Source organism: Sus scrofa, chromosome 1 (assembly GCF_000003025.6).
Source record: "Sus scrofa isolate TJ Tabasco breed Duroc chromosome 1, Sscrofa11.1, whole genome shotgun sequence".
Taxonomy (NCBI): domain Eukaryota; kingdom Metazoa; phylum Chordata; class Mammalia; order Artiodactyla; family Suidae; genus Sus; species Sus scrofa.
The window spans coordinates 98,493,720-98,549,127 of record NC_010443.5 but is presented as its reverse complement, the minus strand read 5'-3'; the positions used below and the strand labels follow the sequence as shown (position 1 = coordinate 98,549,127).

The 55,408-nt window shown below is 51.4% G+C and overlaps 1 protein-coding gene across 5 annotated transcripts; it reads left to right on the top strand.

Annotated features, from left to right (window-relative positions):
• Positions 5,204 to 36,328, top strand: SMAD7 (SMAD family member 7). Of its 5 annotated transcripts, none has more exons than XM_005659454.3 (4): positions 5,206 to 7,425; positions 8,766 to 8,819; positions 14,428 to 14,502; positions 34,308 to 36,328. In XM_005659454.3, the coding sequence occupies exons 1-4, from the start codon at positions 6,813 to 6,815 to the stop codon at positions 34,844 to 34,846; spliced, it is 1,281 nt and encodes a 426-aa protein (XP_005659511.1). In that variant the 5' UTR covers positions 5,206 to 6,812; the 3' UTR covers positions 34,847 to 36,328. The 5 variants fall into 5 exon arrangements, with proteins under 5 accessions (XP_013848298.1, XP_005659511.1, NP_001231104.1 ...); NM_001244175.1 differs by having other exon boundaries at positions 6,813 to 7,425; positions 14,431 to 14,502; XM_013992845.2 differs by lacking the exon at positions 5,206 to 7,425 and adding an exon at positions 7,450 to 8,060.

The following is a 55,408-nucleotide window of genomic DNA, read 5'->3' as shown; positions in this document are numbered from 1 at the left end:
ATTTAATACACTTTTTTTTTTTTTCCACGCTCATGGCATGCAGAAGTTCCCAGTTCATGGATTGAACCTGTGCCACAGCAATGACCAGAGCCACAGTAGTGGCAATGTCAGGTCCTTAACAGCTAGGCCACCAGAGAACTCCTAATATACTTTTATATGTCTCACAAGTCCTGCCTGGTACCTGGCACTACCTTTTGCATCAATGATGGATAAATGGATTAAGAATTATGTGAACACATCTCTGTTCCCCAAAGCACAGCTCCCATTTTCTCAGATGGGGCAGGTTCCTTCCTGTATCTCTGTCATTGAGATGTCAGTCTTTATGAGGCTCTCCTCTCTGGGTTAGGACGGGCACCTGACTGATATCTAGAGTGACTTTTGATTAGGACTGGCCTGTTTCCTCACTGACTATTGCCAGGGTCATGACAAGGCAGCCTCCACCCTTGCTGTCTGGGATGACACACTGGCTTCTGTTGTCATCGGCCTTCCTGTAGTAACAGCCCCACAGAGAGACAGACACTGTCTGCAGCCTCACTTCCACATGGGACCTTGCCAACTGGTTATTTTCTACAAGGACACCAGAACAGTGAAATTCAGGAAATGAGAAAAGCAAGCAGGGATTAAAAAAAAAAAAAACTTAAATCTATGTATTTTTGAAAAAATAACATATTCACATGGTACAAAATCAAAAGGGACAAAAAGTTAGGTACAGTGAAAATTTCCCTCCCAGCACTTTTCTTCAACCATCCAGCGGCCTTCCCTGGAGGAAACTATCTCTCTGACTATATATATATATATATAGGGCAGCACTTGAGGCATATGGAAGTTCCCAAGCTAGGGGTTGAATTGGAGCTCACCTGCCAGCTTACACCACAGCCACAGCAAGACCAGATCTGAGCTGTGTCTGCAACCTACACCAAGCTCAAGGCAACACTGTATCTTTAATCGACTGAGTGGGGCCAGGGATCAAATCCACAACCTCATGGATACTAGTAAGGTTCTTAACCCACTGAACCACAAAGGGAACTCCCAGACTATATATTTGAATGCCTTTGTTGTCCTAAATCTTTACTTTTTCTGGATGTTTCTCTTGTCTCCTTCATAAGAACATTCATCTCATTCTACCCCTCCTCCTCTAGCCCCCAGTACCTAGTTGAGTGCCCTGGACAGCCACCTGGCAAATGTTACAGATCAGTTGACAGCATGTCTGTAATAAAGAATATTTGATGAGTCAGGGCTTATAGGATCTTTATTTGATTGTGAATTAGATGCATTTCATTCACTTATGTTCTTGTTCTTCTAAGATAAGCCAAGAAGTGCTGATTGTCACATCAGCCTCACTCATGCCCACTTCCTTTCATGAACCGTCATTTCCATTTGCATTGCTGCCAGTTCAGGATGGTTTAGGGCTCACTCACACATTTTTCAGGGGATGGTTGTGCAAGAAGTGTCGAGATTTTCCAACACTTTTTTTGGCCTCTTCAATTGTTTCTTCTTTCAGCTTCTGCAAGGAAAAATCCTCATTCCTTCCTTACCCCTTGCCCTTGGCCCCACCAACAACATGCACTTTGGGGTGTCTCTCTGCCCTTCTCTTCCAGAAAGCTCTGTAAATGAGAGAAGTGCTGAAAGGAAGAATCCTGTCCTCCCTGGACAGGGCTTGCTTTATTTATTTATTTATTTATTTATTTATTTATTTATTTATCGGCGCTTTTGCTTAGAGTTGCTTGTAGTTTAAAGTTCTCTCTTTTGTCCTCCTCTTTCTCTTTCATTGCAACTTCCCCCAGGCAGTTGTGGACCGTTCTCGGTTCACCTGCTTCTCCTCCGCTTCCTGTGCCCTATGCTGCCTCCTTCCTCATGCACCCTGGGGCCCTGACTGCTCTAGACCAGGGGCCTTGGCACAATTTCCCTCCGGCTTCCTCTCTCCCCTAGGTGCTTAACCAGCAGTCAGTCAGTTGGCGGCCCCCGCGGTCCTTCGGGCGTCAGGGACCAGTGATTAAGTAGCCAGGTCTTTAGCTGACTCCCTCCTTGTTTGTTATAGCTCTGCTGCAAGTTATTTTGGTCCCTGTGACTTGTGGCTGCACCATGATTAGGGTTTGATTACTATCACCAAAGTGACTAAAAGATGAAAATAGAAGCCACAACAGGAAATAAACAACTGCAAATGAGATATTTTATTCCATATTCCCAGCCAGCAAATGATTAGAATCAAACTCATTCACAATAGTTTGGTGAACTCCTAAACTTTTTTTTTTAAGGTTCAGAATAGTCTGAAACGGGGTGCTTGTCGGTCTCGTTTTTGCCTGTGGAAAGGAAAGGAACTCCCTTTCTAGGCACAGGAGCCAGCCAGGAGTTCCTCTACCGTCCAGCTTCTTTCTTGGAAAGGAAAGGAATAAGAATGTGCAATGGGGTGGGGCTGGCTCACAGGAAGGCTGGGGATGTTAACTGATTCAGGGGATGCCAGTGAGCTATAAAGCAACACCAACCACTGTAGCTACTTGCCCAGCAACCCACCCATTGTCTACCTAGGGCAGTAAAATGGAGGAGGAAAGCCATGAGAGAGGGCAAGACAGGGGTGACGCCTGAATTAAAACACCCACAATTACACTATATGGGAACATATCTTTGCGAGTATATGCATGTTCCACCCAGACAAGTAATGACGTCAGATTCAACTCCTGAAACGCCCACTAAATCTACCTGGCCTCTGTGTGTTCCGGCCTCTCATCCCAGAGTGTTAGTGTCATTGGCCAGATTTCCCAGAGTCTTCAGATTCCCTGTTTAGCCAGAAACCTAAATAGAAGGATGCTTTTTGCTTTCACTGCTTAGTTACATCTTTCCTGTCATATTGCAGCCTGGTCTACCCTCCGGAGGAAAGCAGACATCTTCTAGTGAGGCCCCAAGCAGAGAGAGGGAATGGGGACCCTGCGAAAGGGCAGGAAACTTGCCCAGAAAGCTTTTTAATTTTTGTCAAGCACTTGACCAACATGAGGATCACCACTAGTACAAGTTATTTAACCAGTGAGTGGCAGAGTCCCAGCCAGGAATCAGGTTGTCTGACTTCTAGTTTGGTCTTCTAAGCCTTTCTGAGGTGAGCATATTATACATTTCCCAGATGCTTGCTACAAAATATCCCATTTCTGAAGTTCTGTGGTGCAGTAGGTTAAGGATCTGGCATTGTCACCACAGCAGCTGGGGTCACTGCTGTGGCGTGGGCTTGCTCCCTGGTCCAGAACTTCTATATGCCTCATGCACAGCACCCCCTCCCTGTCTCCAAATAAACAAATAAATAAAAAATTCCATTTCTGACTCTTTTGTCTTTCCCTGTGCATGGGGGTGGGATCACTCAGAGTCATTTTCTCCTGGGTTTTCTCTGCTGCTGTCCTTGCTGGTTGCTTGTTTCGCAAGTTAAACCTAGGCACACACGTTTTCAATACCCTTTTCAATAAGCAATATTTTTATTTGTAACAAAATTATAATCTTATACAATTGCAGCCTCTGTGGCTTACAATGTAAATGTTCAGAATGCCAGCTGCTGCCTTGTCCTACTTGTTTCTGCACTGCTTGGCATCCCTAGGTCTTCTAGGTCAATGAGCTTCAGAGCCTCTCGCCTAGATATATATGATCATGATTCGCTCTCACATTTATATGTCCAAAGGTGCTCTTGGTGGGTTTGGTGGGAATGGTCCAAATGCCTACCCGACTGTCAATACAGTCCTAAATATTTATTAAGCATCTACGGCATGTAGATGCCTTTTAAGTTGCTGGAGGAGAAAGGGCTGAATTATAAAGCTAAGATTCATCTATGCTTTTTTTTTTTTTAAGGAGCATAATTTAGCTGGGAAAATGAAAACAGTCAATTTCAACTTTTCTAAAGATTTGTGAAAACCCCCAATGAGTTTCATTGTCGTCCTGATCTCACAATCCTAAACGGCCTTAAAAAAAAATCTTATTTCACTGAATAAGACGAGAGGTTGGACCACCATGCCAGCTAGTGGCCTCGTCAATACTGACGGTTATATATTTAAATCATTACTTTTCCGAGTACCAACAGCTTTCATGCAGTAAACCTAATCTGGTCCTTTGCCCTACCAACGCCTTACCCATTTCCATGCAGTAATTTGCCAGCTGGGTCTACGCTCTTCTAAAACGCAGGCTAAGGGGATAAACTCTCTGACTCTTAAGCACCTTGAAAGCTGCGGGGCCGAGGAGGGCGCAGAAACAGGCCACGCATGCATATGCATGCCCTAGGCAGGTCTGCTAGGAAGGTAACCTTCCCGCGCCGGGAGGCGGGGTGGCGGAGGTCTTCCGGGCTCGAGAGGAAACCTGCCCGCGGCGGGAGGGCGACACCCCTCCCCGCCGCCGCCCCCAGGATACTGCCCCTCGCAGTTCGTCAGCCAGCCAAATGCATTCCAGAGATTTGCACAAGACACACTTCTCCAGGCAGTCCTAGAAACCCGAGCCCGGAGCGGGAGAGGGCGGGAGGGAGCGCGCGGCCGCCGCTGAGGTCACATTCGCGCCGCCTCCCCGCCCTCGGCGGCCCGGCTGTTCCCTCTAGCGCACACTTCCCAGGGCCTCGGTCCAGTCCGGTGTAAATGTCTTTTAAACAGAGACAGCGCTCTCCTCCCCCTTTCCTCCCGCGCGGGGTCCAGGGCATGTCGCCAGGGCCTTTAAGGCAAAACGAATGAATGAAACATTAGGGCGAAAGCGCACGGGACAGCCACTGCGAAGCTCCTCGGACTGGGTCTAAATCCGGCCACCGACCCGCTCGTTCCGCTCCAAAAACTCGCCGGCGAAGCGCGATCCGTGTTCTTGGGTCTTCCCATTTCTCCCCGGATTCTGCCAGTTCTCAGTCGATTCAAGGAGCTTCTCTGCTCCCCACCGTTATCTGCCCCCCCATTAGCACCCCCCCCGCAGACCGGGGAGGGGGTGGGGGTGGCGGGGGGGGGAAACGGGGGGAGAAATAGCTTTTAGAAACCCGATCTGTTGTTTGCGAAACACAATCGCTTTTTTTTTTTTTTTTTTTTTAAAGCGACAGGGTGTCTAGACGGCCACGTGACGAGGCCGGAGCCGGGCGCGCCACTGCGCAGTGGAACCAGCAGAGCAGAGGGCCCGCGGGGGGTGGGGGGGAGGCGGCGGCGGCAGCGGCTGGGGGCGGGGGAGGGAAGGGGAGGAAGGGGGAGGGAAGGGGGCGGGGGCGGGAGGCCTTGCGGGAGGCGGCGAGCCCAGGGCACACTCGCTCGCCTGCTCGGCGCACGGAGGATCCTGTCCCCGAACCGCGCCAGGCGAGCCAGCCGGGCGCCGTGCTCTGTCCGCTCGCCGCGCGGGAGAGAGCTGCCCGAGACAGAGCCAGCCCGCCGGCGCCGAGCTGCCGAGCGCCTGGCCCAGGAGTCCCTGGTGCGGCGCGGCGAGCCCCCGGCGGCGGCAGAAGGACTCGAGCGCCAGGAGAGGGCGGACGGGGGACAAGGAGGCTCCCGGGCGCGACGAGGAGAGTCTCGGAGGAGAAGGCGGCGTGAGGGACACCGGGGCCTCCAGCCGACGCAGCCTTGTCGGGGCGAGCAGCCCATAAGGGGAGCCCCGGCTCCCAGGGGAGGGGACACCGGCGGCCCCCGCGCTAGCGAGCGGAGGGCGAGAGCGCGCGACCCGCCAGGGGCCCGCCGCGGCCGCCGCGCCGCCCTCCCCCGCGCTGTCAGCCCCGCGGGGCGCAGCCGCCGCCGCAGCATCTTCTGCCCCTGCGCCCCCGCCAGCCCCGAGGAAGTCCCCGCCGAGGACTAGGGCCCCCGGGAGCTCAGGAGGAAAGACCAGAGACTCCTCCAAATCACCCAGATGCGAAGGATTGAAACAGCCTAGCCAAAGCTTTCTGTGGATTAAAAAAATACACGGCTTTTTTTTTTTTTCCCCCGAAGAAAAGGAGAGGAAGACCAGTGGGGCTCTGCAAGGAAAAAGGGGAATGTAACTCGTGGATACCTTTTTTCCACCCCTCAGACGTCTTGTTCTACTTTGTAAACATTTTCTTTTTTTAAACCCCAGCTCCAGCCAGACGCCCCCAGACCTCCGGGGTGCGAGGAGGTGGTGGTTTTCATTTTGGGCTTTGCGTATTTGGTTCTTAGATTTTGAGAGAACCTCCTTATTTCGCCAAACATCTCCTGCGGGGTGAAGTCCACTCGGCCCCCTCCCCCGAGTCTTCGTGTGCACGGAATTCAAGGAGATCCGGTTACTAAGGATATAGAAGAAAAAAATAAATCGCGTGCCTGCCTTTTTTTTTTTTTTTTTAATTGCCTCCTTCTCCCCACCCCCAAATTAAGTTGCTTAGGAAGGGGAAAAGAGGCTTTTTCCTCCCTCCGGCAGCCCAGCCGAACGCCTTTCTTTTTTTGCCCCCGCGGATCTTCCATGTAGGAAGCCAAGGCTGGCGAGCCCGACACTCGGGAGCCGCTGCGGGGGGGCCTCTTTTTGGGGAGGCGCCGACCGGGGTAGGCTTCGCCGCCCCCAGGGAAGCGGCGGCCGCGTTCCTCCGGGGTGCGCCGGGGCCCGAGAGCAGCGCGCGGCTCGGGCCGCGCGGGGTGGGGCAGCCGGAGCGCAGGCCCCCGAGCCCCGGCGGGCGCCTCCGGGCCCCCGCGCGCCCCCCGGCCTCCGGGAGACTGGCGCATGCCACGGAGCGCCCCTCGGGCCGCCGCCGCTCCTGCCCGGGCCCCTGCTGCTGCTGCTGTCGCCTGCGCCTGCTGCCCCAACTCGGCGCCCGACTTCTTCATGGTGTGCGGAGGTCATGTTCGCTCCTTAGCCGGCAAACGACTTTTCTCCTCGCCTCCTCGCCCCGCATGTTCAGGACCAAACGATCTGCGCTCGTCCGGCGTCTCTGGAGGAGCCGTGCGCCCGGCGGCGAGGACGAGGAGGAGGGCGCGTGGGGAGGCGGTGGAGGAGGCGAGCTGCGGGGAGAAGGGGCGACGGACGGCCGGGCACATGGGGCCGGTGGCGGCGGCGCAGGCAGGGCTGGCTGCTGCCTGGGCAAGGCGGTGCGAGGTGCCAAAGGTCACCACCATCCCCACCCCCCAGCCGCGGGCGCCGGCGTGGCCGGGGGCGCCGAGGCGGATCTGAAGGCGCTCACGCACTCGGTGCTTAAGAAACTGAAGGAACGGCAGCTGGAGCTGCTGCTCCAGGCCGTGGAGTCCCGCGGCGGTACGCGCACGGCGTGCCTCTTGCTGCCCGGCCGCCTGGACTGCAGGCTGGGCCTGGGGGCGCCTGCCGGCTCACAGCCCGCGCAGCCGCCCTCGTCCTACTCGCTCCCCCTCCTGCTGTGCAAAGTGTTCAGGTGGCCGGATCTCAGGCATTCCTCGGAAGTCAAGAGGCTGTGTTGCTGTGAATCTTACGGGAAGATCAACCCCGAGCTGGTGTGCTGCAACCCCCATCACCTTAGCCGACTCTGCGAACTAGGTAAGAAGTTGTTCTGCGCCCACCCACCTCTCCCCTTGGCGCTCAAGTAGTGAAAGAAAAGCCCCCTTCGGCTGTGTGTTTGTGCAGCTGTCTCGCCAGAGGGGAGAGTACATCCCCTCCTGGGAGAAGACTAGAGGGACAAAGGTAGAGAAGGGACTGGGGGGAACCTGGAAAGGCATTCCCTGGGGGTTCCCTTACAGTTTTTTTCTCCTCCTCTGTTTCCCCTAGCGGGGTTTTGGGCACTGCTCATGCACACACTCTACAGACCGGGGGTTAAAAATTAGATAGATTTCTCATTTCCGGATCAACCAAGGGGTGCAGAGAGAAGTGTGTGGGGGGGAGGAGGGGGGGTCACGCCTCCCCTGCACCCGGAAAGGCGTTGAGGTGTGTGGCCGAGTTGGATTCGGTCCAAGCCCGCCAAGGAAGGCTGGGAGAAGCAGTTGTAAAGACTGGAACGTCTCTGCCTGCTCCTTTAGTAAATAAGGAGAGTCCTGTCGGGCACAAGTGGCTGGGAAAGTGCCCTGTCCGGAGTAGCTTTGTGTTTTGGGGCGAAGAGAGTTTGATGGGCGGCGGCGCTGGATATCTGCTCTCAACTCTGCCAGCCCAGGGTGGAAGAGGACAAGCAGTCAGGAGAAGTTGGGTGCCCTCTGCTTTTTCCTTTCTTCCTGCACAGGAAAGCACAGTTCCTGACTGCAGAAGGGTCGGGCCCCAGCCCTCCCTGACGACACGGCCCCTTAACAGCTCTGGGGCCTGGGCTTCTCAGCTGAGATCCCAGCCTCCTGCATTGCTTTCCTTTTCTCTGCATATTTGTGTGGGGCGGGGGTGCACCCGGGGCGTTCACAAATCCAAGTTCACCAGCGGACTTGGGGTAAACCTCGCGGGTGGGCTGGGAGAGGGGAGCCCCGAGTTCCCCCGCGCGGTGTGGAGAGGAGCTGCGGTGGCCAAGGTGAATTTGCACCCCTGGGGGACGAGTCAGGGTGGGGGGGCGGCGGCGGGAGTCGGATCTGAAGTTCTGGGACCGAGCGGGGGCTTGGTCGCCCCCCGCCCTGTGAACTGTGAAGTGCCCGGCCCCGGTAGAGCCGGTGGTTTCCAGCCGGGCCGGCCGAGCGCGGCGGCGGCGGCCGCAGACGTGGAGGAGCGGAGCGCCGAGGCTGGCGCCAGGCGGCCTCTTTTGTTTATCTGACAGCTAAATATCAAGGCAATCACCGCCTCGCGGCCCTGCCTCCAACCCCCACAGCTAAGACAAACAGTTGGGCTAAAAGAATGCCTCTGTTATCATAAGTTTCTATCTCTCTTTCTCATGGCTCGGCCTTTATTTTCTCTTTCTTTTTTAATTCCAGAGTCTCCCCCTCCTCCTTACTCCAGATACCCGATGGATTTTCTCAAACCAACTGGTGAGTAGAGGGTTTTAAATATATCCTTCCTATCTTAGGTTAGAAATGGAGTCTCTAGAACTCGGATTTTTTATGTCTAGGCAGCGGCTTGGGGAGACCCTGGGCTTGCCCCAAGGTGGTTATAGGTTTCCTCTGTGGGAAGTTTGGTGGATTTTTTTCTGTTTTTGTTGTGACTGAACCTGGAGATAATATGTGTGTGTATAGATACAATATTATGCATGTATGTGTTTTTCTTTTTTTTTTTTTCAAAGATGTTTCCTAGATATGCATTACATTTTGTTCCTTTTTTCATGTATTTGCACTCCACAACCCAAGTTGGCTCAGCTTTTAAACACGTGGAATTTGATCCTTGCAGAAGTGTCTTGGGAGCCAAAGAGGACAGGTTGATGGGAAACTTTGGAGACGTTATGAGTGCCAGAAGTATCAGTGGGAAGAATGGATAGCTTGGTGGGAGGGAAGACAGTTTAAAAAGGTACAGAGAGGTCTTTGGGGTAAGCGAATTTGAACCTTTAAGACGTAAAGACGACAGGCCCTTCCCTTCCTGGTTTTCTCAGAATTCTTGGTGGGGGCTCTGAAAGTTTTTAGCATAGTTCTGCCTGCCTGTTGCTTTGTCACCAGATGGCTTGGGGCCAGGGCAGAAGCCGCACTTGAGACTGGCACCAGCCCCGTTGCGGTTGTCTGCATTCAACTTCTGACTGGCAGTGCAGGGGCTCACAGTGCCAGGGGAGGCGGGGGGTCCTCAAAGCTGGGACTCAGGGGTGACCACTGGATGGTCCCCTGTATCTTAGAGCCCTATCTTACAGCGAGAGGTCCATTTGTTTGAAAGTATGGATTGTAACTTTGGTCTGTACTGGTGCCTGAAAAATGCAATGCTTGTGACATTTATTTTGCCAAGTTTCTGGGAGAAGGAAGAGTGAAGGGTTGGGCCCCTTTTCGCTCTTGGAATTCTACAAGTCCATCCGCCTCATAAGTTTTGGCTGTTGGGCCTTTCCCTCCACTAATTAAAAGTTTTGCTGGGGCGTTGTCGTAAATTAAATACTTTAATGAACGGTGTAACCAAAGCCGGGGTTCTGCAGCCAGCCCTCCCCGACTCCACGCTGCCTCCAGTCGTGCAAGGCGTTGCTGCTTGCCTGGTGCTTGTCTAATAAGTGGCCTGCAAAGCATGTGATATTTTGCTTTCGATTTACAAAACACTAGATAAATGGTCATTAATGAGGAGATAACCAGCTCTGTGTTTGTAACAAACGTTAGCTGAAATGACCAAGCTCTGTTTTCTCAAATAATCTAACTTGACTGGGTTTTTGGCATCAAGACTCAAGAATTCTTTTATGAACTTTCGTTCTCCAAGGGGCCATCTCTGTCCCATTGTTGTTTTTCCTGTCGTGGGCCTCAGTGTTGGAGGTTTTCCTTAAAAGAGAGAGAGAAAGAGAGGCTGGTCCCCTTGGCCTCAGGGGTAAAGACCACTAGGGGGAAATGATCCAAGAAACTTCCTAAAACCTGCAGAAAGAAGGACCACATTCTCTTGGGTTTCCTGCAGACATAGAGGGGCAGAGCTGTTCACTGGATTCAAGCAGTCGCCCTCTGGGGCCAGGACCTCATATTCAGTAGTGGAGTGATATATTTATTCATTAGCAAGTGTTGACATTAGGTAGCAAAATGTGTGTAAACAGAGAAGCCACAAAGACAGGAATGTGCCATTTCCAAGGGGGAGAAAAAAGTTCTTCAGATCAGCCAATAGGAAGTGATTCACCTGCCAATCGGAAACTCAGACAGCTGGTTACTCACCCAAAAACTTTTAGGTGTAAAACAAAACCAACCCCTCCTCCCCCAAGCAAAGAAACAAAAACAAAAACCCCAAACAGAAAGCCCAAAACAAAAATAGGATGAAAAAAATCACCCTTGTGTAGAGGACTTGAAGGTGCTAACAGGCAAAGCCCTGGCGGTGGGACTCTTCTGACACTTTGGAGGGCAGCCAGGCCTGGGGCTGGTTTTGCTGGCTGCTGTGGCCAGGGATGGGGTGCTGCCCCTGGTTTTTATTCTCACCTTATATGTGGGCAATTCAGGTCAGCCGCTTACATTCTGAGCCTTAGGTTGAATTTTTGAACTTGGGTTACTAGGTGAGAATCAGCCATGAGATTTACAGTGGACAACTATAAAAATCTTAAGCAGTTGGGAGTTCCATCGTGGTGCAGCGGAAACGAATCTGACTAGCATCCATAAGGACGCAGGTTCGATCCCTGGCCTTGCTCAGTGGGTTAAGGATCCTGCGTTGCCATGAGCTGTGGTGTAGGTCACAGATGTGGCTTGGATCTGGCGTTGCTGTGGCTGTGGTGTAGGCCAGCAGCCACAGCTCCAATTTGGCCCCTAGCCTGGGAATCTCCATATGCTGCAGGTGCGGCCCTAAAATAAAAAAATAAATAAATAAGTAAAAATCTTAAGCAGTTGCACAACCAAGGGATTTCTTCTGTGACGTCTCCAGCTTGGGCAGAGGTGGCGGGAAGGGTCTGGGGCCTGGCACCGCTGCAGCCTTTGGGGGAGGACTGGGTCTGGGAACTCCATTTTGCTGTGATTCAAGCCATTCCACTGCAGCCTGGGAGACCTGGGCGCTAGGTGGTATGAAGCCAGCAGGATCTTCTGGGAAGGAGTGTTAGACGTGACTGAATGTAGGAGCAGGGTGGCTGTGACTTGAGGCTTTCAGAAGTGAGGACCCCTGCCCCCACCCTATCACATCAGGAGTCAGAGCAGGCTGTGAGAATGAGATCTTAGCTCATGGAGTGAGGATACTGGGGGGAGATTGCTCTGTGGGCTCTGCTTCCCGTGTCCTGTATCTAATGGTCAGAAAAGTTTGAAGATTGGTTTGGAGTGTGGGGTATTGCTGGGAACACTATTTGCTTAGGCTGGGAGATCCAGGTGACCTGTACCCATTTGGCAGATGGAGCCTCCAAAGTTCAAGTTGAGCAGTCTGGGACCTAGCCTTGCATTTACCTCTTAACTCTGGTCACTCTTAACTTTTCTAGGCCCCTTTTTAAACCCAGATGATCAGAGTTAGGTTAGGTGATTCACTCATTATTAACTCATTTATTGGTTCATTCATTCAGGCATTCTGCAGGCCTGAGGATATGTCTGCTTAAAATGCATCGATGCTTCCAGTTCACTGATTGTCCTTCTGTAACCAGGGTGGTGGATTGGGGCTGAGACAAGTTCCCAGACAGTACCTGGGAAGCTCAGAACTGAGTTGATAAGACTCTCCGGGCTCCCTGGAAACCATCCTCTGAATGAGAGAAGTGGGGTCCCCAGCTCTTGTCACCTGGTACCCGGTCGCAGCAGCTCATTCCTTGGCTGCCCCCAGGCTTGCCTCTTCAAGGGCTCTCTTGCCCTTGGGGGAGGGGAATGAGTCTGTCTGCCATAGAACCCAGTCCTTAGTGGGTGCTTGCTAGCGTGGAGCAGTGGTGGAGAGCTGCTGTGTATATGCTACCCTGGGCTCTGGGATCCAGGTGGCCCAGCAGAAACTGAGACCCTGCCTTTACAGAGCTATCTGTGGGGAGCTTTTCTGTGGGTGAGAGACAGAGGCGTGGCCTCCTTGACCTTGGCTAGCCTGGCAGGAGCTTGAGGCCAGTCTGGATGCTGAAGGCTCTTTCAGCTCCACTACTGTAGGGAAGAGTGACGGTCCTCCCTGCCCCGAAGAGGGAGCAGTTCAAGGTGGGCTCTGAACCCTTTCTTGGGTTTGGCTTAGCTCACTGGGTGGCCCCTTAGGCTATTCAGTGACGCCTCAGTTTCCCTGGGTGCCTGTCTAACAGGTATACCTGGCTGCCTCACAGGGGTGGTAGGGAGGCCTAATTAATGTTTGTAAATCCCTCCGGAGATCAAAGGGCAGAGCACCAGTTCATAGAAACGCTTGTGGTTGCCAGTGTGGAGCTGGCTTACCTTTGATCTGAGACAGGCTGACACCCCGAATGTGGGCCCAGCTCTGCCTTTGAAACGCACCTTGCCCCTGGAATTCAGCCAGCAGGGGTGGGGGGGGTGGAGAGTGGATAAGTCATCATGTTTAAACGTGGGGGGTGTCATCCCTTTGGAAGGGGTGTGGGTTAGTAGAAGCCTATCTCTCCTACAGGGCTAAGGCCATCACAGTAGCTTAGGAAAGCGCAGGGTATACGCTCTTGAACCAGCAGCTCTGTTTCCTGCCTGTCCCCATTGTTTTCCGTTTGATTCAGTGTATCCTGTAAAACTGTATATTCCTGTTCAGAGTTATACTTTACCCTGATAAAATGAGCCTACCCAGGCAGCCTTTTCTCTCTCCCTGGCTATCTGCTGCCATCCCCTCCCCTGTTTAGGAGAATTCCTGAAAAGTTGGTCTAGCCTGAGAGAGAGAACGCAGGAGAAGGATTAGAGAGAGAATTTCAGAGCTGGGGTTGGGGGACAGGCCCAGCCCCCAGACCCCCTCATCCCTTCCTGCCCCTCCAGGGAATGGAGATAGCCTCTGGCTCCCTGTAGAGCATCATGGTTAGCTGTGTATATGCTACCCTGGGGTGCTGGGGTGCTCTTTCGCTTGGCTTTCTATTTGCCAACTTGGCCAAGCAAGTTCCAGTGGGCAACAGGTAATGCACACCCCAGGGACATCGTGTGGCCTGGAGTAGGGGGGACTGGAATTGGTACCATCCCACCAGATGTTTTTGCATCAGAGCTGGGAAGCTCCTTTCCTGAGTCAGCCTTTCTCTATGGAGTTCAGTAAGTTTGGCTTTGGCCGTGGGTGCCTGATGTGCTTATGGGGTCCTGTGTGTATTTTTGTTTTCGCAGGACTAATTAGCTGTGGTTCGTGGGCATTATTTTTTGTTTTAATTGCTTAGAGGTGGGTAGTGGAGTCTATTTCTCAGCTGGAATTGTCATTATCCTCATTAACGTTTAGGTCACTGTGCTGAGCACCTGAGGGTGACAAAGATGTTGAAGAGAAGGTTACAGTCTAGTTCAGGCAGACAGGATCTGAAGGTAAAAAGATCAGTAGAGACAGAAGGAAGGAAGCTCCAAGTGCTGCGTGCCAGAAAGATTTTATAGGCACTGAGGGCTGGGAGCCTGCAGGTCTGGGGTTGCTGGGGGAGATTGAGAAAGTCCTGAGGAATTGGGAAGTCCATCTTTAAAAAGGATGAGAGCATGACCCTTGTCTGTGGGAGCGACAGGGAGGCCACTCGATTCCAGCAAAGAGGCCAGGCCCTTGAGCTTGCTCTGGGAAAGATGGCAGGGAGACCATAGCCACAGTTGAGGAAGGCGACCCTGGGCCTCCTGTGACCTTGGGAACTACCTGGTTTCCTCAATGGGGGACTTGCAATAAAAAGAGGAATTCCAGCCAGTCTGTGATCGAGTCTGACTTGACTAATGATTAACTGGCTGCCTGGAGCCCAGACGGGTGACAAGGTGCTGTGGTCTGTCTTATGATGGGTAGCGAAGCCTGAGCAGCCCATTAATAATCAGCATCATGGCTGGGAGTCAGCCGTTTGGAATGTGTGGTTTCTCTTTCATGCTGTTGAGAATGTGCTTAAAAATTAATCTCGGTGTTTTTATTTACTTATTTATTTATTTGTGTATTTCTCTCTCTCTCTCCTTTGCAAATTCACAGCAGACTGTCCAGATGCTGTGCCTTCCTCCGCTGAAACAGGGGGAACGAATTATCTGGCCCCTGGGGGGCTTTCAGGTGAGATGCTTTTTCTGTTATTTTCCTGGCAAGTCTGAGACCTCCTGAAATGACTGGAGACTGGAGGCATGGAGGTGGCCTTCTGCCACCCCAGCTGGTCTGGAATTAATTCTCCCTCTTTTGTGCATTTAAACTGGATGCATCCTGGTGACTCTGGTGGCCTTCAGCTCTGCAGTCTGGACCTGCGCCCTGCGCAGATGTGGAAATGGGGGAGATGGGGGGTTACTGGGTGGGGGGGCCATGTTTTGTGGTTATCAATTGCTAAGCAACTCTGGCTGGAGGGGCTTCCATTGGCTGACTTTGGTATCGTTAGTTCACGAGTATAAGCTCTTTTTGGCTCTTGGCCTCTGTGTATTGGATGCCTTAGAGGGCATGGATCCACCTTTGGGGAACTTATTGAAGACAGGCCCCAAGTGTAGAATGGGGGTTTAGGTGTCCCCGGTGCTTCTCTGCAAGTCCTAGTCCCCAGTCCACTTCCTGCAGGAGTCTGCATTGCGTGTCAGGGGATGGGAGCGCCAGAGCAGGGATGCTGCAGACAGTCATTACCCAGCAGAGGAGGCTTTCCTCAGGGCCCATGGGGTGTGAGCAAGGGCCTGGGATGCTGGGGCTGGAAGGTTATGGAATTGGGTGAGGGGCACTGGGTAGCTAAAGTGTCATGGTCCTTGAGGGACCGGAGAAGAGAGAGATGAACTTGGAGAAACTCATTAGCAATGTAAGTGGGAGACATTTCCATTTTGTTCTAGAGATGCCTTGTTTCCCCCTGTTTTTCCCACCCCAGTCTGCAATTGCTGGATTTTCTAAGAACTAGCTAGGGCAGGAGGGAAGGTAACCCGGAGGGGAAAAAAAAAAAAAGAAAGGAAATCCTGCAAAATTCTGGGCATTTGTCTTTGGGACATTGGTGTAGGATCATAGTTGCATGTTATAAAATGGTCTTTAGGGGGACCCTGGTGCCCCCTCTTTTGTGAGGTGACCTCTCTCTGGGCAGGTGTCTCTCAGGCTTGGTTCACCCCTAGCCAGTAACCTGTCCAGGAATTGAGCTTGCTGACAGTGTCTTTAGGGAGCCTCTTGTTTGTTTTGATTTCAGGGCAGTATATACTCTAGCTGTTATCTGAGACAGAGGGTATTGTTTCCTCAGCTCCTAATGATAGCTGAGCAGGAGGAAAAAGAGGGACCTGGAGAGGGCAGGGGGCTCAGGGTGTGAGGATGGGAGTGGACCACGGTGGGTGGAGGAGAGAGGCTCACCCAGGGGCAGGGGCTTGTGAGCTGCTGTCTTTTTTGCTTTCTAAGGCTGAGAGAGTTCCGGAAAGAAGGAAGGCCAAGGACAGGGTCTGGGCAAAATACACACTCAGGATGTTGTTAGATGGTTTTATTTTTTAAATCCTGAATGTGCAGGGAGGCGTCCCAGCCCCTCTGAACCACATGAAATAAGCAAGGGAAGTGGTAGCTTTTGAAAGGGGGCTTTTCAGAAGGTTTGTCTTACTGATAACATCTTGTCTGTCTCCTCTGCTGGAGGAAGTGACGGCACCAGCCTGAGCCACCAGCCTCCTTGCTCAGTCCGGGAGCTAAGCAGTGTGACCTGGCACAGCCCCTTCTCAGATGGGTGGGCTTCTGAGAGCTTTTCCAGTCCTAGAAAAAGACACTGGGGGTAAAGCAGTTATTAACCCCTCCGCCCACCCCCACCGTTTCTGCAGCCCTTTCAATGAATGAAGAGCTGCTAGGAAGGCGTGCTGCTGGTCTCTGAAGGGATCACGTGGTTTAACAAAACTGCAAAGAAAAAGAAAAAAAACGGGGCGGGGGGGGGGTAGGGGAGGGAGACACTGCACATGAAAGAGCATTTGTTTTGAATTTTAGCTCTTGATTTACTAATTCCCAGGGCTTCAAAGTTTGAGCTCTTTCTTCTTTCCGTTCAGAGTTGGAGCAGTTTATTAATAATGGGCCGTGGGGGGAAATTGAAGAAACTGTTCCTTGGAATGGTGCCAGTGGTTTGGGGGTATCTGGAGGGGAGCTGACTGGGCACTGAGAAAACCCAGGACCCCACCCTCTGCAGCAAGAATGCCCCGCCCCCAAAAAAGATGCTGGTCGAGGCCCTGGGCCAGGGGCAGAGGGTTTTGCATATGGAGAAAGCCCACACCACCTCCTTTCCAAGCAGTTGATCTTTCCACGGGGGGGGGGGGGGGGCGCGGTGGCCTGGGTGTGTCCTCCTTGCCCCAATGAGGCCGGTGGGGGGCTGTGGTGGCTGAGGTGGCAGCTCCTCTGGGCGGCAGGGGAAGGCTTAGCTGGGGCTGGGGCAGTGGGGGTGGGGGAGCATCTAGGTGGGGTGTGGGGAAAGCGCCCACCAGGCTCTACCCCTCCCCACCTCCCACTTGAAATCACCTCTCTGAGTGTCCCTTTCACAGGCCCTGTGTGCTGTTTTCCTTCCTGTCCTGCCCTGGCTGAGAGCGGGCTTCATGAATGGGGCTCAGTTTAGGGTGGGAGGAAGGTCGGCAGCGGGAGCCAGGGCTTGATTCTCTTGGCAGGGGAAGAAGGGAAAGCAAAAACAGCGAATGTGAAAATGTGGTGCCTTGCGGAGGTGGGGGTGGGGGTGTGCTTCAAGGCACGCCCCTCCCGAGATGCGGGGTGACTCCAAGGCTGGCCCTTCCCTTTCCTGCGAGGAAGGGGCTGGGCGGGCAGCAGCGCTGGGAGCGGGCCCGCTGGCCGCTGTTGGAATTCCAGCCTTGCAGCGCGGGTCTGGCCGGTGAGACGACAGGCCCAGGCCTTGGGGACTTGAAGCGCAACATACCCCACCCCTGCAAGTTTCCTCAGTCTGGGAAAACGGCACATTTTTAGAAGGCTGTGACTCCGTTCCAGGAGATCGTACTTTCATTTCTGACAGCCTGCTCTCCGAGACAGATGGATTGCTCGGTGCATGGTTGTGTGTGCATGCGCGTGTATGCGTGCTGCAGACGTACAGATAGACGATCTCGTGCACAGACACATGAGCAGGCAGATGCCCACAGGCAGGCTCTGGGGTAGGCCTGAGTCCCTCCTACTTGGGATCAGGGATAGCTTCTCCGTTGCGGGGGGGTTTGTGCTTTGGGGCCCGGGCGTGATGGTGGGTCGGTTCTGACTCGGGATCTGGCTATGGTGCTTTTTGAAAGGTGGGTAGAACAGGCCCTTGTTGCTGGCGTGGATCCTGGCCCAGGATACCCACCTCGGAGAGGTCTGACGTAGATGGGAAGCTTCTGGGTTCAGCTTACTGGTGGAAATGGAAAGGATTTGCTCCCAGAGCTTTCACTGTATCACTGGTAATTAAAAGCATGTGTTCGAAGCTGTCATCTTTGCAGCCTCCATCTGGAGTTTCCAGGGGTGGGGTGGGGGGTTTCTTTAGCTTGTCTGCCCTCCTGGTTTGGGAGGCGTGGGAATGCTGAAGAAACACCACCTCACTTGTGGGTTCTAGGTTTTTCCCTGGCAGCCCCTTCCTCCAGCCTCCTTTATATATTGGTGTCTGGAGCTGGTTGAGCCTCAGACACACGGGAGGGTTAGGGCAGGATTGGAGGCCAGCAATCATTTTTAGTCATTTAAATTTCAAAAGAGTTTCCACTGTGGATTTCAGGGAGGGAGGAGGGAGGCGGTGGTACTGATGTGTCTGGGAGTAGGGGTTGAAGGAACCCTGTCTCTTGACTGTGCAAAGTCACCTTTATCGGAGAGACACCGGCCCACTGACCCAAGAGAGGCCAGCTCCTTTGCTCAGGCCTCAGATCCATGTATAGCTTCTAGTTCTGGGTGTTGGGAGCAGCCTTAGGTCAACCGCCATTCCGGGAACGGTTCTTTCCTCTTCTTTGATTCCTCACTGGCATCTATGAGAGCCTTGGAGGATAGTTTTCAAAAACACCTATATAATCTGAAAATACAGTTCTGGCTTAGTCCACGGTCAACTTGGGCTCGAACCAAGTAGCCTAGGAAAGAGTGTTCCACCGTGTTTTTAAGGAAAGCTTCTCAGCCGCAGTTGTTGTCTGGCTGAGATGGTGACGGCGAACTGGGAATTCGGGCCTGGGTGCCTATTGCTGTGTTTTTCATGTCTCCTTCCCGTGCCTGGGAACAAGCAGCATGTGGTTTCTCTGGGGTCTGATGCCACTGGGGTTGTTGGTGGTGGGTTGAGGTCATCCAGGTGGCCAAGAGCATGGGGAGTCAGACAGACCAGCCCCCTACTTACCCACTCCCCTTCCTTCCAGGCCACTCTGAGGAGTGACAGTCTAGATCTCTAGGGACCCAGCCATATGTCCCTAAATGCCAGCCTGATGACTCGGGCCAGGCCAGCTCACCTGGTGCACATCCACTCCCTGGTGACGACCAGTCACGGACAGCAGCTCAGGCTGTTGGCTGCCGCTTCTAGAATGCTTAAGGTCATGCACTCAACCCTGGAGAAGGGCTTCACTGTTAAAACCCCTTTTGTCCTGGAAAGAATGGAGCAGTCAGGCAGGGGTTAAATACAGACTGACAGCCTTTAAAGCCTCTGGAGCAAATTCGGGCTGTTCTGCCGGCCAGACTAGACAGGCTGCTGCCTCATGCACCCTGTCACTGAGGCAGAACACTGAGGCCAAGGGGGAGGGGGCCAGGTGAGGGCCAGGTGTAGCTTTTGGCCACAACCTTGGGCACTAACAGCCCCTCCCTAGGTAGGCTTTTTCTTAGCAGATTCCTTCTGCACCCATGGGACCTCTATGGCAAGCTCAGAGCCAGGGGGCCAGTGAAATCGAAGGAGGACGTGCCAAACGGTTCTTGATCAAGTTTGGCTCCCTTTGCTTCTTCATTGCCACTGTTGCTGTCCTGTGATACTGCTCCAACAGTGCTGTGATCACCAGGACACTTCAAAGCGGGTGCCTTAACCTGGTGGGAGAAAAAGAAAGGCATAGGGCAGTGGTCCCCAGACTTGCCTGATCAGGATCTTCCAGATCATGGTCTATTGGCAGGATCCCAGCATCAGTATTTTGGGAGGCTCCCCAGATGATTGCAAGGTGCAGACAAGTTGGGGGGCTCTGGTGTAGGGGGTAGAGGAGTTTGTGTTCCTGTGGGGAATATCTTTGGTGGCTGTTAGGTTTTCCATTATTCTGTCTGTGCTCCCATAGCATTTGAAGATTTGAGGATCTTGCTTGTTGAGCCTCTTCTCAGGACTTTTGCTCCACTGAAGAAACTAGACAGGGTGCATCAGCTCTGCCCCTTCTGCTCATAGGCTTTGCTGTAGTTAGAGAATGACCTTGTAAAAGGGACCTGTGGGACAGGGTTTCCTTTTGGGGTGATAAAAATGTTCTGGAACCCAGGTAGTGGTGATGGTTGCTCAGCTCTGCCAACTCTCTCAGTGTCACTAATGGTACATTGCATGTTTTGCCACAACTTTAAAAAAGTAATGAGTGATAGCTTTTAAATCCATGCCGATCTTTAGATAATCAATAAAAAACATCGACTCCGGAGAGTAAAAATGGGCAGAGATTTCTGTTAGGCGCCTGGGATCTACTTGCTGCCACAGCATCTCCGAGGTCTCCTATGGAGGGGCCAAGTTCACGGGCCTGTCTCCATGAGTGTTCAACCTCTCCTTTTCCATGCTGGTTGCAGAAAGGAGAGAGAGATGGGGAGTTCCCACTGTGGCTCAGCAGTAATGAACCCGACTAGGATCCATGAGGACGCGAGTTCCATCCCTGGCCTCGCTCAGTGGGTTAAGGATCTGGAGTTGCCCTGAGCTGTGTAGGTGTAGGTTGCAGACACGGCTCCTATCTGGCATTGCTATGTCTGTGGTGTAGACTGACAGCTGTAGCTCCTATTTGACTTCTCTCCTGGGAACTTCCATATACCGCCGGTGTGCCCCTAAAAAGACAAAAAAAAGAAAAGAAAGGAGAGATGGGAAAGTTCCCTGTGGCTGGTTTCCCGAAGCTGACCTTTCTGCAGGGAAAGTGAGCGCCCTGGTTCCCTCTCTGCCCCAGATGCTCTTCTCCACTGGGCAGCCCTGGGATGGGTAACCATCCATGCCAGGGCCATCTCCCAAAGCCTGGGGGTCCTCCTGATCCCCTGCGGGGCGAGCCCACCCCTCCTCTGGTCCTGCTGCCCGAGCCTGTGGTCCACGGAACATCTTCGCTGGGGTTATAGGGCCACAGAGAAGGTTGGTGACTCCGCCCGGGTGCCCTCCCTTTGCAGGAACCCTGTGAAAGGATACTGTACAGTGTGGCCGCTGGGAGGTCATCACTGGCCGTACCATCTTTCTCGCGCAGTACTGAATGGCTAGCCCAGCGCCTGGCCGCGTGCCTACTGTCACAGACAGGCTTCCTCTCTGGGCTATTTTCAGCGGGAAGATATTATTAACTGCTGAGACACAGTTCTCAATTTAGTGGCTAACACACCAAGAAAGCAACATTCCCTTGGTGGCAGCAGCGCTACCCAAACACATCGGCTCATTAGGGAATGCTTGGCCGCCCCCCACCCCCGGCCCCTTCTTCCCTTGGGGATCTGCACCCCTAGTCCACTCTCCTGGGAAGCTGCGACTGTAGATTCAGTATCTACTATAGAGAGAACGAGGCTTTTTATTAAAGCCAACCCATTAAATGTATAGAAAATGATAGGGTTTTTAATTCTAGGATGGGGAGATGTTGTGACCGGGATGGGGCACTAGATGGAAAAAGGAACTTTCTATGGAATGGTGGTGGACATTTGTTTAAAACAGGGTGATAACTTTCACCTTGTAAGTGCACGGGAAATATTGGGACAAGTCAGGAAATTACATCATTCCTTTTATGAGAAGAAGTCCAGAAAAAAGTTGTTCGTGAAAGGTAGTGGCCGAGAGGAGGCCAGCCCGATTTGGTTTGGTTTGGGTTTTTTTTCCCCTTCTTTCCTTCCACTCCCACGAGAACTTTTAGGCCATTTTCTTTAAGAAAGAGGCTGTTTGAGAACGTTATGTTATTTTTATTATTTAAAAAAATATTTTACCAGAAGGGTCACCTTCAGTTGAAATGTTAACTGCAGCCTTATTTCCCGGTTTACTAAAGAATCTTTCATGACTTTTTCAGCTTCCTTCCCCACATGGTGAGGCCAAGCAGCTCTTGGCTGGAACTGAATTTTGGTTTGGCTGCACAGTCTTCGACACTGAGCCCCACCCAGTGTCATTAGCTCAGCTTTGACTTGCAAAAAAAAAAAAAAAAAACCAACAAAAAACACAACATTTTTTGGGGGGAGGGGAGAGGATAGGTAGGACTTTAAAAACACAACATTTTGGGGGGGGAGGGGAGAGGATAGGTAGGACTTTACCTATCGATGTCTTTAGCCTTTTCACCCCAGCATGACCTTCCCCTAACCAAGGTGCCGGCATTTGTCAGGCCGGGGCTGCCTTTATCGTCAAGCACTGAGCCTCATTTTGTCCCAGCCCCTTAACTTCCTGACTGTTGCTCGACCGCTGATGCAAATTGAAGAGGTAACAGAAGACAGTTCCCCTGGTACAACTGTGCCTGGGACCTGTGCTTTGCCCTGGGGGATGGGGGTAGGTAACACAGTCTCTAGTCACCTAGAAGCTTCCCCCCAAAAGAGGGTTGTGCACCCCCGCAGTGGTGTGGAGAAGATGGTATTGTTCTGGGTGTGAAAACAGTTTATTCATCTCTGGGTCTCTAAGACCCCTCTTTGACAATGTCATTATTCTCCTGACATGAGGCATGGGACAGTGCCCCGACCCAGGCTGACATCTTTAGGATGGAGACCAGAAAGAAAGAGGGGTTGTGTGTGTGTGTGTGTGTGTGTGTGTGTGTGTGTGTGTGGCTTGCTTGCACCCCATTCCACCCTTCCCCCAGCTTTTTTTCCTTAGTGTGCTTTGTTTTGTTTTCATAACACAACAAGAGCCCTGGGGTGTATAAAAGCATTGTGGAACACTCGGTGAGGGTAACTTGTCCAAACAGAGCAGGACGCCAGGGCAGAATGCTGTGGGCAGGTGGTGAGCCCACAGAGGTTGCCTGGCCGGCGCCTGGCCTGGAAACACCTCTCGGGATCAGCCGCAGCTGGCTGGGAAGTAGCTCAGGACAGGGACTCTCTTCCTGCCTCCACGGGGAGCCTGGGACCCGGCCTAGCCCTTTCTGGCTGATCCCTGTCTGGAAGGCAGGCTCCCCTCCTGGGGTGGGTTCACGGGTACCACCCCTCTGCCAGGTGTGAAGTTGGTGTAGCGGGGAGGCAACTGCTTTGAGAGAAGCCAGCATGCCCCTGTAGTCCAATCGTTCAGCAATCATTTACTGAGCACCTACTATGCACCAGGCACTGCCAGTCAGAAAGGGCATTGTTCTTGGACTCTGCGCAGATGTCATGGTTTGTCCGAAGGTGCTGTTGGGTCAGTTGGGTGGAGAGTCCTGGAACAGGATTTGGCTTGGTCTGGAGTTGGGCAGGGGGCAGCTTCTCAGGCCCTAGAAACCCAGCCAGGGCGTGATGTGTTGTAAGACAATGGGCAGGGGTGCAGGGATGGGCCCCCGGGGTGATTGTCTGAGCACGTGTGGCAACTCCTGTGTCATCGGCTTTCCCCTCTGCTTTGGTTGTGTGGTCTCTTGACAGTTGAGTAAAGCAAAGCTGGTGCATAAACAGAGGTCTGTGCTCTGGTTCTTTCTCTGCCCCCACCCCCCTTCTCCCAACTTGTTGATTGTGAGATAACAACCCTAACAGCAGGAGGTAGGGTTATAATCCAGACCCTGGTAGTACCTGGAAGCTCAGCCCATCAGAGGAGGTGACCCCAGCTGAGCAGCCATGGGGCCCCCTGGCGAGGGGATGGGCATGGGGGTGGGACTGCTGGAATGATAGTATTTATGTCTTTATAGCCACAGGGAGGTGGATGCTTTTAAAGCCCAGGAGTTTGACTTTCCTAACTCCTGTGAGTTTGATTCTCATGAAGACCATCTGGGGATGCGACACCTGCTTTTTGATTGAAAATCTAATGGTCAGGTCCACCTATGAGGTCCCAGCTGGTGTGCGAGGCCCTGGCCTGCCTGTGGGTGGGTTTACTCGAGGTAATCTAATCTCAGTTCCCAAGGGGGTTCATTTGCACGCTCATCCTGCCCCTGGCTGTTCCACTGAGGCCAACCAGTGGCCTACCGGAGCCACTGATGGCTCTGTTCTTGGGAGTTCACTAATTGCATTAATCTCCTTGCTCCTCAGTGGAGTCAGGAGAGCTGTTGTGGCCTGGGGTTTGATCCAGGGCAGTAAGGGAACTGATTTCAACTCCAGATTCATCTTGCAGAATGGGGGATTTCTGTCTTTCAGACATGAGTGTGCTCAGATCACCAGGCTAGGCCGGGGACTACTGCCGGCTCTCTTCATTTCTGTATTTATTGCAGTTTTACTTTTTAATTTGGGGTGGTCGTTCAACAGGAACACAAAAAGACAATGCCAAGATAGGACTGTGCTGGTGGTAAACTCACCTTTCTGCATTTTCCACTTGGCGGTCCTGTCTCCATCACGCTTTCCCACCTGGCGGTCACCTGCTGAAGTTGGCAGGTCTCCTCTGCCGCTAAGGCCAAGGGAGCTTCTCAGGCTCAGAGAGCGCCTGGGGACCTTGCCAGCCCCAGGGCAGCCTCTCCGCCAGCACAGCCCCTCCCTCTCATTAATCAGTAACCCAGAGGGAAAAGCAAGGGTTGAGTTCTTCCTGGGATCTGGGTACATAGCACCTGTCTAAAAAAAGACAGGTCACAGTTAAAGCCCTGCTGGGGGGTATTTCCTGGGAAAGAGGCTTGGAGTAGGGGGCTTGCAAAGATTCAGAAGGTGCACCACCCCCTATCCCTCCTCTACCCCCAACCCCACCCCTCCTCCCGCCTCAGTTGCCCCAGGAAGGGGACTGGAAGAGAATTATAACTGGAGGAAAAGTGCCCTCCAGGATTCAGTTCCCTGGGGCCGGCCTGATTTCCTGGGCTGAGGGTGGGGGCACAGCCACCAGCTTGCTGCGCCTCAGTTTTTTCACCTGCAAAGTAAGTGGCTGGATGTGGTCTCCATGACCCTGGTGGTACCGACATCCTGTGACCTGTGATCTTTGGCTCGTGGATTTGAAGGCGTGTGGGAATGAGACACTGCCCCCCCCCCCACCGCCAGTTGCTGAGGCGGTGGGTAGCTAATGTCCTCTCCCCTTGGTGAGGAAAAAGATTGTAGTTCTTCAAGGTTCTGGCTTGGCAAACTTTTCCAAGAATGAGTGACAGCTGAGGAGTCTTTCCCCAGAAAAATGCATATGCATACCAACATTTTTATACATTTTGGAGTGGGGGGCTTTAGCCTTGCCTGCCCTCTGTGGAATCCCCTGGAAGGCAGACTGTGCAGGAGAGCATTAGGAGAGGCAGGGCCTTTTATTTTTTGTTGTAAAATATACATACATTTACCATTCTAGCCACTTTTTTTTTTTTTTTTTTTGGCCAAGCCCCGCTGCATGTGGAAGTTCCTGGGCCAGGGATCGAACCCATGCCACAGCAGCAACCCAAGCTGCTGCAGTAACAACACCAGGTTCTGAACCTCCTGAGCCACGGAGAAGTTACCCCATTCTAGCCATTTTTAAATGTATGGTCCAGTGGCATTCGGTCCATCCCATGCTGTGCAGCCATCACCACCATCCCTCTCCAGAACTTTTTCACCTTCCCAAATTGGCACTCAAACATCGGACACCAATTGCCCAGTCCCCCCTCCTACCCAGCTCCTGGCAACCACCATTCCACTTTCTGTCTCTGCATTTGACTGTTCCTGTTCCAGGGACCTCGTACGAGTGGATTCATACACTATTTGTCCTTTTGTGTCTGGTGGATTTTGCTCAGCATAATGTCTGCAAGATTCATTCAGGTTGTAGTTATGTGTCAGCGTTGCCTTTTAAAATGTGTATGTACAGGAGTTCCCTTCATGGCGCAGTGGTTAACGAATCCAACTAGGAACCATGAGGCTGTAGGTTCGATCCCTGCCCTTGCTCGGTGGATAACGATCCGGCGTTGCCGTGAGCTGTGGTGTAGGTTGTAGACGCGGCTTGGATCCTGCGTTGCTGTGGCTCTGGCGTAGGCTGGCAGCTACAGCGCTGATTAGACCCCTAGCCTGGGAACCTCCATATGCCTCGGGAAACAGCCTTAGAAAAGGCAAAAAGACAAAAAATAAAAATAAATAAAAAAATAAAATCCATTCATCCTTCAGTGGACACTTGGAGTTGCTTCTGCCTTTGGGCAGTTGTGAGTAGTACAGCTGCATACCCAGAGGTGAAATTGCCGCCCGTGTGGTAGTTCTCTGTGGAGTTTGTTGAGGCAGGGTCATGTCTGCGTAGACAGATCACAGATCCCATGGGGCAACTGGGTGGGCTTGAAGGGGAGCCCTGGGGCAGGAGTGGGGGGGGGCACGTCTGAGGCCTGGCTCTCTGTGGTAATACAAGCCAGGTTGGAGTCCTCTGAAATGTGGGGCACACTGCAGAGAGCAGCGGGGGTCCAGGGTGGGGGAGCTGTCGGCTGAGGCTGGGAGGGCCTGCGGGAGGGGGGAGCCCCAGGCCTAGGAGGTCCTGGTGCTTTGGGGGTGAAAGGGCCCGGATGGCTGAACAGTGAGTGTGTCAAAGCCAGGGAGATTAGATTACAGAGGCAGACAGAAGTAATGATTAACTTTTCCAGTCTGCACGCTGTCTCCAGTCTGTCGTACTGTTGTTTTTCCCTGTAAGTACAGTGCGGCCCTGGCCTGGCTGGGCCCTGGTGTTGGGTTGTAAAGGAAGAAGGAATGAGGGCTGGGAGTGAGCAGGGGGCGGGGAGCCGGGGAGCTGGCCCAAGAGCGAAGGCTTTTCCATCAGATCCTGCGCTGGAATTTATTGGCCGGAATGCAGTAAATGTTCAAAATGCCATCCCAACCAACAGTTTTCATAATTGTTATGGAACAAGGGGAGCTGGGGGAGGGGAGGGATGAAAAGGACTTTTGTTTCTCACTGTATTTTTCCACATCTTTGGACGATTTCTCTACCCTCTAGAAAAAACTGAGTTGAGCTGAGTGGAGCTGTGGGGGGAATGGGGTGGGGGCAGGGCCTGCGTCTGAGGCTGTCTTACCTTTCAGGGAGCCAGAGGTCAGGGCAGCGCGGGGCTCTAGTAAATCGAGGCCCATTTGTGGGGGGTTTGGATGCAAACTTATGTTTGGAATGGATGGTCATTGGGATCCTATGCTACAGCACAGGGACATGTGTGTGCTTGGGTCGCTTTGCTGTACAACAGAACTTGAAGAAACATTGTCAGTCATCTATATTTTAATAAAAAAAAAAATGGAGGCCCACAGCAAAAAAGCAGCTCCAGTAGAGCCCCTAGACCCGCAGAACCAGGCAGAAACTGCTCTGTACCTCTGGGAGTTGTGTCTTTCGGCACATTGTGGCTTATTATGCAGCTGTGTTTATTAAGATTCTTTAACATGTAGCAGCATACTTATAGATGGTTAATAAAAAGAAGAGGGATGTTAATTTAAAAAAATGAGGAGGAGTTCCGGTCGTGGCGCATGGGAAACGAATCTGATTGGGAAGCATGAGGTTGCGGGTTCGATCCGTGGCCTCGCTCAGTGGGTTAAGGATCTGGTGTTGCCGTCATCTGTGGTGTAGGTCGAAGAGGTTGCTTGGATCCCATCTTGCTGTGACTGCGTGTAGGCCGGCAGCTGTAGTTCCAATTGGACCCCTAGCCTGGGAACCTCCATATGCCGCCAGTGCCACCCTAAAAAGAAAAAGAAAAAAAAAATGAGGGACTTTCTAGCGCTTTAAGAGAAGGTTCTTCGGTTGGATTTGCCTTTGCAAGTGGAAGCGCAGCCCCAGTTGGGAGTCCAGGTGTGGAATTCGGAGGGATTTCTAGACTCTGCAGGTGGGAGGTGGGTGGGTTAGAGATGTGACGGGAATATCCTTGAACACCCTTCTGTTGTGGGATGTTCCCCTTCCTTGTTATGTCTTCCTGGGAGTGGCCAGGATCCTACCTGGGGGTGTGGACAGGTGAGCAGATGGGGGGGGCGGTCTCTGTGTGTGCAAGTGTCTGAGCCTCTTTCCTGAATGGAGCTGCTCAGCTCTTTGGGGGTGGCAGCGGGAACTCAGTGATGCACCCGTGGCGTGGAAGAAACTTGAAATGCAGACTTGAGAAGTGATGAGGCTGGATGCACACTAACCAACAGCCAGGGAGGCCCATTTACTGTAAATATTATGAATGGAGTTGGCCGGGCTGGGTGTCCCCACCCTTCCTCTGAGGCCTCTCGGAGCCGGGCAGAGCTGGCCTCCTCAGAAGGCAGGCAGCCGGGTACACGCTATAATTTGCATGGCTGAAGGCTGGGGCGCAGGAAGCCGCGTCAGCCCGGCTGGCGAGACAGATGGGAGCTTTTGATTTGTGTGGCTTCCCTCCCCTGCCCGGCGCTACCCTCAATTATATCCTCTGATGGCAAAACACTGCTCTTAGGAGGGACCCCGGGGGCTCGGGGGCCTCAGACTTGGGCTGTTTGAGGGGCTCAGGAAGCGGGGGGTGGGGCCCGCTGGGGGAGCAGGGAAGTACATTTTAGCTCTAGTAACTGATTACTCATCACAATTTGTAAGACACAGTCACGAATCAGTCTTGTAGATGAGCAGGATCTGCCAAATATGTAAGCTCTGGGAGTTTGCAGGAGGAAGGAGGATGATGGTGGGTGAGGAACTTTAGGGCACCAAGCCTGGGTGGGCGTTGGGAGTGTGATGATGACACAGGAGACCCCCCTCCCACCCCAGGAGGGGGCTCGCCTTCCCCTGAGACAGAAAGAACATGTTTGTAGACTCACTGAAAGTTTTTGTAAAGTTTGATTTAGAGATGGACACAGCAAACTCTGACTCACATCTCTTTTGCCTTTTGGTTTTGTTTTTGTTTGATGGTTGCAGATGAAATGCAAAAAGGTGCCCTGCTCCCCAAAGTGATTTTCTGCCTCTCTAGAAGGTAGTAAAAAGAAATGGACCCGGCGATGTTTCTTACTGACCAGAGACATCTGTGAATCCCAAAGTATAGCCAGAGACCCATCAGAGGCAGAAGAGGGCCCCTGGGGCTGTTTTACCCCAGCCCCTCTGCCTGGTAGTTATGGGCAGGTCAGACTGAGGCTTGGAGGGGCAGAGCCACTTGGCCAAGGTCACAGAGCAGCAGCGTGCTGGCAAAGAAGCCCTTTCACTCTCTTGGCTTCTTGGTGTGAAGGAGCTGAACCCCACACTCGGGGCCACAGTAGGTGTAACACTTTCAAAGTGTGCTCTGGAGGACACATATCTGAATCTCTAGTATTTGGAGAGGGCTGGTGGCTTTAAGGGCCTGAGGTGGCTGCCCACCCACAGCTCACACGGGCCTCGAACCCAGTTCTTGGCAGGTGATGTGTGCCTGTCTCCCCTCCTTTAACATATGGATGGTGATGCTGTGCTGCCTCACAGCGTGCCTTTTCTGTGAGCATCTGCCAGAAGGGCTCATTAGGTTTAAGTACCAGCGCAGAACTATTCTCCCACCTGGGGTGGGGTAAGGGGGGCGAAGAGTGTGGTCAGCGTTTTCCGAGCGTTCTCGAACCTAAGAGATGATATGCCCCCTAAGAGTTGAGAGTTTCCAGTGAAGCTGCAGCTCAGGCCTGGCCCTCTGGCTGCTTTTCATCACATCACAACAGCCGGTGAGGCTGCCATTGTGAGCTTCATTTCAAGGATGAGCTCAAGTCACTGCCAAGGTGCCCTGGGGAAGCAGGTTTGAGGAGGGGGTGTCTGGTTCCATAGCTGGTCCACCCATGAGGGGTGGGGCTCCCTGAGGAGTGAGACTTGGGAAGCTCAGCTGGTTGGGGCCAGGGCACCTGAAGAAGCACCCTGGCTTCTGAAGGCAAGAACCTGTGCCACCCCCTGCCTGCCCCCTAGCCCAGCCACCCGGACCCGCATTGCAGAGCTCTGAAGGAAAAAAAAAAATCCAACTTTTCCATCCTGCTTTCTACCAGCCAGAATTCATTCTCCCTTCCATTTGTCCAAGGAGCTCAGGTGGTAGTGATGGGTTGGATCTGCGCATTTTCTGGGTAACAGAGTTAACTGAGAGTGAGGTTGTTTCACCCCCCACACACACAACCCGGGTTGCTTGCTCTGAACCCCAGAGCTGTCTTTGCTCCCCCGACAACCCGAGGGAGCGGCGGTGGCGTCATTGCTTGTGTCCCGGATGGGGTGGCAAACGTGGCTGAGAGCTGACCCCGGAGCCCAGACGGAGCCCAGACACCCCAGCCTGGTTTTATGTTTGCTTTAGTTTTTTCGGTCATTTGCTTCCTGAAAACTGGAGCCCAACAAGAGTCTTTGTTAATTGTATTTGAGATGAGAGAGTCGATAGGACGGAGTGGTACCGAGTCCTTTTATCTCAGTCCTTGTCCCTGAAGTGGGCCGGTTGCTCTCAGAACAGCCCGTTTCCTGACCGGGGTGGGGAGCCGGGCTGACGGGTGCTGTTAACCTTTGAGATGAGTGATGGAGGGGGCAGGACGGATGAGGCAACCGTGGTGGCGCCGGGAGTCCCGAGGAGGGAGGACCCTGGACCTGAGAGGGTGAGGCGTGGCAATGTTTGCGTTCCAGGGTTGTACTTCTGAGTCTGCATTTGTGCCCTTCGTTTGCCCTCATCAGCCTGCGTGAGGCAGTCATTTCCGCCGGCTCCACCCCAGCCGGCTGCTGTGCAGGACCACTGGGGAAGGGGCTCGAAGACCCACCCGACTGCTGGATAATGAGAGGGTTGGATAAAAGAAGTAATCCCTTGGTAATCCAAGCGCCTTGCAGAGATGAGATCGGGTTGAGACCCACCTCCCTTTGCCCATCTTTTAGTCCAGCCACCTTGAGCCCTGGCCATGGGGCTCATTGGATTCCGAGGGTGCGAGCTGCTGTGGCCCCATCTGGGCTGGCTTGGTTTCTCAGTTGTGTCCCTGTCCTGAAAAGTCAGGATCTCAGGGACCCCCTCCCCATCAGCACCCCCTCTGTGTGTAAGCTCAGGTCAGACGGCCTTACTTCTAGTGTTCTCAGAATCCCACTGGGTGTCTTAAAACAGTTCTGCCTCTCTGGCCTCCTGGTTGCCTCCTTAAGCTGAAGACCAGAAATAGTACTATTGAGGCCCTGAACTTGGCCTTTCCTCCCACCCCCACCCCCAGGTTTTTTCTTCTTCATTGCCTCACACCTTCAAATACAAAAATTTTAAAGGGGGAAATATCTCTCTTACCTAAATTGGGGCCTTGAGGTCTGGTCACCCTGTGCCATTGAGATCCCAGGCAGGAGATTCATTCATGAGCCTCTGGCCTTCTAGAACGGTCTGGTCTGTTCATTCATGACCAGGGTAATTAAATAACTCTTTGTACGAGGTCTCGTTAAGTGGTCTTCCCTAATGCAAGTGCAAACACGAGGCGAAATCCTTCCCCTTCTCCACCCCCGCCTCCCCCTTTCCTTTTAAAGGGTAGATTTTATGCTTTAAGGGAAATGGGGAAGGGGAGGGGGGAAAACAACCTGAAAGGAATTTTAGGCCGATTCAGCACTTTTCTGGGGTTGCTCCAAAAATTCCCTAAACTGTAATAAAAAGAAAAAATTGTGAGCAGGCATCTGATTAGCTAGCTTTTTACAACACAGCTTTTCTTTTGGATGAGTTAAAATGCACAAATACAGTTTTAAAACAAGCCCCTGTACAGTTTTCTGAGGCGGGAGAGAAGAAGTTGTTGGAAATGCCGGAAACGGTTATAAAAGCTGAGGGAAATTAACAAGGGACTGCGAGTTTTTGCCTTTGGAGGCTGAGAATCAACCACCATGATACGAAGGCGCTTCCTTAGTCCTTGTAATCAGGGGGACTTTTCGGGGCGAGATCCTCCCAGCTGCTCACCTCAAGGAGGCCTGGGAAGCCCCTGGGAGCTGGGCGTCAGCACAGACCTTTGTGGGGAGATGCTAGTGGGCTGTGGGCCCAATTTAGGGAACTGATTCTCTGAAGATGTCGCTGCATGCTTCCCAGAAATGAGCCCAGACGGCAGGTCGTTCAGGGCAAAGGAGGGAGCCCTGCGTACCAGGCCCCCAGCAGCGTGCCATGTAAAAGGGACCTTCTCTCTTGCACTGGTTTTGCCTGAGAGCCTGCTTTTTGGCTCAGATAAAGTCAAGGAGGAGCAAAAGAAAAGAGATATCAGGGTGCTAGGGGGCTGCTGGGTGACATGGGGGGGGTCCTGCTGCCCCCGATTAGGGCACCAAGTGGGCTTTCAGGGGCCTTATTCACATCCAGGGACACCCACACGCTGCTGTTTATCTGGGCTGGGCCATTAACCTCAACAGCAAAAGGCTTTTTCCAGGGGATGTCTGGCAGCAAATTGCTGGGTGGACTGGCGGGCAGCACAGATGAAAGAGAAACCCGCCAGAAGGCCCCCCCCCTTCCCCTCCCCTCCGCTGGGCGACCTCAATCCTCTGCCCCCGCCCAGCTTCCTCAGCCCACAGAGGCCCCCCATCCCTTGTCTGTGGGCCTGGCACCGGGGCAATTTGATCCCTAGGACCCTGTCCTCCTCCTCCCCCTCCCCCTGCCTCACCTCCCTGCTCCAGCGGGTGCCAGGTTTCAGGGGAGCTCCATGAAACAAAGTATTGTGAGGCTCCCCCAAGGGTCTCCCGAACCTTCCTCCCAGCAACTCTCGAGTCTTCCTTTCCAGGCCAATTTGTTGTCCCGAGTTGGGAGCATAAGCGATAGCTTATATTTCCAAACACCCTCCCCGCTCAGACAGGCAGGCAGGTAAGGGCTTTCTCCTCCCTCAGCAAACTTGGCTGCCAGGACATTTTTATTTACATGGATGTTATGGGTCTTTGGTGTAGCCTTCAGAGCTGAACTCCCTCGGCAAGAGGGTTCAAAGATTGCCAGCGCTCGCGAGTTTATTAGCAGTTGATGGATACTTTGCAGAAACAAGTTAATGCCTGACGAGTCACCTTCAGCTTGGAGCCCTGGTCCCTCTCGTTTTTCCATATGTTCCCGGGTGTGTGCTTGCAAACACACACACACACAGAGCACACACTCGAAGTGCGTTCACACTATGCTCATGGACACAGCCTCTCCCACACTTGAGCTTTAGAGATGCATGGGGGACGCAGGTGACCAAGTTTCTGGTGTTGATATTTCATGGGGTTGGGGTTGAGGGGAGGAAGGACCCCTCAGCTTTCCCCATTTTTGTAGCTGTCCCAGCCGGTGGGGTGTCTAGGGGATTGCCACTCAGGGTGGGTGTTGGTGGCTGCCTCGATGGGTAGTACATTTGTACAGACTTATTCATACATAGGATGCCTCCATGCAAGACTGGCTGCTGCTTTAAAAAAAAAAAAAAAAAAAAAAAAGTTAATGGAGCTGCCTGGTTTGGCTCCCAGGCCCGAACATGCCTAGAAACGTTGGAAGGAGTTGGCATGCTGAGCTGCCCTGGCTCCCCGGCCTGCGGGGATGGCGGGATGCGGGGCCTGAGCCCTCCTCCAACCCCCAGCCGCTGTGCCATATAACCCATCATCGCTTCCAAAAATCAAAAAGGCCTAACAGAGCAAAAGACACCTCCCGCCAACCCCTGCCTTCAACCCCAAGCCCCCCAGTAACAGAGAAGCAGGAGCTTACAGGGAGGGCGGGAGGAGGGCTCTGCCGCCGGCCCTGCTCTCCCCTGCCTTTCCCCATTTTTGTTAACAAATACAAGACTTCCGGTCTCCGCCCTGCCACCACAAACCGCAGCGTTCCTGCAGCCCGGCTGGGCTCGGGAGATTTATGGCTCCCAGTCTGAGGCCTACCCCGCCGGCTCCAGCTTGAGGAAGAGTCGGAATGCCAGCCGCCGGGGCCCCCTGGCTTCCATATATCCTCCCTTTTAAAAGACCTCCAAGCGCCTGTTCAGGAAAAATCACCTTAGCAGACTCACCCCAGCCTCCCCTGCTGGCTGCCGTGGGAAGAAAGCACGTCTAGGAAAGCCGGGGTGGGGCCTCCAGGGGCGGACAGAAGAAGGAGGGGGAGGACACCCAGTCTAGATGCTTCTGGGGAGGGAGGGGGAGGAGGAGGAGGAGGGTTCCCCCCCGCCAAAGGCATGGTTGTACCCACTTGAGACACACAATCTTCCATCTGGGCCGGAGGTAGTCGGGGCTGACACCAAGTTGCATGTTGTGACTTGGCGTGTTGACAGGAGCTCACCCTTTGTGTACAGAGCTGCCGGGGACAGACACACTGAGTTGTTTTTCTATTAGGAAGATAGGTATTTTTATCCCAAGCCACCTCCATTAAAGTTTCCCCCAGACAGTGCTCCCTGATGACCAAGGCATTGATCTGAGGACTGGGTGACAAGCACAGAGACTGTTTAGCAGGTGGTCCTGGGGTCAAGGTCTGGCTGTGTCATCCCTGGGGCCTGAGCAACAGACTTCCTGAGGCCAGGTTTTCTCATGAGGATGACAAGGGGCTGGAGCAGCTGGCCTGCAAGGTTCCATCCAGTTTAAAGGACTATAATTTTAGACCTGTCTAGAAGGCCTCTCCCAGCCCTAAAAGTAAGCCCTCCAACTAAGTTACTAAGTGGTCCTGGCTTCTGATTCTGCAGGGATGGGGCTTCCACTGGTAGGGTTGGTGTCCTGGGTTCCTGATAGGATGCGGGGGAGCAGAGGGATCAGGGACCCCCATGCTTTAGAGGCCCCGCTCTTCCATCACTGGGTTAAGATCTCCAAGCCCCCCATAGGGGAACTGTACAGCCTGTGGCACATCCAGTGCCCTATCATCTCTTTCTGTCTTGCACTGAGAAACAGTGGGCCTGGCGGCCCAGGAGTGCGGATGTGCACGTCATCTTGGTTTGGGAGGAAGAGGAAAATGCCAGTCCCCATCATCACCCACCATGTCTGCCATTTTGTCTTCTAGATTCCCAACTTCTTCTGGAGCCTGGGGATCGGTCACACTGGTGCGTGGTGGCATACTGGGAGGAGAAGACGAGAGTGGGGAGGCTCTACTGTGTCCAGGAGCCCTCCCTGGATATCTTTTATGATCTACCTCAGGGGAATGGCTTTTGCCTTGGACAGCTCAATTCGGACAACAAGAGTCAGCTGGTGCAGAAAGTGCGGAGCAAGATCGGCTGTGGCATCCAGCTCACGCGGGAAGTGGATGGCGTGTGGGTGTACAACCGCAGCAGTTACCCCATCTTCATCAAGTCAGCCACACTGGACAACCCGGACTCCAGGACGCTGTTGGTACACAAAGTGTTCCCCGGTTTCTCCATCAAGGCTTTTGACTATGAGAAAGCGTACAGCCTGCAGCGGCCCAACGACCACGAGTTCATGCAGCAGCCGTGGACTGGGTTCACCGTGCAGATCAGCTTCGTGAAGGGCTGGGGCCAGTGCTACACCCGGCAGTTCATCAGCAGCTGCCCATGCTGGCTGGAGGTCATCTTCAACAGCCGGTAGCCTCGTGGGGGAGAGGACAGAGCGGGAGCCGAGCGGGCCCAGTCCAAACTACTTTGCTGCTAAGATTTTCCTCCTGAGTGCTTGCTTTTCATGCAAACTCTTTGGTCATTTTTTTTTTCCTTCCTCTCGTCGTTCTTGTTTATGTTATGTTTTGTTTTGTTCTTTGAGAAATAGCTTATGAAAAGAATTGTTGGTTTTTTTTTTTTTTTTTTTTCCTCTTCGGGGCGGGTTGGGGCGGGGGCAGGGGTGGGCAGTGGTAAGGTTGGCAGAACACCCAGATCTGAAAAGGGGAAGCAAAAATCAGTGCCACCAAACACAGTGTAAATGGGGAGCAGGCCCCAACCTTGGGGTCATCGTAGCCCTTAGTAGGGCTTATGTGTGAGTGAGTGTGTGCGCGTGTGTGAGTGTAGATGGGGGAGGCGGTGTGCTCTGTGTTGTTAACTACGAATGCTCCCAAGCTGTGTCTCTAGCCCCTTGCACCTGCGCAGTGGGGCAGCAGGTCTCCCAGCAGCTGCCAGCAGCAAGGTTGTGTCCCCAGCCTGTGGAAGCCCCCCTGCCCCTCGCCACCCCTTCCTAGGACATTGGCCTGTCCGCAGGCTTCTTCGAAGCAGCTCTACAAGAAGCCGAACCAGAACCTATTTCCCATGCTGTCTCACTCGCCCCCGCCCCCTCCAGCCACCTCCCTGCCATCGTCCTTTCTCTTTTGGCCACCTGCTCCTGGATTGTCTCTGAGATGGACTTCCTGAGGGCTGCCGGGGCAGCCCCATTACAGTATTGCTCACCCAGTGCCCTCTCAGGCCCCTCAGCCTCTCCCCGTCCCTGGTTACATCAGGTTTTTCCTGGATTCAGAAAACCAGCTCAGCATTTTCCTTCCCTCCGCAGCCTGTGTGCTGAGCTCTGCTGTTAGACCAGTGAGGGGAGCAGCACCCCCCTGCCCCCCGCTCCCCCTTCCCACCAAGAAGGATTCGGTCCATTGTAACCCAAGGTACCATCCTGAGCTGACACCCCTAACTCTTCTCATTTCTTCTACAACTCATACACTCGGATGATACGTTGACACTGCTCTTAGCTCAATGAGCATGTTTAGACTTTAACATAAGCTATTTTTCTAACTACAAAGGTTTAAATGAACAAGAGAAGCATTCTCATTGGAAATTTAGCATTGTAGTGCTTTGAGAGAGAAAGGACTCCTGAAAAAAACCTGAGATTTATTAAAGAAAAAATGTATTTTATGTTATATATAAATATATTATTACTTGTAAATATGAAGACGTTTTATAAGCATCATTATTTATGTATTGTGCAATGTGTATAAACAAAAATAAAGAAAAGATGCACTTTGCTTTAATATAAATGCAAATAACAAATGCCAAATTAAAAAAAGATAAACACAAGATTGGTGTTTTTTTCTATGGGTGTTATCACCTGGCTGAATGTTTTTCTAAAGGAGTTTATGTTCCATTAAACAATTTTTAAAATGTATACTTGATTCCCTTGTTGTCTTCCAGCTCCTTTTTTTTCCTGGTAGGAGGGGAGTGGGGAGGTGCAGAATCCAGGACAGTTGGTGTCTCCTCGTGCTTGGTTGGGAGGAAAGGGGGGGACCACAGAAGGGAGAAACATCCAAAAGAACTTGGTCTTCTCTGAATGCTAGAAAGAGCCATACCTGCACAGATAGCACCTTTCTTATAAGGCAGTAACCCTAGAGTGTAGTTGGTGGGTGTCCTGAATTTGTCAACCTCAGGGAGCCCTGAGTTACAAAAGCAGGTGACTTTTTTCAAAGCTTGAAAAGTTGAGTTCCTGATGTACCTCAGCAGGGTAAGAACCCAACTATAATATCCATGAGGATGTGGGTTCCATCCCTGGCCTCCGTGGGTTAAGGATCTGGTGTTGCTGCAAGCTGTGGCATAGGTTACAGATGTGGCTCTGACGTGGCACTGCTGTGACTGGTGTAGGCCGGTGGCTGCAGCTCTGATTTGATCCCTTGCCTGGGAACTTCCATATGCTGCAGGTGCAGCCTTGAAAAAAAAAAAAGAAAAAAAATCTTGAAGAGCTTAGTAAAGAGAGTTTCATTTTGAATGATGGGCAAGGGGAAGAGGAGGTATAGTCCTAAGAACTTGGGGTCCATCTGATTCCTGCTTGCCAGCTCCTTGCTGTATGTTCAATCCTGACACTACTGCACCTTTCCCTGAGGAAGGTCACTGCCACAATGGGTTCCAGGACAGCTTCCCTGAGGGCTGAAGCCCTGGAGTAGAGATGAGGCACAGGCTGTGCTGGTGGTAGGAGGAATCGGCCACCTGGGTCTGCGAAGTTCTGTACTGCACACTCCGAGAGGACTGAAAAGAAGTCTAGCTCCTACACTGCACTCTCTCCAGTTTGCTGTTCCCTTGACTCAGCCCAGCCCCAGTGGCACTTGCTGGTAACCTACCTCTTCAGAACTGCCCCTGGGATTTCCACTGCTCTCTTGATCCACTCCTTGATCTGATCCACATTTATTTTATTTTTATTTTTTTGCTTTTTGGGGCCACACCCATGGCACATGGAGGTTCCCAGGCTAGGGGTCCAATTGGAGCTGCAGCTGCAGGCCACAGCCACAGCAACACCAAATCCAAGACACGACTGCAACCTACACCACCGCTCACAGCAATTCCGGATCCTACCCCACTGAACAAGGCCAGGGATCAAACCTGCAATGTCATTGATACGCTTCAGGTTCATTACCACTGAGCCACAATGGGAACTCCCTGATCCACATTTTAGATTCAAGGCCTTTTGTGCAAGAAATGGGTCCAAACTGGGCACCCGATTAGGTGCTTATGTCAGGGGGTCTTGAACCTTAGACCCAGGAAGGGGCTCTCTTAGAAGTGGGGCTTAAGATTTTGGATATCACAAACCAGTACAATTTCAGAAAACGTTTTTTGGAGGGACCAAATAGGATCACCAATTTTTCATTTTGCCAAATGACACCATGCATCACAGCCTACCGGCACCACCATTTAATTCGCAGGAATTGTCATCCACTTGTGTACTGAGAATGTTAATACCTGTTGCTTTATGACCCAGAGGTTAGTGCCACATGGTCATCTTGGCCAGCTTATTCACAAGAGGTGATGGGGAGCTCACTACCTCCTGTGGCAGCTTTTTATCAGTTAAACTAAAACCTGCCTCCATTTATTCTAGTTCTGCAACCTAGAATAAGCGTAAAATCCCATGTCTGGAAAACACCCAAGGAGGGCTCTAATTAACTCCCGGGTGGTAGCAGTGGAGGAGGGGCGGGGTGGAAGGTGTTACATTAGGGAGCTGTCAAAGGCATTTTCCTTTGCTCTAACTTGCATCAGCATGCCAGGAAGCTCTTTAATAATAATAATAGCTACCATTTATTGAAGGCTTAGCTGGTTGCCAGGCATGGTGTTAAGAGTTTAAGGGAATTATTTAATCCTCACTAGGACCCCCTGCAAAAATGGAGGCTTTGGGAGGTTAAAAGATTGGCCCAAGGTCACTGGGCCAGGGAGTGCAGTTTTAGGGGTGGGGGGGATTGGGGGCCGACTCTGGTATCACTCCTTGGTCCATACCCTATAGAGACATTATTTGATGCAGTTTGTTGGGGTACCGGGGGCCCCATATTGTTTGCTCTGCATGCTGCATGGGCAGAACCTCTGGCTCTGGAGGCAGGAGCTATGGGAGCAGCACATTCCCACCTGCCTCAGTCACCTGGACTCAACTCTCAGCCCCATGAGGTTAGAACTGGTCTGAGTGCCTGTGGACCCCATGGGGTGGCTGGCTCTGGGTTAGGGAAAGAGGGATACTTAGGGAAGACCCCAAGTTTGCAGAACCTGGTCCTGAGCCACCATAACCAGGGGCACCCCCCCGGGAACCTCCGAAGTGCCGGGGTTGCTGTAGGGAGCACCCAGGTCTCGGTGGTGCTGGGGGACAGGCTGCCCACACCAGACAGTGGCCAGCAGCACAGATGGAGGGGCGCGTACCCCGGACCACACGGAGCTCAGAGGAGCGAGGACCTGCAGCCCAGGTGAATGTGGATTAGCAGAGGGCAGGAGGGGATGCCCCGTTGGAGGGAATTCTCCTGCCTCCTGGTTCTCCTTCCTCTCCCAGCTCACCAGTCAGGTTTGGGGGTGTGTCATAGGCTTCTGCCCAGGGCTCTCTTCTCAGGCCACACCCTGTCCTCGGGGTAACATCGCTTCTACTCCGGTGCCTTCATCTCCCCCCACCTGTGGATGCCTCAGCTGCTCTGGCCAGAAGCCAGATTCTCCCACCTCCCTTGCCCCATCCCCCACCATGACACAGAAATCCAGATCCCTGCCTCATTCTACCCATAATTATACAACGCAAAGCTTTCTCACGTATGGGCCCCTGCTCTCTCCCCACTAGTACGATTGAGTCCAGGGCCTTCTAGTGACTCCTTGGCCTTCCTTCCTCTGTTCCAGGTGCCCTTTCAGCATCTGCCTCTGCCAGCCTCACCCTTTAACACACACATACTCACGCAGACACGCAGACACACAATACATACATATATAGACCCACACATACACACGCATAACACACATGCAGACACACAATACACACATACACCCCATAACATACACACGCACACACATATACAGACACACACACACGATACATAAACATGCATGCATATAACACAAAGCGGTCATACACATACACACATATACAGAATACATACATAACACACACACAACAAACATACATGTATGCACATAACACACATGCAAACACACACACATAACACACACATATACACCCATAACATACACATGCAGACACAACATGCACACATATAACACACATGCACAACACATATGCATATACACATATAACACAAAGCAGGCACACACCTATACATACTTAAACAGAATACATACATAACACATACACACATAACACACGTGTGCACACACACACACATCCCCTCTGTCCCGGGCAGGCAGAGTGACTTGCAGTTCTTTAAACATACTTTGTTTACGTGCCTCTGAGCAAGTACTATCCAGTCCCTTCTTCATTTGGGTTGTCCCACCCTTCAGGATGCAGCTCAGACCACACTTCCTCCAGGAAGCCTCCTTCTTACAAATTTCTGCTCTAAAGAGACATCAGTGGTGTAAGAGCCTCTCTCCCCCACTGAACAGTAAGCTTTTGGCACTCTGGGGTCTCAGCTGGGACCTCTCTGAGGATCCACTGCCCTAACAATTTCTGGCACAAGGCTTGTCCCCGTGAGGGAGGGAGAGCCAGAACTGTGGGCTTAGTTTGGGATGGAAATAATGATACTAATAGCCAGACTGATTGTGTTGTGACTATGTGGTAAGCAGAGTTCCAAGCATTTTACATTGGGATTATCTGCTATAATCCTTATAACCATCCTATAAGCAGATACCGGTCTCATGAGCCCCATTCTACAGATGAATAAACTGAGGTTAAGGAGTGGCCCAAGGTCCCCTGGCTGGTAAGTGGTAGCATCGGATTTCATCACCTCTGTACTATCTCATCTCTACGGGCAGGCCTGGGTCAAGGGTGACGGAGTTGGACATACGTTTTCCCTAAAACAAGTTCTGGTCTGAAAAGATCAAGCCGATCTGATTGCCAATGGAAACACCACCCGACGTTTGTACAGATTTGTGTGTACCACGCTGGATTTTCCTGGTGTGTGCGCCCTCGGCCTGCACTGTGGCACCAGGCAGGCAGGCTTGGCCGGTCCCGGAAGAGCAGACCCTCTCCAGGTGACTGATCTGCCCAGGACACCCACGTACAGCCTGAGGGGGCAGAGGATGGAACTGCACCCAAGCCCACAGCAAACAGAATTCCTGACAATTAGGCCCCCACGCTCAGCCTCCAGAGGAGCTTCCAGCCGTCTGCGTGTAGTCACTGCAGCTATGCTGGAGGCACAGCCCTAGACGGTGACCCAACGCGTGCCGGGCTGGTGGGTGGGGGTCTGACTCAGGGGATGTGACTCAGGGTCCTGTGTTTTGGAGTCAGAGAGACCGAGGTTTGAGTGCTCGCTTGGGTAAGTCACTTAAGCTCTCTGAACCTCAATTTCTGAAACATAAAGTGGGCCTTATGCCTGCATGGTGGGGCCAGGAGGGGGATTGGGGGGAATGCACTGAAGAGCTAGCTGTGGGCTCATTAGGCTGAACCAGGAGGGACTCCTCATATCTGACTGTTCGTTGTTGTTTCGTTTTTCCTTTTTCTTTTTACGGCCCCACCTGCAGCATATGGAGGTTCCCAGGCTAGGGGTCAAATTGGAGTTGCAGCTGCTGGCCTATACCACAGCCACAGCAATGCCAGATCTGAGCCGCATCTGCAACCTGCACCGCAGCTTGTGGCAACACAGGAGGCCAGGGATAAAACCTGCATCCTCATGGATACTAGTTGGGTTCTTAACTTGCTGAGCCACAACGGGAAGTCCTATCTGTTTTGACCTACAAAAAACTCCATGGCACTTAATCTACTAGCTGTTCAATTCAAGGCAGTGGCGTAGAGGGGTCCCCAACCCTCTTTTTCACCTGGAGCCATAGGCAGGGGCTGTGCAGCAAGGGGGCTGAGAGAAGACAATCGACTAAGCCAATTAGCAGTATGTGTGTGTGTGGGGGGTCAATATTGGGGTGCTTCCTTGCTGCTCAGAGTGTCAACAAACTGCCCAGGCCAGGCCAGGCCAGGCCAGAGCGAGAAGTGAAGGCTGGTGGGAGCCAGGGCAGGTGGTCTGGGGTGGCCCAACCCCGGGAGGGGAAGGAGGTGGCGTGGGCCCGGGTGGTGCCCATGAGCAGAGCTACCTGCATAGTCCCAGGTTTTCCTGGTGCTGGAGCCACAGGCCCGAGTTGCCAGCTCAGGAGTTTTCCCCAACCAGAAGTGCCCCTCGCCTTCTGAAAGAAATGATTTTCTAAAAATGGAGTCCTGCCTGTCCCCCAGCTGCAATTAATCTAGCAAACACAAAGTGGCTGCTGGAGGAAGCCCTGGGTGAGTTTGCACCAGTGGAAGCACTTTGATTAATTCAGGAACAGTTCACTGACTGGAGGGTAGGGGGTGGGTGAGGGCATGTAGCCTGGGTGCCAGGCTGGGCTCGCTGTGGGGCCTATTTGGTGCCCAGTGGAGCCCCAGAGACTAGGGAGCTGGAAGCCTCTTTCTAGGGAGCCTGTACCATGAGACGTCCTCAAGATTCGAAAGCCACAGGAGGAGTTCCTGCAGTGGCACGATGGGATTGGTGGTGTCTACGGAGCATTGGGATGAAGGCTTGATCCCTAGCCTAGTACAGTGGGTTAAAGATCCTCAACTGCATATGCCACGGGGAGGCCTAATAATAATAATAATAATAATAGATAATATAAAAAACCCACAGGACCTCAGACCCCTACCAATCTCAGATCCCCCGCCCCAAGTTCATCGCATAGACATAGGTGCCTCGGGCCAGGTGAAGCTGATCAGTAAACCTGGAGCACTTTCTGGAACTGCCATTTTAAGGAGATTTGAGGGAGAAAGAATATGATTATGTCATCCTAAGACCAGTCCATCTATGTTATGAGTAGAATGCAAATGTAATGTGAATTATTATTATTATTTGCTTTTTAGGGCAGCACCTGCAGGACATGGAGGTTCCCAGGCTAGGGATCCAATTGGAGCTACAGCTGCTGGCCTACACCACAGCCACAGCAACGCAGGATCCAAGCTGCGTCTGTGACCTACACCACAGCTCATGGCAATGGCAGATTCTTAACCCACTGAGCGAGCCAGGGATGGAACCCAAAACCTCGTTGTTCCTAGTCAGATTTGTTTTCTCTGCCTCATAACAGAAAGTCCTTGACGCAGTGAAGTAACAAGACTGAAGGACATGTCCCTGTTCGCGGTATTGATTTCACCGTGGTCCCAGGCCCAGGTGGGTGCTTTGGTGGAAAAGTAGGCAATGGAATCTATGCTCTGGACTTACAGGCAGGACCCAGAAGACCTAGAGGTAGAAACAGAATGTGTCCCTTAGGATTGCATTGAACCTGAAAGAAAATCTGGCTAATTTGTGGGTAACAATATTACATTTGTTCTGAGCGGTGCAGAGAGCCCTTTCATACACGTTCTCCTAAAGATTCTGGATGGGAGCTCTGATTATCCCTCTTTTAGAAGAAGGAACTAAGGATGGAAGAGATCAATGACTTACTTGAGACCCCCAGCCAAAATGTGGCCAGGCAATTCTCCTGAAATCTATCCCAGGGTTGTGGTTTTTCCCCCCCACCGGAGCATGGCATTCACCTGCTCTGTGCAATGCCCCTTTCAAATTCCTTTTCCTCCGTCAACCTGCTAGGTCCTGGTAACAATGATTGGTCTACTGCAGAAACACTTCATTCTCATCCATAGCCATGTGGTCCCCACTTCCCAGCCTTTCTTGCAGTCTGTTTGGGGCCATGTGACTAGTTCTAGCCAATGGGTTTTGAGTGGAGGTGCCACATGCCCATCTGGGCTAAAGCACTAAAGAACTGATAAGCAGTGATCCAGCTCTTGCTCTCTCTTGCTGTCACCAGGGCCAAGAAGATATGTTTTGAAATGATGGAGGCATGAGATGAAAACAGCCTGGATCCCTGAGAAAGGCACCAGCCCGGCAGCTGGCTAGAAAGGTGCAACTTTCATGCATTACCAGCCTATTCCTTGCACTCAGGGGCTCAATGCAATCTATCTTGCTTTCTTCTTTTCATGGAGGTTGGTCTTATATCTCCAGCACAACTGGAGGTCCTTGAGGTCAGGCACCGGCTCGCATACTTACTTAAATCACACCTTGCATAGCACTAAACCCACGAGACCTAGTAGGTGCTTTGCAATGACCTGATGTGATTGACACAAACTGAGGGACCCTCTTCCCTAGTGACTCTGGAGGGATTGCTGGTTGCCCTTCAAGAGCACAGTCTCCCCATGTGATCCAGACCCCCTGCTTGCCTGCTCCTCACCTCCTAAAAGCCACTAGCAGCCCTGCCCCACCCTCCTCCTCAGACTGCCCTTCTCCATAGGATCGAGTGACAATTCCAACCCAGGCCAGTGTCAGTGGCCAGCCTAGCCAAGATCAGGGCCCTCCTGGGCTTCTTCACTCAGCCAAAGAAGAGGAAGTTCCAGAGCAGAGCTGACCACATTGATTAGAATCCTCAGGTAGTACATAGCTCCTCTTATCCTGCTTTACTTTTCTTCATAGCACAGTTTTGCAGGATGTGTATTGTATTATGCATTTTAAAAAAGATTTTATTTATTTATTTGTTTTGTCTTTTCAGGGCAGCACCTGCAGCATATGGAGGTTCCCAGGCTAGGGATCAAATCAGAGCTGCAGCTGCTGGCCTAACACCACAGCCACAGCAATGCCTGATTTGAGCCACATCTGCCACCTACACCCCAGCTGCAGCAAGGCTGGATCCTTAACCCACTGTGCCAAGATTGAACTGGTAGCGCCACAGAGACAAGCTGGATCATGAACCCACTGCACCACAGCAGGAAATCCTAATGCTTTATTTTATATCTGTTTGTTGTCTTGGTTGTTGTCCGACTCCCCTCTGGTTACTACCATATCCTCAGTATCTAGGACGGTGTCCCAGACAAAGTGGGCACTTGACAACTATTCCTTGGATCAATCAGTGTTGAATGACTAGCTCATCTTTCTAACTGAAGCAACTGCATTCAAGTTTCAGGTGGATTCAGTTCTTCCCTCAAGAAAAGTAGGTTTGTACTTATTTTATAATATTGTGAAGAGAAAGTGTACATTCTTGGGAGTTTTCTGGTGGTGCAGTGGGTTAAGGATCTGGTGTTGTCACTGCTGTGGTGCAGGTTCAATCCCTGGCCCAGGACCTTGCACATGCCATGGGCAAAAAAAAGAAAGAGTGAATTCTCATAAGTTTCTTCAAAAAGTATATGCAGGAATTCCCATCATGGCTCAGTGGAAACGAATCTGACTTGTATCCATGAGGACATAGGTTCGATCCCTGGCCTCGCTCAGTGGGTTAAGGATCTGACATTGCTATGAGCTGTGGTATAGGTTGCAGATGCTGCTTGGATCTGGTATTGCTGTGGCTGTGGTGTAGGCTGGCAGCAATAGCTCCGATTGGCCCCCTAGCCTGGGAACTTCCATATGCCGTGGGTGTGGCTCTAAAAAGACTAAATAAATAAATAAAGTATATACAGAACTTTCCTCTGGGGTGATGATTACAATGCCAGCACAATCATAATAAGAGCAACAGCCTGCATTTATTGAAGGCAAATTTGTGCCAGCACTCTCAGCAAGGCACTTGGTGTTATCTCTAAGGTAAAAGTTGTCATTATCCCATCTTACGGGTGAGGAAATGGAGGCCCAGGGAGAAGCAGAGTGAGCCGCCCAGGTCTCCCTAACTCCATGGCCCTTGCTCTGAGTCCTTTGCTCCAATGGGAGGCTGCAGCTTTGAAAGAGCAGTCTTTCCGGTTTCTTTCCTCAAGGTTAAGATCCATCCGGAGGCCCAGATTCTGATGAGGCCGCTCATGACTCCAGGGCTGTCCTGTCCCATCAGGGTCTGGAATCTTTGGTGCATCTAGGCCTCGTGTCATCAGTACCAGATCTTCTAATGACACGCCGCAGCCTAGGAAATTACAGGGTCCAAGAGGTTTGTCCCCAAGGCCCTGCCTGGGGTAACTCCAGAGCAGGAGAGAATGTTGGGAATAACAAGAAAGACAGGGTCAGACCGCCAGCTTTAGGTGTGTGGGGCATGCGGCATGGGGATGGAGAAATTTATTTTATTCGTATAGTGTTTTTTCACACTTTAAAAATACTGAAAAAGGCAAGATCAAAAGTAAAAATCATCCTCCATCTCATCATTTAATGTTATGCCTTCCAACGCCACTCCCCAGAGGTGACCACTATCATAGGAGGCTTTGATTCATCCCCTTCTGAACTTGGCCTGCCTCTGCTTTTACACACACACACACACACACAATTTTCATGAATGGAGTCAAGTTTTACATATGGGCCTGCAACTAGCTTCTGTCACTTAATGATGCATCACAGACATATCTGTAGATCATTCATTTTCATGCCATGTTCATGCTTGTCTAGTACTAGAGCTGAATTTAAACAATGCTATTATTCATTTAAGAAATATACCACTTGATACTGAAAAGTGAAGGTGTGGAGCAACTGGAACTCTTGTGAGGAGGTTGGGGATAGATATCAATTGGTTTAACCCGTTTCAGAAAACTGCTTGTCAGTATCTACTACAGCTAATCATACCTGCAGCAGAAATGCATACGTGGGAGTTCCCACTGTGGTGCAACAGGATGCGTGGCATCTTGGGAGCGCTGGAAAGCAAGTTGTATCCCTGGCCAGGAACAGCAGGTTAAGGATCTGGCGTTGTCGCAGCTGTGGCTCAGGTTGCAACTGAGGCTTGGATCTAATTCCTGGCCCTGGATCTCCATATGCCACGGGTGCAAAAAGAAAAAAAGAGAAAAAGACCAAAATGCATACATACATTCACCAAAAGGCCTGAGCAAGAAGTTTCACAGTGGCACTGTTCAAATCCACAAACTGGAAACAACTCAAGTGTCCATCAAAATTAGAATGGGGAGCTCCCGTTGTGACACAGTGGGTTAAGGACCCGATATTGTGTCTGTGAGGATGCGGGTTCAATCCCTGGCCTCACTCAGTGAGTTCAGGATCTGTTGTTGCTGCAAGCTGCAGAGTAAGTCACAGGTGCGGTTGGGATACAGTGTTGCAGTGACTGAGGTGTAGACTGCAGCTGCAGCTCCAAGTTGACCCCTATCCTGGAAACGTCCATGTTCTGCAAGTGTAGCCTTTTAAAAAAGAAAAGAAAACAAAGTAGAATGAATTTTTTATTTTTTTGCTGGCGGGCGCAGCATATGGAAGAGGAGGGAACAGAACAGCGTGAGGGGGAAAAGGGGTTACAATCCTCATGACTATTTAGGGGTCTGACAAAGAGCCTTGTGGATGAGCAGCTGCACGAGTGGTGGAATTTCTAGAGTCCTAGATTCAATCAAAACAATGATAACTACTTCCCTTATTATTATTATTATTATTTGGTCCTTTTTAGGGCCATACCCATGGCATATGGAGGTTCCCAGGCTAGGGGTCTAATCAGAGCTGTAGCCGCTGGCCTACACCAGAGCCACAGATCTGCAGCCTATACCACAGCTCATGGCAACGCCAGATCTTTAACCCACTGAGTGAGGCCAGGGATCGAACCTGCAACCTCATGGTCCCTCGGATTTGTTTCCGCTGTGCCATGACGGGAACTCCCACTACCATTATTATTACTACAAATGGTAGCTGATATTTTTTGAGCACTTACAAAGTGCCAGGTGCTGTGCTAAGTGCTTTATATATATCATTCCTTTTAATCCCTTTAGCATGCCCCGTGTACATACTGGAGGCTCACATAGTTACAGCAAGTCCCCTGCCTACAATATCGCACCAGCTTCTGCTTAACTCTGATTGGTTAGTTGTTCATTTGAGGCCCTGCTATGTGCCAAGTTCTGTGGGGCCCTGAGGTGTACAAATTGGTGTGATACACGGTGTCTGAGCAGGTTAGTAATTGGGTGCTTGTCCAAATCAATGTTCATTGTTTTATTTCATATTTTAGGGGGCTCAAAATAGGTAAATGTGTAAATAAAATTTCTTTTGTTTCACTCCTCTGCAAAGCTTAGCAAGCTAGGGGGTCACTAAAAATTAGACTAAATTAACAAAAAGGGAAAAGAACGTAAAAAAAATTACCTTTAGCTCCATGATCACATTGAACTAGTTGATACCTGAGCACAACCCTTTTAGACTTAGGAGAATATATTCTTCTGTGCTCACCATAGTAGTAGGTGCTCAAAGAAAATTGGTTCGATTGTTAGAAAATGACACTATAGGAGTTCCTGTCGTGGCTCAGTGGCTAACGAACCTGACTAGGAACCATAAGGTTGCGGGTTCAATCCCTGGTCTTGCTCAGTGGGATAAGGATCCGGCGCTGCCATGAGCTGTGGTGTAGGTTACAGACGAGGCTTGGATCCTACGTTGCTCTGGCTCTGGCATAGGCTGGCAGCTACAGCTCTGATTAGACCCCTGGCCTGGGAACTTCCATATGCCACAGGAGTGGCCCCTAGAAAAGACCAAAAAAAAAAAAAGACACTATAATATTGTTTTGTTAACCATATCCTCCTCTGAACACTTAATAATCTAATGAAATCATGTCCCAGGTCCATGAATGCATAACTACTTCTGATGGTTTTTTTCAACATTAGGAGGTGAAGGGGTGTGTGTCCGTATACTTTTTTTCCCCATTTGCATTTCTTTTGTGCATTTCTTTTTTTCCTTTTTAGGGCCACACCTGTGGCATATGGAAGTTCCCAGGCTAGGGGTTGAATCAGAGCTGCAGTTGCTGGCCTACACCACAGCCACAGTAATGCTAGATCTGAGCCGTATCTGTGAACTACACCACAGCTCACGGCATTCCTGGACCCTTAACTCACTGAGCAAGATCAGGGATTGAACCCACATCCTCATGCATACTAGCTGGGTTTGTTTTCGCTGCACCCACTGTGGGAACTCCTCTTTTGTGAATTTCATGTTTATATCTATTGCCTATTTTTTCTCTTGGTCTATTATTCTTTCTGGCCATTTATTTTTTTAATTAATAATTTTTTTCAAGTTTGTACAGGCAATTTTGAAAGCTGAAGATAATTAAAAGACTTACAATGACATACAGCAGACCACTCTCCTTTCTTTTCTTTTTTTTTTTTTTTTTTTTGGCCTTTTTAGGGCTGCACCCATGGCATGTAGAAGTTCCCAGGCTAGAAGTCGAATCGGAGCTATAGTTGCCGGCCTATACCAGAGCTCACAGCATTGCCAGATTCTTAACCCACTGAGCAAGGGCAAGGATTGAACCTGCGTCTTCGTGGATACTAGTCAGATTCATTTCAGCTGAGCCACGACGGGAACGCCCTGTCCTTTCTTATTCTGAGTTTCCCAGAAATAACCCTTTCAACTCTCCATTCTGTTTCTTTTGGTGTTTATCACCGTCTCACTTTTTTTCTTAGTATTTAAAAATATCTGATTGGTTTAAAATGTTGTGAAAATAATACATATTCATTAAAAATATTCAAAAGCAACAAAAGTGTGTTGGGAAAAAAGTTAAAGCCCTTCTCAATTTCTTGAGTGCGACTTTTCAGTGGTAATTGACATTACAGTTGTGAATATATCACCATATTTCTAAATAGTATTCTGTTATATCTTGATGTATTAATTTTAGATTTAATCTATTAACTTTCTCATTGGGGAACACTCTTAAATCTTCATACTATTTCCCTTCTCATCAGTAATCAATGCTTACCTTTTTGGAACTATGACAATCTTCACTGCTGAGCCATGGAGTGTCCTATGATTGTGTTTCTTTCCTTACACAGCTTTGGTATTCCTGGCATAAAGACTTGCCTAGATTCTTTTCATTGGTTTAGAGTTCATTATATTTCTGTTCTTGCCCTTGCTTTCCACCTATATTCTTCAGGCACTTCTCAATATACTTCAAGCACTTCTTGACTTTTCCTCAAGGTCAAACCTATCAGACAATTGGTCAGTTCAATGTTTTTCCCCCTGAAGCCTCCATCCTTCTGCTCCCATCTGGACAGGTTGCCTCATGGACCTGATTGATGCACAGAAGTCACCCTGGAGCATCCCTCCACCTCTTTGTCGGCTTGAGTCTCTTGTTCCCTGGATCCCATGACTTCACCTGCCTTGGTTTCGTCCCTCATTTTGGTGCCGATTATCTTTAAAAACCGTTTGTAGCATTTTCCCCTCCCTTCTTCCCTTCTTTTCCTCTTTCCACCCCTCCTCCTCCGTCTAAGACTGCCTGAGGGATTACCTGGCCGAAGGAAAGGGAAAGGCTCATTGGCAGCCTCAGCCTTTGCTGTCTTGAGCCCATCACACAAAGAGGCCCTGAATGCAGAATCCAGTCCTCAAATCCCCCTCTCAGAAGGCAGAGTCACCTTCTTGTCCTCTCCTCTGCTCCTTCCCATCTGTTTTTCTCTTGTCTTGGATTGGAAGTTTCTGGAAACTGGAGATCAAATTGCTTTCATTTCTCTGCATTTCCTCAGCTTAGGCACTCCTGGCCTCTGGCCTGAGCGTTTCAGAGGCCTTCTGGCCATTCTCCCTGCACCCATGCTGGCTCCCTGGCTGATCAATACCCCTGGTTATGGCAGAGGGCAATTTGTAAGCCCGGATCTGTGTTTTGTCTGTAAAAGCCATGCACCTTCGCATCTCCACACCTTTGTACAGTCTCACTTCTCTAGCTGGTGAAATCTCTCTCTTCTTTCAATGTCCAGCTCAAATAGCTAATCCTCCAAGAAGTCTTCTAGTTCCTCCTCTTGGAACAAATCAGATTCTGCAGTACCTTATTATTATTGTTATTGTTTTTGTTTTTTTAGGGCCGTACCATGGCATATGGAGATTCTCAGGCTAGAGGTTGAATGGGAGCTGTAGCCGCCAGCATACGCCACAGCTATAGCAATGCAGGATCCAAGTAGAGTCTGCGACCTACACCACAGCTCACGGCAACGTTGGATCCTTAACCCATTGAGTGAGACCAGGGATTGAACCTGCATCCTCATGGATGCTAGTCAGAATCTTTTCCACTGAGCCATGATGGGAAGTCCTTATATGATGCTTGCTTGCTGGCGTGCTTGCTTTTCTTCCTTCCTTCCTTTTTTTTTTTTTTCTTTTGTCTTTTTAGGGCTGCACCCATGGCACATGGAGGTTCCCAGGCCAGGGGTCCAATCGGAGCTATGGCTGCCAGCCTACACCAGAGCCATAGCAACATAGGATCCGAGCTGCGTCTGCGACCTACATCATAGCTCATGGCAACGCTGGATCCTTAACCCACTGAGAGAGGCCAGAGATTGAACCTGCATCCGAGTGGATGCTAGTCAGATTCATTAACCACTGAGCCACGATGGGAACTCCTTGATCAGTATGTAACACAATAAGATACTGAACCCATAGCCCGTCAGCAATGCCTTTCTGTACCTGTGTTTACTTTTGAAAGGCTGGGCAGAGGCTGGGATGGGTAAAGACTTTGGAGGGGGAATTTGAGCCACAGGCTTCCTGATATTGATTTGCCTGCCTGTCACCTGGGCTTTCTACCTGGCTCAGGGAATTTTTTTTACCAGAGTCAGTTGAGAGACTGAAGAGCAAGACACTTGCTTTCCCAGCTCCCCTAGTGGCCCAGTATAGGCAAATGACCTGAGATTGGCCAATCAGATGCCCCTGCTCTGGTCTTGGAGTTCATATCAGGGAACAGAGAAGCAGAGATACAGGAGACTGATTCTAGGGGTGGATGGTGGGCACATCCCATTGCTGGGGAACAGGAGTATCTGTGGGGCCAAGAGCTTAGTCCATTGTTTGGTGTCTAGTGCAGATGTCAAAGGGGAGAGGAGAGTCATCTGATGATTTTGAGGTGGGAGGTGGCACATTGGGCGGTGGGTTCTTAAGAGGCCAGTATGGTTTTGGCATCCCCTCCTGCTATGCAGTTCTCACACTGTTTGTTCTGTGACCCACCCAGGATCCTGTCAGGACTTTTCTTTGGTGCTTAACAGCCAAAATAATCTTCTATAATTTGCAGCTATGAAGACTGACCACAGATAGAGACTGGGAGGGACATAGGGCATGATCGGCTTCAAAGCCATCCCACTGGGACATGGCGGGCTGAGAATCTTGGCCCCTCCTGACAGTGAGGATGGCTCTGGTACGCTCCCCACCTGAGCACTGGATGCTAATCAAGCAGAGGTCATTCAGGAGGTGCAGAGTTGTAAAGTTACGGAAGCCTTCAAGAAAGTTTCAGGAGGAGTTCCTGGCTCAGCGGATTAAGAACCTGACATCACGTCCGTGAGGATGTGGGTTTGATCCCTGGCCTCAGTGAGTGGGTTAAGGATCTAGCTTTACTGCAAGCTGTGGAGTAGGTTGCAGATGCAGCTTGCATCCAGTGTTGCAGTGACTGTGGCGTGGGCCCCAGCTGCAGCTCTGATTCGACCCCTGGCCCAGGAATTTCCATATGCCACACATGTGGCCATTAACCCCAGCCTCGAAATAGAAATGTCCCTCCATCATGAGAGCCGTGTGTTTTAAAGCCAGGGCCACGATTCAGAGCAGCCTGGGGCTGGTTAGGAGGCCTGGGTTCTTACCTTGTTGCAATGAACTCTCTGTGTGTCTGGGATAAGCCCCTCTGGGCCTCTGTGTTCTCATCCAGAAACCTGGAGTGCGGGCAGATAACTGAGAGGTCTCTTCTAGCACTAGGGCCCCAGTACTGTGGGGCCTCCTCTCCCCACCTGCCCCCTGCCCCACCCCCATAACTCCCAAGAACTCCGTGACAGCAGACCCCTGCCTTACACAGAGTAGGTGCTCAAAAAGTGTGGATTGACAGCACCAGGGGATGGCTGTCTCTGTTACTGGGTGGGAGTAGGTATTTGGGGTCCTTGGAAACCCTTGAGGATCTTTTCCTGGGAATTCAAGCTCTGCCTCTCCTTGGTCTTTATGGAGGGGCCAGGGGCGGGGAAGAAGGGGGAGGGGAAAGGGGTATGTGGCAGGCCCCGCAGTGGCCCTGAGGCAGCCTCAGCAGGCACTTTCTGGAAAGCCGCCCCCAGAACCGAGCCCTGCACAGGCCAAGGAGGCCCCGTCTCCAGCCCGTTTCCCTTGAACTGGAGCCAGGCAGTCCTCACACATTACTCACTGGCGGGGCGGCCCTGGCCCAAGGCCAAGGCAAACAGGCCTCCAGCCTGCCTGGGGGCTGGTCGGTTTGGGCTGGGGATGGGAGGGAGGCACCCACGCCTGGCCCCTGCTGGGGCCAGCCTGCCTGTGTCCCCCTGCCAGCTCTGCCCCAGCCTGGCCTGCAGGTCAGGCTCAGGCCCAGCCTCTACCAGGGCTGGGCCTGGCAGGCCCTCTGGAGCTGGTGCTGCCAAGGGCCTTCCTCCCTCCAGGGACTGGGTCCTGCCTCTCTGACAAGGGAGAAGCCATGCCTCCTACCTGTATGGCCAATGCAGTGGCCTCACCCAGTACCTGCCACTGTCCAGCCCCAGGGACAGCTGAGGAGGAGGGAGCCAAGGCCTCTCCCCTCCCTGAGTTCCAGGTCTGCCTCTCAAGACGTGACCAGGGATGAGAGGGGATACCCATCAATAGTGTGCTTTAGAAGGAGTGGTGTAGAGGCGTTCCCATCATGGCTCAATGGAAACGAACCCAACCAGTATCCATGGAGATATAGGTTTGCTCCCTGGCCTCGATCAGTGGATTAAGGATCCAGCATTGTCATGAGCTGTGATGTAGGTCGAAGATGTGGCTAGGATCCCGAGTTGCTGTGGCTGTGGTGTAAGTTCATCTCCAATTTAACCCTTAGCCTGGGAATTTCCATATGCGCATGGCCCTAAAAAAAAAAAAAATTGAAGATGTTACTTCAATGTTAGAAAGATTTGCTAGAGAAAGTAGGGTCTGACAAGTCTTTGAAAAATGGGGGAGTTTGGATAGCCTTGATGCAGAAAGAGAGGAGAGGCTGTGCAGGAGGTGCAGGTCTCAGGAAGTGATGGGCCTGATTATTGGAGCAGAGGTAGAGGGTCGGGTTAGGAGGGAAGCGTAGCCAGGTGAGGAGGATGAGACCAGGTACTAGTGGTCCTGGGCAGGCCCAGTCAGCCTTTGTCCAGAACCCACATCTCCACCCATCTAGACACTCATCCCCACCCATCCATCCATCCAAACTACGAATATCTATTGAGTACCCACAATGAACCAAGGCCTGTTCTAAATAGATGTTCAATGTGACCCCCAGAGTTCACTAACAGGATGTTTCCCCCTCACCCTTCCCCTAACTAAACTTGGTCATTACAATGTCTGAAAACATAAAAATAAATAATTAGGGAGTTCCCATCATGGCGCAGAAGAAACAAATCTGACTAGGAACCATGAGGTTGCAGGTTCAATCCCTGGCCTTGCTCAGTAGGTTAAGGATCTGGCATTGCCATGAGCTATGGTGTAGGTGCCAGACACGGCTCAGATCTGGTGTCGCTGTGGCTGCGGTGCAGGCCGGCAGCTGTGGCTCCAATTGGACCCCTGGCCTGGAACCTCTATATGCCACGGGTGTGGCCCTTAAAAGACAAAAGATAAAATACATATATACATACATACATACATAAATAAATAGATGGAGAGGTGATGACCAGCAGAGATCTGTCTCTGCCCTCAAGGACATTACTGTTTTGTAGAATGAAAATTAGGAAAATTGCAAACTGTGAGAAGTGCTATAAAGGAAAAGACCAGGGTGCCAGGAGAAACAAGGGAAGGATAAATACCAAAGGTTCTTAAACTGCTGTGTGGTCCTTGGCTAGTAATGTGATGTCTCCAGGCGCTTCCGCGACATATGGAGATTCCCAGGCTAGGGGTCTAATTGGAGCTGTAGCCACCAGTCTACGCCAGAGCCACAGCAACGTGGGATCCGAGCCGCGTCTGCAACCTACACCACAGCTCATGGTAATGCCGGATCGTTAACCCACTGAGCAAGGGCAGGGACCGAACCCGCAACCTCATGGTTCCTAGTCGGATTCATTAACCACTGCGCCACGACGGGAACTCCAGAAAGCTTCATTTTCTAATCCATGGTCTATATTTAGTTTCTATTGTCTGATAATATCTTTTTCTTAACAGCTCTATTGAAATATAGCACGTACCACACAATTCACCCATTTAAAGTGTATAATTCCATGGTTTTTAGTGTATTCAAAGACATGTTCAACCACCACTGTCAATTTTTGAACATTTTCATTACCCCCAAAAAAATCCTCAAGGAGTTCCTGTTGTGGCTCATCAGTATCCATGAGTTTGTGGGTTGGATTCCTGGCCTCGTTCAGTGGGTTAAAGATCTGGTGTTGCCGTGAGCTGCAGTGCAGGTAGAAGATGCAGCTTGGATCCTGTGTTGCTGTTGCTGTGGTTGTGGTATAGGCCAGCAGCTGCAGCAGCTCTGATTCCACCCCTATACCCCTAGGCTGGGAACTTCCATATGCCTCGTGTACAGCCCTTTAAAAAAGAAAAGAAGAGAAGAGAAAAGAAAAGAAGAGAAGAGAAGAGAAAAGAAAAGAAAAGAAAAGGAGAAATCCTCTATACTTTAGCTATCACCCACTTAACTTCTCCCAACTTCCTTCCTCCAACCAGCCCTGGGGAACTGCTAATCTATTTTCTGTCTCTATAGATTTCCTTTGTGCTGGATATTTGATATACATGGAATTATATACTATGGTCTTTTGTGACTGGCTTCTTTCCCTTAAAATAATGTTTTCACATTTCGTCCACATTGTAGCATGTGTCAACACTTTTTTTTTTTTAACTTGAAAAATAAGAGGCTATTGGAGTTCCTATGTGGCTCAGCAGGTTAAGGATCTGGTATTGTCCCTGCAGTGGCTTGGATCATGGCTATGCCTTGGGTTCGATCCCCCGGCCCAGGAATTGCATATGCTGTGAGTGCAGCCAAGACTATTTTTTAGAGCAATTTTAGGCTCACAGAAAAATGGAAAGGAAAGTACACAATTCCCATA

Bases quoted from the DNA above. Each gene is read 5' to 3' on its own strand.
- SMAD7 (XM_005659454.3), top strand. From the start codon at position 6,813: ATGTTCAGGACCAAACGATCTGCGCTCGTCCGGCGTCTCTGGAGGAGC. The intron at 8,820-14,427 runs GTGAGTAGAGGG...GCAAATTCACAG, and splicing joins GGATTTTCTCAAACCAACTG to CAGACTGTCCAGATGCTGTG. The intron at 14,503-34,307 runs GTGAGATGCTTT...TTTGTCTTCTAG, and splicing joins GGCCCCTGGGGGGCTTTCAG to ATTCCCAACTTCTTCTGGAG.